This window comes from Phoca vitulina, unplaced genomic scaffold (genome assembly GCF_004348235.1).
Source record: "Phoca vitulina isolate PV1807 unplaced genomic scaffold, GSC_HSeal_1.0 scaffold15, whole genome shotgun sequence".
In the NCBI taxonomy this organism is placed as follows: Eukaryota; Metazoa; Chordata; class Mammalia; order Carnivora; family Phocidae; genus Phoca; species Phoca vitulina.
This window is the reverse complement of record NW_022589718.1, coordinates 33,691,544-33,762,652: the sequence shown is the minus strand read 5'-3', so window position 1 is coordinate 33,762,652 and position 71,109 is coordinate 33,691,544. Positions and strand designations below refer to the sequence as shown.

Here is a 71,109-nt window from a genome sequence, read left to right as displayed (position 1 = left end):
ATTCTCTACTGATAAAGAATTGGTTTCGGGTTGTGTGGTGTCAACCTTGGGAAACAGTTCAAGTTTTGCTTATGATTTACAGAGATATACACAAAATATGGCACAGGACCAGTGAGTCTCAGAAATAACAAAAATTAAGATTTGCTTCTTTCACTAAATTGTTTTTTCCTTCTCAGAGAAGTTTCAAAGCTGGCTTCCATTTCTTTTGGATTTTAACAGACTTTAATATCATTTTTATCATTCTCAAGAGGAACACAAATGCTTTCACCCCTGATGTATCGCCCATGGCCACCAGGTGGCGATAATAACCTTGGATTTTGGCTCCAGGGGGCTGATCAGAGTCAGGATCCTGAGGGTCTGGGAGGAACCAGGACTCCACAGAGGACAGGGGAGCTGCTGGCCCCTCCCAGGGACTCACTGAGGAGGTCACCACATTCTGGGGGGGGGGGTAGAGTTTGAGTACAAAAGGCACACAAGAAGCATGATTCTTTGGAATCGAATAGCATTTCCCATGGCCTCATAGACTAGTGGTGAAGGACTAAAAATCCGGACAAGGAGGATGTGGGAAAGGATTGATCATAAATTGCAAAGATTATAAAAATAATGGCACATACTAGTGCAGCTGAGCAGGTAACAAAGGAGTGAGTAATAAAAAGAACCCATGTTATGTAGCTTTAATAGGGTACACAGTAAAAATAAATATATGTGAAAAATTAAGCTATAACAGAAGTACAGTCAATGAATCAGAGTAAGAATTAGTAAAAATTTACCGTACACACGTGAAAATTTTTCTGAGCCTGAAGTACTCCAAACATGGGATGAGGTCGGGTATATATTGTTATACACGAGCTTATATACTGGGAGGAGAATGACAGTTTATTCTTCACAGTGACTGGTTATAAGAACTTTCTTCAATGAAATGGGGTTGGTGACTGGTTCCCTTAAACGAACCTTGAGAAACGCTTAAAGATTTCCTTACGATTTTCAGAAGTAGAAAAAGATATGACCCAGAGTCAGTTGGTATTAGAAAATATGGCAAATAAGATTTGCTTATTTACTGAATAAGAATTGTTCAGGAATTTTCAACGCTGGTCTTCCTTTGCTTTTAACTTGAACAGACTTTACTCCTACCATGATTATTATTATTAGGGGAAACAAAAGCATTTACACCTGATGCACACCCCATGACCAGCAGGTCTCAGAAAGACCCCTTGGTTCTGGCTCCCGGGAGCTGATCAGAGTCAGGATCCTGAGGGTCTGGGAGGAACCAGGACTCTCCAGAGCATAGGGGACATGCCAGCCCCTCCCAGGGACTCACTGAAGGAGTCATCACATTGGGGGAGAGAGAGGGGCTGAAGTTGAGTGAAAAAAGTGACGAAATTAGCATGCTTTGGAGTAAAATAACATCTCATGAGCTCATGGGCTAATGGTTAGAGGAATAAATATAAGCACAGAGACAAGAGGGGGAACAGACTTAGATTAAAATACAGAGACTCTGTAAAAATTATTGCCAATATCAATTCATCTTAACAGGAGACAAAGGAGAGAGCAATAAAAATGTTTTATGTTATATGCATTTAATATAATAATATATACAAAATACATAAATATGTGAACAATGAAGTAATAATAAAACAAAACCCAATGAATCACTGAGTAGTAATGAGTAAGAGTTTATTGCGCACAAACTAAAAATTTACTCTGAGAACCCAGAGCACTCCATCAAACAAAGGATGTGGTACGGGGTGTGTTGCTATAAAGCATAGTATATAGTGGGAAGACATTGGCTGTTTATTATTCATAGTGATAGTGTATAATACTACATTTTTCTAAATAATGGGAACTGGTTACTCATTACCATATGCCAACTTGGAGAAAAGTTTGTTTTCCTTATGAATTCCATAGGGAGAAACAAGATGTAACAGTGTCACAATCAAGTTAACAATCAAGTTAGCTAAATTAAGTTATTCATTCTTGACTAAGTGGATTTGTCTGCTCGTGGTTTTCAACACTGTTCTCCGTTTGCTGTGGATTTTAACAGGCTTTACTAATACCACCCTTATTATTATGAGGAACTCCGAAGCGTTCCTGCCGGTTGCATACCCCGTGGCCAGCAGGCGGCGCCAAAACCCGCGGTTTGCCGCTCGCTGGAGCTGAGCCTGTGCGGTCAGAGGCTAGAACCTGGGGTCCTGGGGGGAACGAGGACCCGCAGAGCCCAAGTGAGCCGCTGGTCCCTCCCTGGGACTCAGTGAAGGAGGCACCACATTTCTCTCTGTGATTGTTTATAATATCTGCTTATTTATAAATGTTAGGGAATTGGTCCCTGGCTTCCTCCCATCAACCTGGGAGAAAAGTTCCTGTTTGGCTTATGATTTCTTGAGTCACAAAAATGAATGTACCAGGTCAGGCTCACCTTCCGTATTAGTTGAAGTACGCTTTGGAATTTTGACTCTAGTGGTATTGTCCTCTTGGTGAGTCTTTTACTCTGATCTTTTTTGTTTTTCTTTAAGGGAGTTTACCCCCACCATCGTCATTAGGAGGACACTGAAGCATTCACACCTGATTCATCCCCCATGGACAGAAGGCGAGGCTTAGGGTCTGTGGTCTGTGTCATGAAAGCTCGTCTGATTTGCTCCTTGACATGGTACCTGTGTCTGGGATGGACGAGGACCCCACAGAGGAAAAGGGTGGTGCTTGTCCCTTGCAGGGACCCAGCGATCTAGGCTTCTCATTCCCGGGAGGCGAGGTTGAGTGAGGACAGGCAGAGAAGGAGCATGACTCTTTCTAGTGGAAGGGCATTTCCGTGCTCTCTTGGGCTAGTGGTGTAGGAATATACACCAGGAGGAGTAGGAGTGGGGAAAGGACTTATAATAAATTACAAAGACTCAAAGATAAAGCCTACACCAATGCATTGTCAGTGACAAAGTAGAGAGACTGAAAAAAAAGTGTCATGTATTTATATAGTGTATATATTAAAATAATATATAAATATATAATGTCAATATATGAAGTCAAGAGATACATGTATTGGTCTCTATCGGTGGGACTCTTTAAGATTTAATTGCCTCTCGGTGTCTCCTGTGCCTTCATCAGTTCCGGGAGGATGTACAGAGGTGGAGAGAGACAGTGTCTGGAGGGGTACACGTAGGTCTCTGCTCAGAAGGGAGGCACCACGCAAGTTTAGAAGGCCTAGGCATGTTATTTTTGTAAAGTACTTTTTTGTTTAGAAGAAAAATATCTTTGTAAATGGCAGTATTTGTCACAGAAATGTCCACAAATAAACAAACACCTAGTGAGGAATAAAAGGGCTTTTAAGAGGTTGTGTTGAATTCTAAAGACTGGTCGTTGTTGTGCCAATGTGTGTGGCTGAGTCCCTTGGAGGATCTTGGCACGGGAACAATCCCCTCATACTTTAGAGTCTCCTTGGAAAATGAAGACAGTGAGCAATGAACTCATGGGGGGATTTAGCTTTACTATGGTTGTTACTATTTATGAACCAATTCAGAGATAATAATATGAAAACTCTCAATGCTATCCTTTTCATGGAAATATCTTGCAAGAGAATACATATGAAAAATGAAATAATTTTGAGGTTTTTAGGGATTACTGTTATAATTAAATTCATGGTTATGAGTTTAAGTATTCACTGATTTAAATATTCATCATTGAATAGCTTAACTGATTATGCCTTTCATGAACTACCTATGAAACTTGGGGCGCCCGGGTGGCTCAGTCGTTAAGCATCTGCCGTCTGCTCAGGTCATGGTCCCAGGGTGCTGGGGCTTCGGGTTCCCTGCTCAGCGGGGAGTCTGCTTCTCCCTCTCTCTCTGTCCCTCCCCTTGCTTGTGCTCTCTCTCTCCGTCAAATAAATAAAATCTTAAAAAAAAAAAAAAAAACTACGTATGAAACTAAATATTTGCCAAGAGTTGATTTTGAATGTAATGAGCTACATCATCATTATTAGGAACTAGGATTAACCGTCATCAAAGAGGATCCAGAGATTGTTCCTGGGCACATCAGGGCTCCCAGCGACGTGGAGCGGGGCCGGGCTGACCAGGTGTTCCCCAGGTGGCTCAGGTGCCTTCCAGGTAGAGGCGAGGGCAGAGGCGCCCCAGCGGTGCGGGCCTGCGGCGCCCCGTGCACCCCGTCTGGAGTCCCTGTCCCCTCCGCTGGCCCCGCCCCTGCAGTCTGCGCCCACTGTCTTCGGGCCCCCTCCCTCAATTGGGCAGAGGCCCCGGGGACGGGGGGAGGAGCTCCTCGGGGAAGACGTTAGAAAGTCATAGAGACCCCCGCCCCCCGCAATGCAGAGCCCCAGGTGCCACCCAACCTGAGCACTCAAATGTGGGTCCCAGGTCCCAGCAGAAGCCACCCCGCCCCGATTTCCAGGGGTCCTGCCTCCCGGCGCCCACTCCCCCAGCGCAGCGCGGGCGGCTCCGGGGGCCCCTCAGGGGGAGCCACCCTGCAGACCCCGCGGGGGGTGGAGCCAAAGCGGCAGCACCCCCTCCCAGAGGCCTTGGCTCGGTGCCGGGTGCCCCCCCACCCCCGCACCACATTGGTCCCCATCTCTGAAGCGGAATTTAATTAATTTCTTGATGTGTTTTGGTGGATATTCTAATGCAAAATTTGCTTTTAGATATGGAGAATTTATTTATTCTTATATTCATGGGTATTTATTCTTGTTTATTTGTTTTACATGTTCATGGTAAATTACAGTCCTTTATTGATAAAATTAAATTTATATGTATTTTGTTTAATGTTCGTTGTGACCCTAAAATATGATTATGATTCCCATATCTCTTTCCATACTTCATTACTACAACAATAATAATGTCTGTCAACCTTGTCTTTGGGTAAGCACATATTGGGTAAGCATATATTACCTATTCAGAGATGGAAGCACAGGTGTCTGGGAGAGGCAGGTGGCTGGGGTCATAGCACACTGGGATTATTTTTCCAATGAAAATTAAATACAGAACATGATTAGACAAACGTTTCTAAAACCAGTTGACGTTTTCTTTCAAAACACAAGACCTGTAATTTTCAGTAGACACAAGATTTGCAAAACAATGTTTTATTACGTGTTGTGCAAAGAAAACAATAAAACGTGTGTCTTCAGGGGCACCTAATAGATCTAAGTTCTACCTGGGATACAACTTCTCAGATCAATTTTCGGAGAACCTGCCCCTAAGGTAAGCGCCCTTCAGCTCATTCAACACAGGTCCTCCACATGTCCGCTCTCTCTTACCTCCAGGGGGGAACACCCAGTGCATGGACTCCGCCTGCTAGCTATCAGCCCCTACCTCTCCTCACGTTCATTGCCCAGTTTAATCCACAGTTACTCATTTTTAAAAAGATTTTATTTATTTAAGAGAGAAAGAGAGAACACAAGCAGGGACGAGGGGCAGAGGGAGAGGGAGAAGCAGACTCCCAGCTGAGCAAGGAGCGCAACTCGGGGCTTGATCCCAGGACGCTGAGATCATGACCTGAGCTGAAGGCAGATGCTCAACCGACTGAGCCACCCAGGCGCCCCCACAGTTACTCATTTGACCTATATTACCAAAACTGGTGTGATGGTGTGCCTCTGACCTTTCACCGATGGATTCCCACATCCCCGAGCCTCTAATGCCTACCCCACGGCCCCATCTGACTCAGTCCGGGACTTTCCTCTTTAACTCTCCCAGGCTTTATGTTACTGATAAATTAAATCTCCATTATTAATTTCCCTGACACCGCTCCATCATCTTCTCATTTAAATGCATTAAGGATCTTTCACCTTGAAAGGCAATCACTTCTGCCCATCTTTTCTGCTGTTCCAGCCTCATCTCCTTCTTTGCCTTCATAACAAAATTGAAAGAACAGTTTCCTGACATCACCCTCATCCTAATTAGGATCACCAATGGTTTTCTCCTTAATAAGAGAGTTCTCTGTATTAATGATGATCTCCCTATTAATAAATCTTAATAAGATCATGGTTACCCATAATTAAACCTATCATTTCTAGGTCTCGTCTTACTTGGCATCAAAGAAAATTGGAGCATGGCCTCTTTATGGATTAGTTCATTTTCCTAGGCTTGTCTGACACCTCAGGCTGCTGACTGTCCTTATACTACCATGGTCACTCCTTCTCAGTGTCTTTCACTAGGTCCTCCTCGAATAATCGAGGAGGTGCTTCTCAAGACTAGCCTTTGTTCTCCATTTTCACTATACACTATTTTAGCAATCTCATGCATTTCTTTGATTTCTTCTATTGTTACCTCTATGATAGCAATGTCCAAAAGCTCAAGATTTCCTTGGTGAGGTATAATTTCTACTTGCATGTGGTACAGGCACCTAAAATGAAATATATCCCATACTGAAGCCATTGACTTCTCCCTCGAATAAAATTTCCTTTTCCTCTAGTCTCCAATCTTAGATTATGGCTCCACTAGATACCCAGGGAGTAGTATTGGACACAATCTCTCAGAACCACACAAACCCAACCAAGCATTGTTTTTATCTCTACACGGAACATGTAAATCATCGTTCATTTCCACCCCAACATCCATGCACATATCAACATGAACACCTTGAATTTGCCTATTATGAACATGGACTGTCTACATTTATTAAGATTCTGTTTGATATCTTTCCAGGGTTTCATATTTTTCTGCATGCAGATTTTTACATGTTTTGTTAGATTGAATATCTAAGGATTCCACTTCTTTGATGCGATTGTAAAGGAAATTTTTAAGATTTTAAATTCCAATCATTCACTGTTTTTATATATATAAACAGTTGATTTTGTATAGTTACCATATACTTTGCTTCATATAATCGCCATGCTTTTGCATCAATATATGGAAGAGTCGGCTCTATTTCAGTTAGAATTTCCAAAAAAAAATTTTTTTAAGTAAGCCCTACCCCTAGAATTTCCAAAACTGTGACACTGATTAACCTGGATACTGAATTTCTGTGATTCAGGAGGACTTAGAGGAGGGGTGCCGAGGCCCATTAGAGGAGCACAGAGCTTCCTGCGCTGCACCCTACCGGCCGGCAGGGGGCGCGCGGCCCCGCCTGCTCCGTCGCGCCGCGCAGGCCCGCGTGCAACGCATGCGCGTCGCGCCCGTTGCCCTCGACGCCGCGTCTGCGCGAGAGCTCGAGCCTCGTTCTGTCCGGACGGACCCGGGAGGTGCCGCCGCGGGCGACGAGGGCCGGCGTGTGCGGTGAGTGACACCCCTGTGCGGCCCGGCCTGCTGGGAGGGGACTTCCCCGCTACTGCGGGGTGGTTTTCGTAAAGAGTGGGAAAGAAACTCGCTTTCCGCCCTGCGCCGCGTGCCTTCCTCCTTCCCGTGTGGTGGTTCAGCAGGACTGACTTGACAGGAGGGCCCGTTCCCTGAGGGGCTTCGGGGGCGAAATCGTAGCGTGCTGCGGTCATGTCTATGGCTTCGGGGCTGTTGCTGGGGAGCCCTGATGGGGCAGAGGGAGGGACACGGGCACGGTGGGCAGAGGCGGGGGCCGGGCGCGCGCGGGTTCCTGAACGTCTTAACCGCTCGCGTGTCCTCCCACGTTAAAGCGGAGGGGAAGCAGCCTGAGAGGTTGCACAGTAGGGGCATTCAGACTCATAAAACTACTTTAAGTGTAAATAATCTGAGCGAATGCTGGTATCTTAAATCCACTGGAGAGAAAGGCTGTAAATGATTTGCTTAATTAGAGGGAAACGGCTTGCTGAGATTTATCTTGATTGGCATCTTCGTTAAACAAGGTCTGTCTGTGGATTCTGAAGCACAGGAGGCTCTCAGCTTCGTAAAAAGGGGTCTGTAAACAAGTCTGCTGCCGCTTGGGGAGACAGAACGAACCGAGTTCGCGAGTGCGGTGACGGCATACGCGGTCATGGTGGAGTTTCACAGTTGTTTGCAGTCTCTTTGGGTTCTTGTGAATAGTGGAGGAAATTTTCTTCAGGCGGATGCAACTTCTTTTATTTTGCCAAGTAATTTTAAATCTGCTGATAATTATTTATTCTGACTGCAGGCAAAAAAGGTGAAAACCTTAGATGTTAAATATAACAAAATAGGTACAAATTTGCATGCAGAAAACTGAAACATTGTGGAAGGTTATCAAAGAGAGAGTCTTACTAATTGGAGAGTTATTCCTCGTTCATGATAGGCAAGTGTCGTTCAGTATATTATACTATTGTTAAGATGACACGTCTTCCCAAATGTATCAGTAAATTCAATGCCATCGGAATCAAAATCCCAGCAAGGTATTTTGTAGATTTTTAAAACTGTTTCTAAAGTTAGAATAACCTACAAAATTAGGAAGAACAGGTTGAAGATCCCCCACCCCCTTCCTAATTCCAGAAATTAACCTAAAGCTATATCATGATTAGAGCAGGACATTGGCAATAGAATAGACACAGCGATAAATGGAGCAGAATTAAGGGCCTGAAAAACAGACCCATTCAAGTAGTCAGCTGAACTTTGCCACCCGAGCAAAGGCAGTGTGGTGGAGGATCGGGTGTTCAGTGAGAAGCGCAGTGACTGTTTGTGTGGAAAAATGAACACACACAAATTTCACCACACACCAAAACTTACTTCCATAAACTTAAAAGTAAAATGCAAAACTTAAAAAGTTCTAGAAAAAAAAAAGTAAGAAAATCTCTTCTTGAATTTGGGTGTAGAGGTAAGTTTTGTATACACCACCAAGAGCATGATCCATGAAAGAAAAAAATTGTTACAGTGAATTCCATCACAATTAAAATGTGACTCTGCGGAAGATCTGCTAAGAGAATAAAAAGACTTCTAGAGCAGACGGGAATCTTTGCAGAAGAGATATCAGAAAAAAGGATTTGTGTGGAAAATATGGTAAGGACTCATAAAACCTAACAAGAAGAAAGTTTTAAAAAATGTAAAAATGAGTAGAAATCTGAAGAGAGACACAGAAGATAGATAGCAGATTAACATACAGAAAGATCCTCAGCATCACTTGCTATTAGGGAAAAGCACATTAAATGAGATACCACTTACTACTGCACATTAGGATGGTGCTAACATTTAGAAAAATTGACAAAATATTTTGCAAACTAGCATGGAGAACTACAAGGACCTCTAATGGGAATGAATATGGCACAGACACTTTAGAAGACAGTCTGGCAGTTTCTTACAATGCAAACATAGTCTGATTTTGCCCGTAATCATTGTACTTCTAGATGTTTACCCATCTGGACCAAAAACTTACTCCCACACCAAAAGCAGCACGCAAATATTTACAGAAGCTTTATCATGAAGGCCCCAAACTGGAAGGAACCAAGATGTTCTTCAGTAGGTGAATATATAACCAAAACCAAAATTTATAACCATGAAATGGAATACTATCCAGCAATGGAAAGCACTGAACCATGAAGCCACATGAAGACATGGATGAATGTACATGCATATTTCTAAGTAGAAGAAGCCAGTCTGAAAATGATACATAATGTATTATCTCTTTATGTATGCTCTAGAAGATGCAAAACTATAGAAATGCTAAATAGATCAGTAGTTACCAGGGGTCTGTGAAAGGAGGACATTGAATAAGTGGAACATTCTGTATGATACCTTAATGGTGGGTACCAGCCACTATGCATTTGTCAAATGCCATACAGTTTTACAGCAAAAATAGTAAATCTTAATTAAATTTGAAAATAATCACTTGGGAGGTAGATGAATCCCAAGATGAAATAATGTTATAGAATAATTTCATTAAAAAGTATGAAAAAACTATAGGTGGAGGAAAGAAGGGGCTGACCTAAGTAACTTGGAATAACTGGAATCTGTAAGACCAAAACCAAAAGGAATTGTCACATAAACAGTGTATTCTATTTGATAAGGTTCTTCCCCAGGGAGGTACTGGTTAGCAATTCTGAAACCAGTATACATGTGAACTGGAATTGAACAATTAATTCCCCTTTTTAGGGATGGCAGATAGCAGGAGCCCCGTATCTCACTGTTAGAGTGGGATATTAGAGATAAGCAAGGAAAGAAGGTTAGAATAATCCATGTTGGATACATCACTATGAACTAGGGTTTAGCTTAGTATAGATAAAGATGTTTTCATAAGCAGTGTTTATTGTTAGGTGTATATGCATAGGTTGGCATACACACACACACACACACACACACACACACACACACTTCCTTGCACCGTCAGCTGATGGTCGAGAAGCAATGACACCCTAGTAGCAAGAGCACACGTAGTTCTAGAACCTGGATTTTTAGTACTATTCTCCAGTAAGATGAACCAGGGCTCCTTGGAGAAATGGCTGATACTAGAACTGGGCAGGAAACATTTGACAACCCTGGAGAATCTTGAGTTTCCAAAAAGGAAGTTACAAAACAAAACAAAACGTAAAGTTGGGATTAAGCCAAAGGAAAACACAAGCCAAATAAAAGATCTCCTAATGCCACAGTTGGAACACTTTGGATGACAAAATAAAGTAGAATTGAATTCTAATTCAAAGTATAAAATAAATATATGAATTGATATTGATATGAATGCATGAATGGAAAAGAATAAATACTACTCATATAGAAGACACCCCAAATAATTGATTTAGATACCCATCCTCAAGGAGGTGGAACATAACTTTGCACTCCTTAAATGTGGGCTGTACACAGTGAGAATCTTTCAAAGAGGATGAGCAATACAGAGAGGGAGAAACAAGTAAAGTCAGTGGAGAAATGTGACAAAAACTACTAAGTCATCTTGAGAGCATGTAGCCTTAATATAAAGTCATGAAAATGGCCATTTATCTCTGTTATCTTCTTCTCAAAACCAAAAGACCACAGTCATTCTAATCATGGGAAAAAAGCAGATAAACCTTTATGGTATTCTGAAGACTGTCATAATCATCAAAAACAAGAAAAGTCTGAGAAAAGGTCATAGACAAGAGGAGCCTAAGGAGACATGATGAGTAAATGTGATGTGGTATACTGGATGGGAGTCTGAACAGTGAAGATAAACCCATGGAAATCCGAATAAAGTTTGGAATTAGTTAATGACGTATTCATAAATTGCGTCAAGTATGGCATAGTGGTGCAAGGTGATAAGAGGGGAAACTGGGTCTCAGATGTATGGGAAATATTGTATATTTTCCCAAATTTTCTTTTAAATTTAATCTGAGTAAAATCTGTTCCAAAATTAAAAGTTTATTACAAACGCCATTATAATTTTCTAACACATATATGTTTGATTATTCCTGCTATTAATTACTCATAATTGACAGTGTGTACTAGTCATATTCTCTTTTTTTTAATTTGGAAGCATTTTGACACAGATGAGTAAATAATACAGACTGATATATAATGTGTATTACATATGATGTATACATTTGGTTCTGGTATGGTGAAGTTTATATGTCCACCCTCTAAAAATAGCTTTTCTGGGGAGGGGCAGTATTCAGACTTTAAACTTCTCTGTCACATCTTGGCTCAACATTTTCAAAGACTGGTTTTGTAGCATCTATAATGGTCAGTTGAATCACTATAACTGGCTTCCTTACTCCAAAGAACCTTTGTTCTTATTTGTTTCCATACACGGCTTTAGCACAAATATATCAAACTAATAGAAAATTGCCTAAGTTTGTAAGAATGTAAACAGAATTTAGCACCATGAAGATCTGATGGCTTTTCATAAAGCCATAAAAATGGCAGACTATTTTGTAAGAGATATCAGATGCTGCCCCCATGATTATGGGAGATCTCTGCTTTGCTTAAGTCATAATTTGTGTGTAAAACTTTTCTATTCCATTTAAGTTGGATAGTCCTCTTAAATATCGTACAGATGATAGGTACATATTTCTTGTGTGTCAAATCAGTGAGCAGATGGATAATCTCCTGTCTTTTCTAAAGACTACTTATAAACACGTAAGACTACCCATTGGGCATCAATTCAAATGTAGTCACAGCACTTCCTACATGAATTAATGACATCAATCAAATTAGTGGCATTTATCAAATGCATATGTTTTAATACACATATAAAACATGTATAAGTTATATATATAATAAAGCACATTATGATGATTATAAATGTCTATGCAACTAATCACTGTACTATGATATTTTGAACAATGTGGAAATATTTAATAAAGCTTTCCAAGGAAACATCTTGATTTTTAAAATATCAAATATTAATTGAATTCTTATATACCATCCATGTTTGTAAATACGTTATATGATTTAACTCATTCTCACAAAAAAACCTATGAAATATTATCCACAACTAATAAACGGTGAGAATGAGTTGCTCAACGTCACACAGCTCCTAAGTGGTAGAGATGGTCTTCAGACCGTGCAGTGTGTAGTTCCAGAGTGTGTTTCTGGAACCAATGCTTCGCGCTGCTGCTTCTCAAGACAAGATCTGGATACAACACCCACCAGACTCTGAGGTCAGGGGTAATTCTCTTGTGTTCATCACTGCATCCTGAGCTCTCAGACCAATGACTGGTACATTTCAGGCACAGAGTTCTTGTTGAATAAAACCTCAACCAGAATTCTCTAGAGAAGTGATGTGGTGAAATAAAACCTGTAATAGAGACATGAAAACGAAGTATTGTGAAAGGTCTCAGGGTACAGGACCTTGGGCTGATAGAATTAAGACAGGTTTTATGAAGGAGTGACATGCGAGCAGTGTTTGAAACGGATTAACCACAAGAATATTTGTGGTCTGGAAAACAGCTTTGCCAAAGCTCCAAGTCTTGAATTGAGTTCTATTGCTGGGTGTTAGTAAAATATGACGGAGAGGAGAAAACTGGAAGGTTCCTCTGGGAGTTTGTATTCTAGTTTTAGAAATGAAGGTAATTAAAATATAGACTAGATGTAGGGTTATACTAAATTTTTGTCCTGGTAAAACAAAACAAAAACCCAAAACCTCAGCAGCAGAATATTTCCCATAATTCTTACAGGCCATAGATTAAAACTTATCCCAGAGAAATGCATGCTAATACTTTTTATATTGTAGTTTGTCTAGAAAATAAAGGTAGGGGTATTTAAATACGTTACACATGATAATGGGTATTGTCTCTAAATACAAGGCTGTTAGTTGGGTGCTTCAGGTAGTAATAAAATGAAAATGAATCTTTCAGGAAAAATGGTTCAGAATTTGGATACAACAACATACTTACCTATTTTTAGTAAGATTTTTTTAGAGAGTATAAGTAAGTCAAAATCTTGAAATGACAGGAAAAGCAGAACTGAACTAGGAAAACAAAAATTGCAAAAGTTGGAGAATGAGCTCTTGGTAGTTTAGATAATTGGGCAAAGGCTTAATGAAGAAAAACTACTTAATTTCGGTAAACAGGCTGGTGGTGTTTTGGCTTGCACACCTCCCATGCCACACTCCCCAGCTCTGTGGCCACCATGAGGACAGGGGTCCACATTCCTGGGACAGTGTGCTCGTGCCAGCAAGACTGATTGTTCTCAGAGAATCGTGGTCATGTGTTCTGACCTCTTTGGGGGCTCCACGAGGGGCAGACTCAGGGGCTTCCCTTTGTTCCGGCCGCCTCAGAACTTTAAGGAGCTGCTGGGTGGCGCTGTCCAGAGCGTTTCAATGAAATATACCAGCGGCACCTGTCTGGGAAGGGATCAGCCAGAGGGGCCAGAGGGAGGCAGACCGAAAAGCCTGGGAAGGAAGATGCTGGGACATAACTGAGGGATGAAGGGCACTGAAAATCTGCTGTGCGCTGGGCAGTCTAAAGACCATGCTGATGCCCACAGCTAACACCTGAGAGCACCATGTGAGCTGGCCTTCAGCACTGGCGCAAGGGCAAGTGAAGGGATGACGGAGTTAACTCCCTGCGTAAGCTCTGGAGCAGAGCACCAGCACGGGGGCGGGCGGTCTGCAGTGACTGGCAGAGCACCTCGTCCTGGTCTGGCTCCAGGCATTTCAGGAGCTCTCTCTCAAATCACAAGGGGCCCACCAAGCTAACAGAGCAGACTTCAGGGCCACACGCAACAAAGAGCTGTTACAAACAGTTGAGAAAAATCATTAAACAAGTACAACCCTCATAACGTAGCAACAACAAACACAGGGAAGGCAGGAGAATCTGATTTCCAGAGACATGTTATAATATTTAAAATATCCAGTACTCAACAAAAAATCGAGCCATATAAAGAAACAAGAATGTACACCCCACTCTCGGGAAAAGAAAATTGAACAGACATAGTCTCTGAGGAAGCACCAACCTTGGACTTACTGGACAGAGGCTTTAAAACCAACAGTTCAGTGATGTTCAAAGAACTGAAGGAAACAATTGTTTCACCAAAAGGAGAGTTTCAGTAAAGAGCAAGAAATTTTAAAATGGAATCAAATAGAAATTCTGGAGCTGAAAAGTACAACTGAAATGAAAAAATAAAAGGTTGCAGCATTGGATTTGAGCAGGCAAAAGAAATAACCAGTGAATATGAAGAAAAATCTATTGAAACTATCAAGTAGTTTATAAATGAGCCAAAGATGGTCCCCGTATTTTTACTTCTTTGCAGCAGACCAGGCCCATGAGCTTAAAAACTCACCGGTGCCAAATTCACATTTTTACACTGAATTGTTATGAATGGCTGGAATTAGATTTTTAACCATTCAGAGCCTGTGTGCTGTGCATACGGTGACACCGTACCCACTGTCCACTAGCCATAAAGGTAAACTATGGACCGTGCAAGTCTCTAAGCTGCTGCTAGCCAGTCCCCCCTCCCCCTGTAGTTCTGACCCAGAGACTCCCCATCTGTGACTGACACTTCCATCTGGACGGTGAAGACCCCTCTCCCCCAGGAGCTCCCTTTCCATCCTCCCCTTCTGGACGGTGGCCCCACACTGTTGCCTCTGGAAGGAGTCGACTTGTGTGGGACTTCCCTTTACAGCAAGTTGTCAGTGTGTCACCCAAACAAAGCTAGTTGTGCGGTTGTCACCTTGTAGTTCTATAATTTTCCTTTATCTGCCACGAAGTCCCTTGATCTCAGTACAGCTGCCCAATGCACTTACAGCCCTAGGTCAGTGGAGATAAAGCCCACTGGGACATGGCCTCCTCTGAGAAGGGGGTGTGTGCATCAATCTTAGGGGTCCCAAAACTAGCACAGGCCCCACCCCCAGCAGGCTCCAGGACCAGCCCCTCCCTTCCTGGAGACACACTGGGGCAGAGGATGTGTGATTCCTGGCTGAACCACCAGATAGGTCTCAAATTTAGTTGAGGCCTGGAATTACACCTACAACCAACTATAGCATGGAGGTAAATTACATATTGTTGTAAGCAGATCAAATATAATAATACATCCTGATTATATTTTTAAGAATGATGAAATATTTCAATATAAAAATAAGGCAGAGTGGTATATTCACATTTCAAATTAATTTGTAAAATATTATTTGCCAACACCAAGTACCTATTATGTGTAATAACTTGGGGTGTGTGCAGTACCAACTCATTAGTCTTCAGTCTTCACAACACCTTTTTTTTTTTTTTTTAAGTCTTCACAGCAACTCTTAAGATGAAGGCACTAAGATTACTTCCACTTTAGAATTGAGGAAAATGAGTCACAGAAAGGTTCAGTAACAATATCTCATTGGCTGTAACAGTGGAAATTAGGACCCATGTTTGTCCCCAGGGTCTGAACTTCTAATCACTCATTTGCTCCCTTCAACCCTTGGTCACACCTCCCTGTGTCCCTGCCTGATCACACACCCTGCCTCTCCAGCCAGGGTGCCAAGATGCTGGATATTGATTGCTCACTGTCCTCACATGTGACTTGACTCACCCTGGCTACACGGTAGAATCACTTGTGGATATTTTTTAAAAATGGTGTTATCAGTTCCACCCAGAGATGTGATCATTTAATTGGTCTCAGGTTAAGATTCTGGGATTGTGTCAGCTTGGAAAGAGAACAAATCAGCTGGGTTGTCTCTAGAGAACATCTCCCCTTGAGGTTTGGGTCCAGTATTGGGGTTTGTTGAAGGGCAATCCGTTTCCAAGCCCTGGGACCAAAGCCAGGGAGACTGCCTTTGTGAGAACTTTCATTTTGTTTGGAGAATACATTAATTTTAAGGGCTTATGTGCTGTCTGATAGGTTAGGGGATTTTATTGTTTTAGAGTTTTCTTTGCAGGACTGCTGTGGGGGTGCATAGCAGTGGCTCTGGAGAACAGGAAGGCGCATAATTCAGGACTCACTTGAGTAAGATGTAAGATGTGGTCATCGTAGGAGCTCCTGCCCCACAGAAGCTTCATGGAAAAACTCCCAAGGAATGTTCTTGGTCCGGAAAGACTAAGTTTCCCAGGGGCACAGAAGGGCTGGAGACAACCTCATGGTTTACACTAGTATCTGGGATGCTGCGCTCATGGTCCTACTAGGCCAGGCTCATAGCACAATGAATAACCTATCAATTGGGGTGAAGGTCCCTGTTATGCCACCAGCTGATGGTGGCAAGTTGGAACGAGTGGAGCTAATCTGTGTGGAAGTAGCTGTTGGAGAAAGGGGAGACTCAGAGAGTCTTGTTGAGTCTCTAACCCACATACCAAGGAGTACAGGCTCAAACCCATGTGTTTACAACTGCACAGAGAAAACTAGAACCTCAACAACATGAGATTTTTCAGCAACAGGGTTTATTGTTTAAATATTTACAGGAAATAATGTATTGAAAAAGTATCTCTTACAAAACTGTATTCAATATGCATGGATCACTTTTTTGCATTTATATGCCACATTTTCCCCATGAGTAGTTATTTTTCTCAAAATCCTGAATTATTGGCTACACTGTGTTAAAGGCTCTAATTTTAGAGGTTTTTCCCTAGACTTAGTTTCCTGATACAAAATCTGCCTGAAGTTCTCTCCACTGTGATTTCACGACTGCCATCTCATGTAAGAACTTTAATGTTGGCTGAGAAATACGTGATCACCGACACTGAGTGATGTGTACAGTCTGAATCCTCACATGTGCCCTAAATGCTTGTCTATGAACAAAGGGTTTCTCATGATTTTTCACTACAATACAAATTGTTATTTCTCAAGAGCATTCATCCTCTTACATCTTGTGTTAGAGTGTTTATTCAGACTTCACTGAGTTTTCTTGTGCGCACCATGCCTAGTGCCTGGCTGCATACTGTTCACAGTGATTACAGACCTAGGGGCTTTCCCCTGTGCAGGCCCGATAATGTGTTTAAAGTTGAGAACTGTTGCTGAAGCCTCTCCATTCCTTATGTTCACAGAGTGAGTTCTCTCATGTCTGCTGTGGTTTTGCTGCGTAGATGTCACATGTAGGGACGTCTTCCATGTAAGTTTGTGGACGTCAAATGAGTAAGAATGACTAAAGGATCTTCTACATTGATTAGAGTTTCTTCAGTGTTCAAGTCCTCTGGTGTGTTTAAATGTTAAAGCTGTGGTTGAAGTCTCGCCCACATCTGTTACATTTTTAATATCATGTTATCTAAGGTCAGAATATTTACTGAAGATGTTCATAATTTTCTCTCCATTGTGGGTTCCCTCGTGTCGTCTAAGAGCAGAACACTGACTGAAGGATTTCCCACAAAGATGACATTCGTATGGTTTTTCTCCAGTGTGAGTTCTCTCATGTCGTCGAAGGGCAGAGCATTTACTGAAGGCTTTCCCACACAGATGACATTCATATGGCTGCTCTCCAGTGTGTGTTCTCTCGTGCTGTCTGAGGTTGGAGGACTGACTGAAGGCTTTCCCACATAGATGACATTCATATGGTTTCTCTCCAGTGTGAGTTAGATTGTGTTTTCTAAGGTCAGAGCTTTGAATAAAGGCATTCCCACAGATATGGCATTCATATGGTTTCTCTCCAGTGTGAGTCATCTCATGTCTCCTAAGGCTCGAGCAATTACTAAAGGCTTTTCCACACAGATGACACTCACATGATTTACCTCTGGTGTGAATTTGCTTATGTTGATTAAGGTACGACTGGTCACTAAGGGATTTTGGACACTGTTTACTGATATAAGATGTCTTTTCTGTGTGAGTTAACAAATGCTGAGTCAACATGAAGGTATGAGTGAAATCTTCTTCCAAACCATTATATTCAAAGGGATCCTCTGGAGTATGAGATTTCTGCTTTTGGGAAAGAGATGAAAGGTTGTTAAAGCTTGGCCTACATATCCATACATTCATTTCTCTACATAGGAATCCTAAACTAATCATTCAGTGATAGTCTCCACTTAAAATCTTGCTAGTATTACTTGCATACACATGATGCGTTTGTTACTCCCCTGCATAAAGATTTTCTCTTTTGTAGCATCCCAACTACAGAGCTTATAGATTATAGATTAATTTAGAACACTTCAATATGTTTCAAAGACTAGGCATACAATCAGTGTTTATGCAGTTGTCTTTTTTTTTTTTTTTTAAGATCTCAGGTTATGGTTTTGGGGCTGAGATTAATTTCTTCACTAAATTCAAACTATCCAAAACTTTATGCTCAAAAAAAGCTTAATCCCAACTTAATATGAATTAAGCTACTGTGCTCAATTACTAACACCCTATTTCTAGGTCTTTCATTTGGATGACCAGACTTACTACCCATGAAACTTACCACTGGCATGATTGTAGGTGTGTCCTTCCTGCTGATATGTTGTGTGGCTATCAATTCTTGTTCTTTAAGGGCACTTTCCCTGCCTAAAATAATTGAAAACAAAACAAATATTTAGAATGGCAGCAAGGGAATGAAAATGTTGAAAAGCACCAAGGCCCGTGTGAGTATGTTTCAAAAATTGGCACTTTGATGGGGCAAATATGTCAAATGAAGGAATACTCTAGGAATACTAATTCACAAAGATTTTCAGGACTGAATTATGAAAAAATTATAATGAAGGTAATAGGGAAAGAGAAGGGAAACCTTCAAAGGGCAATATTAGGGCAGGAGTTACTGCGTCAAAGTTTAACTTCGTTAAGTACATGAATATGCTTCCCTTAAAGCCAAAAAAGACACTGGCAAGAGGAAACATAAATTGTGTTCGACACATGCAAGGAATAATGACAACATCTGAAGAATTTTGCTTCAATGTCCTTCCTCTACGTTTTAGAAAATATCACTCACTTGACAAAATCTTCAGTTGGTATTTCCAAGAACATACTACTGAGTAGGCACCTCCTCATACTGAAGCACAGGTTCCTGCTGCTCACCTGGACTCTGGCCTTGGAGAAATCCAGTTCCTTCTCTCCACAGCTCTTCTCCTTGCTCCAACGGGAAAATCACATCCGATTTGCAATGCTGATATCCTGTTCATTGAAAAAAGGTACATGGGTTTTGAATTCTGCACTAATAAAAATCCTCTCCTTCCCAAAAGCTAATTATCATCATCAAGTCCAGGACAGGCTACTGAGGAAGAATAAGGAGAACACTGAAGTCCAGTCCAAGCAACAACTTGAATGGAAAAAACACTGAAATCCAAATATGTGTCCAAAATAGTGAAGACCTCTGGATGCAGATCCATGCCCAAATTCAAAGACAGAATGCAGAATCCTCAGTCTTTTCAGAAATGGAGGAGTTAAATGTCTCCACAGTGGGTTGAATATTACTTTCAAAAGACACCAAATAAACTCAGCAAGAATAATCAAAAACAGTTCTATTTTTGTCACCAGTCTAGCTTCAACCCTTGACATAGTGACTACAGCAAAATAACTATTTAGAAAATGTTTAATCAGTTTGTTTATGCATTCAGAAATATTGACTTCCCAGTTCTGCTCTGGGTGTTAGAGACTGAGTAGCAACAAAGACATTAAATGGTGGTCAAAATTATATTCTAGTGGGGTGACAAACTAGATGTAGTAAAATATAAAGAAACAACTTTCTTTCAAGTAAGGTCTATGAAAGATTCAGGGTAGAGAGTGGAGTGGGTATGCAGGTATGCAGAAGCTGTTCCAGATACTTGTTGACTAACTTCCTACCCACCCATCTATGTACGTATATGCGTTGGCAGACTCACCCAGGGAGACCAGATGACGTATATTTTCCAGCATGACATCCCTGAACAGCTTTCGCTGGGATATGTCCAGCAGGGCCCACTCTTCCTTGGTGAAGTCTACAACTACATCTTCAAATGTCACTGATTCCTAAAACATCACGGATATTCTGTTTTAGACAGAGCATTCCCTACCGACGTCCAGAGTGGGAGTTGAGATGACAGCACTGAGGAAGAGGGTGGAGGAGCTGGGTGTATAGAAAGATCAAACTGAGTCTGGGGTTCCTGTCAGTTCATTCTCGGTGCTGAACTGGCATCTGCCTTTCAGATACATTACAGAAATACAGTCTGAATTAATAAAACTTTATTATAAGGGAATATCACATGAAGTGTGATATAACCTGTTTTTTTTTTTTTCTTAAACAACTGATAATTATGGGGGCGCCTGGCTGGATCAGTCAGTAAAGTTTGCAACTCTTGATCTCTGGGTCATCAGTTCAGGCCCCATGTTGGGTGTGGAGCCTATTTACAAAAATAAATACATAAAGTCTAAAACAAAAACTGGTAATTATAATTTCCGACATAGGATTATAAAATTGGCGCTTGAAAATTCATAACTACACCTCACTTTCTGATTAACTTCAAGTAACTTTACAGACTCATTGTAAGGCAAACACTAACCGTGACTTGCCACTTTTAAACCATGACACTCTTCCCATAGATGAACCTTTAATAACCTATTAGGAGATTGAAAGACCCAATGAACTAATGCATGAAGTTATTCCTAAGTAAACATGTATTAAATACAAGCCATTCGTCTATTACTCATTAAAATATTCAAGAACCTTGAAACCGCCTCTAACATTCTTCAGAAAGGAACACGTTTCATACAGAACTCAGTATACACAGTGTAGTCTTGGCAACTCTGCAGGCTCAGGTGTTCATGATAAGGTGTGAGGTCCGAAGAGAAGGCTCAGCCGTACAAGCCCGGAACCTCTGAGACAGCTGTACTGAAGGGTCCTAGCCTGGCTGCTCCCGTGTTACGAGGACTCCTCATTTTCTCTGGGCCTTAGACACCAGTTAGCACCTGTCTTGTCCCTCTACTAAAGGAGAAGAGAAGCCTCTTGACTCGTTTTGCTTTATGTAGTTCTTAAAAAGTTTCTGCAGGATCTTGAATTTTACTCTACTGTATACCCTTCTCCTGAATATATAGCCACAGTTAGGGACTTAATACTCCCTATACACTAATTACAAAAAGGTAAAATATGTGACTGGGGGCAAGAATGCTAAGAAGTTCCCAAAAGTGCAAATATATCCTCTCAAAATTTTAAAACTGGGAAAATATGAGTGATCCCTCATGCCTTTTGTGGCCTCAACTTCTCTTGTACTCCCTTCAACACTCCACAGCCCTCACCCAGCACCTGAAACACTGGACTCCTGGGAAGGCCTCTCTGTCGGACCACAGTATTCTCCTCCTTGCTCATCTCTTCACCACAACCCTTTATGAAAGGATCATTAGAGCCAACACCATGATTAATGGGTGAATTATTTCCCAATGAGGATATGGACTGAGTTAGAGAAAGCAAACTGCTTTCTTCTTTTCTGTAAATACACAAGCTTAATGGAGGCTGGGATAAACTAGTGTGATATTAGGAAGGTTACTAGTTATTGAGGAGTTTCTGACTCATCATAACCATCCCAGAGTTCTGGGGAAATCTCACGGGAGCTCAGATCCCTGAGGACTTCCTGACTGCACTTGAACATTCAGGCCAAAAGGCAAAACTTGCCCATCTGATGGCACGAGGGTGTTATTTCAGCAGAAAGAGGCTTCCCTACTCACCAGTGGCTGCATTGTCAATAACTCAGTTGCCAGGTGCCTTTCTCTGGGTTTTCACTCACAGACAGTCCAAGCACTAAGCGGGCAAAGCTGAGGATGGAGAAAGAAGCCATGAGACTCCCGTCCTGTGCACAATTTCCATTCTCACCTGTCACGAAGCCCCAAACCTTACCTGGGTGTGACCCCCAGCCTAACCAACAAACATGCAGTGCAGTCCACAAGAAAAGCAGAGGACTCGCTTCCTCTCCCATGGTCAAAAGAAGACTAGGACTACAGTTGCTAATAAAAAACATAGAGATTTTATGAATAAGAACATTGAAAGTATTGAGTTGTATAGGTTAATTAGCCCACAGCATCCAGAGTTATTTAATTCCCTCCCTGATTCCAAAGCCTAGAGATCCCGGATTCATGCCTCACATCGATTTTTGTTTCCATCTGTAGGTAAACACTGGAATTGCTCAGATTTCATTATTCTCATACCCAAGCAGTGGCTCCCCAGCATCCACGGTAGCCTTCTGGAGCCACACTCTCTTCCTACTCTCCCTTGCCCATGGATTTGGATTGCCAAATCTGTTTTATGACAGGGTTCATCAATTCAAGGACTTATTCCATTTGGAGGGATCAGTGGCACTCATTCTGCAAGTCTGGTCCTTAAAAATCCCCTGCATCAGAAAGGAGGAATATATGGGTCATAATGTTCCTGTCATTTACTGTCCCAATCCTCTCTTCCAAGGACGTCCAGATAATACAGAATGGCTGTGGTTCGGGAGGAAATCTAGTTGCTCTACCTGATTATTTTTAGTAAAGTGGTAACTGAAGTCCTTGAAATCCTGTTCTATGTTAATCTTCATTAGCTGCACTATGCCTGCATTTCATTATTACACACACACATATGTATATGTATACGCACATTTACATACATACACACAAATGTGTGTGAGACACACACACAGTGAGAAAGCATGTATAAACTGTAAATTCTCCCTTAAAATATAACAATTAAATGTATTTCATGGGAAAATGATGATAATGTGTCATAAACAAGAGTAGGATTAACTCACCCATTTGTACCTGAGGTCCAGAAAAAGAAAAAAAAAGGAAATTTGTATCAAATGTGACTCTACTTTGACATTTACATGTATTCGTTTATTTAATCCTCACAATAAACCTGGTGATTTTATTTACCAGTTTAACAAATGAACAGAAGAGGTTCAAAAAACTTCAATAATGTAACAAAGTTACACAGCTAGGAAATAACCTATCTGTATTTTAATTTTGCTCTCCCTCTCTCCTATGCTCAAATTCCTTAAGGATTACCCACCACACCTAGGTTTTACCTGGAATATCACATCATTTCTGACCTAATCAGAAGTCCTACCGTTAATTACAATTTCTTCTCCTTACTTCTTCACAGAAATTACACCCCATACTCAGTTCTCTGTACACGGGAACCTCCGTGTACTGACCACTTCTCAAACATCAGGCTTTCTCCCTTTTCATTTTTCCTACCCACTTTAATCCACACTGACTCATTTCAACAGGCACTTACCAGGACCAGCACTTTCTATGTTCCCTGCACTATTAACCACATTTTCCCATCAAGACCTCAACAGCAGGTGACTCCACGTACCCGCCTTTCCTGTGACTGCATCTGACACACATGGCTAGTAAGTTGATCCTGTTCTAAAAACAGAACTACTACTCCTAGGGGTTTTCGAATGTGTCTGGCAACTCTAAATCATTTTTCCATGTTCCCATAAATATTTCAAATCTTACCCATGCCTTTTGATGCTACACATTCTCACCTTTCAAGAGGTAAGATTATTCCCTACTATACATACTGTGTTAGTTTGCCAAGGTTGCTGTAACAGAATACCACTCACTGAGGGGCTTAAACAGAAATGTATTTTCTCACAATTCTGGCCGCTGGATATGAAAGATGTCGCCACGGTTGGTTTCTTCTAAGGCCTCCCCCGCTTAGCTCGTAGACTGCCATTCTCCCGGTCTCCACATAGCCATCCCTCTGCACATGTCTGTGCCCTAATTCCCTCTTCTGCAAAGACACCACTCAAACGGGATTAGGGCCCACCCTAATGGCCTCATCTTACCTTAATTGCCAGTTTTAAGGCCCAATCTCCAAATACACTCTGAGGGTTGGGACTTCAACATTTGACTTTTGGAAACACAAAATTCAGTCTATAACAGAGATGAATTACATAAGGTGACACACTAACTCAGTTTCTCATCATAATCTCTACAAATATTCCTACATTCATATCCATTGGCTATTCCTTTCCTCCCATCAAATAGAAGTCGTGCTACCTCTAAGTCCAAAGTCTCCAACTGAATTCCTTTCTCTCCTGTTTTGTTGAGACCTATATTATTGTTTGTAAATTAAATCTCCTTTCCCAAAAACCTGTCCATCTCTCTACAATCAATCCCCCATCATTTAAGTTCATTATATCTCTTATAACTTGAAGCAAAAATTTCCTCTGAACCTATTTTCTCTCCAGTTCCTGCCCTTCTAACCTCCCTTCAAAATCAAACTGGAAATGCAGTTGTCCTTTGCTCACATCCTCCTCTCCCTTTGACTTAAAAAGGCCACCACCATATATTGTTAACATCACTGATTGTCTCTCCATAAATAAATTCTTACACGGAAACAAAGAGGAGTTAAACCTTGACCTCCTTTTCAGAGCTTCTTCCCGTCTATAATCAGTCCTTCTCCCATGTCCTCTGTAAAGAATTCCTCAATCCTCTTGGAATGTCTCAAGACTTAATGTGAGAGCCTGTTCTCCTTTTATACCATGTCCTGGCAGGCTCATGCATTTCTTCAGTTGTTCCAATTTTTTCTATTGCTGTCTCTAAATTGAAAGTGACCAATTTCTTTTCTGGATTCCCATTTCTGAGTGATCATCTCTGCTTGCAAACTTACACCTAAAATGAAGTATTCTTATGACAATAACTCCATCCCTCCAAATACAGAAATTACTCCTTTGTCTGAATCTTAGTTAATGGCTGGCTACATCTGAGTACTGACATTTATTTATTTTAAAGATTTTATTTATTTGAGAGAGAGAGAGAGAGAGAGACAGCAAGAGCGGGAACACAAGCAGGGGCAGAGGGAGAAGCAGGGAGCCCGACGCGGAACTCGATCCCAGGACCTTGGGACCATGACCCGAGTTGAAGGCAGATGCTTAACAACTGAGCCACCCAGGTGCCCTGGGTATTGACATTTTAAATGCCTTTACCAAACAAACACACCGCTATTATTTCTAACCTGGGCACTATTATAATTCTTCATTTCCACCCCCATCCACAAACTTCCTACCCCATACTCCTTCTACTCCAGTTTCAGTTTAAATCTCCGTTACACAGAGATACTTTCATTAAACTACAACCAAAGTGTTTCCCTTGCCCTCTGCCTTGACATTTTTAAATAGAACCACTATTCTTTCATGTCACTCATGGAATTTGTTTTTTATTTATTTATTTATTTATGCTGTCCTCTCAAAGTTCTAAATGCAGAAAAATCTACCTATATATGATGGAGTTAGGCAAGTTTCTCCTGTGACCATTACATCCGAGTGATAATAGAGAAAAATTCTATGTCCATGGTAAGGAAACCTGCCCCCAAGTGCCTGCAGTCAGATAAACCATCACTTTCTGATTATTACTTTCTCCCTGAAATATAGGAGTCTTCTTTCCTGGTAAAAATTCTGTCCAGTATTTACCCAAACCCAAATAGATGGAAAAGCTAATGAAGCCAACTCTTTGAGGATGCAACCACCACACAAAGGACCTCAGAGTTTCTTTCTCACTCTAGATAAATCACCCTTTTGAAGGTGATTTATCTTAAGCAGTTGATAACCTCATCAGTGACATAAATCAAAAGACACACCCTGGTCTATCTGGATGCCAGTCAATATAAACCTAACTGAGGCAGGACTTTCTAACAAAATCTTTTCTAATTAGGTAAATCATATAGATACAATTAAGGAAAACACATGATGCCCTTTCTTTTTCTCTAATGATACTTTTTAGAGTTGTTTTAGGTTCATCACAAACTGAGCAGAAAATACAGTTCCTATATACCTCCTGTCCCCACAAAAGAACGGCCTCCCCCACTATCAGTATCCCACACCAGAGTGGTACATTTGTTACAACTGATGAACCTACACTGATACATCATTATCACCCTAAGCCTTAGTTTACATTACTGTTCACTCTTGGTGCTATACCTTCTGTTGGTTTTCAGAAATGCATAATGACAGGTATCCACCGTTACAGCATGATCAGAGTATTTTCACTGCTCTAAAAATCCGCTGTGCTCTGCCTATTCATCCCTGCCCACCACTGATTGTTTTACTGTCTTCATAGTTTAACCTTTTCCAGAATGTCGTATAGTTGGGATCACACAGTATGTACTTTTCAGATTGGCTTTTTTTACTTAGTATCAGGCATTTAAGGCACCTCCATGTGTTTTCACAGGCCTGAGAGCTCATTTCTTTTGACCACTGAATAATATTCTAGTGTTTGGATATACCACGGTTTATTTATTCATCACCCCTGGAAGGACATTTTGGTTGGTTCCAAGTTTTGGCAATTATGAATAAAGTTGCTATATTCACGTGCAGGTTTTTGTGTGGACGTACGTATTCCAGCTCATTTGGATAAATAGCAAGAAGCATGTCTGCTGGATCACATGGTAAGAGTAGGTTTAATTTTGTAAAAAACTTCCCAACTATCTTCCAAAGTGGCTGCACCAGTTTGCATTCCTACCAGCAATGAATTAGAGTTCCTGGTGCTCTATCTCCATAACAGCATTTGGCGGTCTCAGTATTTTGGATTTTCCCCAATCTAATGGCACATAGCGTATCTCTCTTTTTTTTTTTTTTTATCGTGCATTTTCCTGATGACATATGATGTTGAGCATATTTTCATATGCTTGTTTTCTATCTGTATCTTCTTTGGTAAGGTGGCTGTTCAGATCTTTTGCCCATTTTTTAATGGAGTTGGTCATTTTCTTACTGTTGATTTTTAAAATATTTTATATATTGTGAATAAATCCTTTATAAGATGTATGTTTTGCAAATATTTTCTCCCAGCTTGTGGCTTGTCTTCTCATTTTCTTGACAGTGTTTTTCACAAAGCAGAAATTTCTAATTTTAATCCAGTTCGCTTATCAGTTACTTCTTTCATGGATCTTACCTTTGATATTGTAAAGTCATTGTCAAACTCAAGGTCACCTAGATTTTTTTTTCCTGTTTTCTTCTAGGAGTTTGATAGTTTAGATCTGTTATGTGCTTTGAATTAGTTCTTTAGGAGTATAACGTCTGTGTTTAGATTCAGTTTTGTTTTATATATGGATTTCCAGTTGTTACCTGCCCTCTCATTGTTGAAAATACTTTTATGTATTATTTTTGCCCCTTGGTCAAGTATCAATTGACTGTATTTGTGTGTGTGTTCTTCTGTGCTCCCTATTGTGTTTCATTGATCTAGCTGTCTGTTTCACCAATAGATTATATCCTTTAATTCTTCATCCTTCTAAAGGTCTCAAAAGCAACCTTCATCTCTTTTTCCCAGAGGCCTCACCATTTGGTGGACTTTGGTTGTTATGGGAAACACTGGAGAAAAGCTAAAGCAAGAGTTCTATCCTGCTCTTTATTTAGATTTTATTTATTTGTTTGAGAGAGAGAGAGTGAGCACGGGGGAGGGGCAGAGGGAGAGTGAGTCCCAAGTGGACCCCAAGCTAAGCACAGAGCCCGAGGCATGGCTTGATTTCATGACCTGAGTTGAAACCAGGAGTCAGTTGCTTAACTGAGCCATCAGGCACCCCTCCTGCTCTTTATTTTTAAGAGGATTTGTAATCTGACAACTCTCAGACTCTGAGCATCATGGTGACTCCAAATAAATAGAAACATTTATGCTTAAAATATATACTCAGGTATCTAGAGTGTGTACATTTACTCCCAAGAAATAGAAAAACAATTCAGGTCTCTTCATCAGATTTAGATGATTGATGCCTAAGGACTGCAAAACTCTACAAGCTTCAAAATATTAGGGCTTCCTAGAATAAATTATGTAGCTTCATTACTGGTTTTCCTATAAATAGGATGTGCTTTGTTTTTGAAAAGTTTCAAAGAATTAGGACATATCTTAAGGTACATTGAGATCTAGAGGTATAAAGGAACAAATTATTTTTGACGAGAAGTCATACATTTTAAATACAAGCATTTGATTTAGAAAAAATTGTCAATGGCATCCTTGTTATCATTATCACTGCCACCATCACCATCATCAAATGCTGTGCACTAAGGCCAAAAGAATGTTGAACCAGGTGCTCCTGAGGCCATATGGTTCAGAGGTCAAGGCCAAGGCTCTGGTCTCAGCCTGCTGGGGCCCCAGCCAGGCTCCCCTCTATGCTGGGTGATGTACAAACTGATTGATGGCCCTGACTCCTTCCTAGGACTGTTGAGAGGCAAAAATGTGTTAATGAGTGTCGTCTTCACACATGAGTCACTGCTGTAATTACTTACATCTGAGCCAATAAAGGCAAACTGCAGCTAAGTAGGCAGAAGTACAAGGGCTCAGAGGATTTGGGATATATCTGTGAACCGCTCTCCACAGCCACCTGAGCCCATGTTTTTACATCTGTTGTCTTAACATGTGTGTCTTTCTTTCATAGTCTTTTGGATGGATGGATCTCCCATAGAAATATAATCCAGTAAATAACAGTAAACTGTTAACACAGAGGAAGCAGTATAAAAAACAGAAAGAGGGCACCTAGGTGGCTCAGTCGTTAAGCGTCTGCCTTCAGCTTAGGTCATGATCCCAGGGTCCTGGGATCGAGTCCCACATCGGGCTCCCTGCTCAGCGGGAAGCCTGCTTCTCCCCCTCCCACTTCCCGTGCTTGTGTTCCCTCTCTCACTGTCTCTCTCTCTGTTGAAAAATAAATAAAAAATCTTTAAAAATAAATAAAAAATAAATAACAAAAGCACACACAAAAAAACAAAAGTTACCTTATATTCTATACTAAAAGTGCTGATAATTCCATGATACAATCTTGGGCACAATTAAAAACATAAAATAGCCACAGTGCAATAGTGAGGAAGACTTGACAATAGCCTAACATCAGCACCAAACTTATGGGGCCCTGACTCACACCAATCACAATCCTCATAGGCTGAGAATCCCCTGGAGAATGTGGAAATGAGAAAGATGACATAGCAGTCCTTCCTTTCAGACTGGGATGGACACCAGGAGTCTGCATTTTTGACAAGCACACCAGGGACTGTGATGCTGAGTGGAATCCTGAAAAATGTGATAGAGTGGCTTATAAGCTAAAGACAAATTCTTAATATGGGCTCAGGTTCCCATCAGACATGGCCAGATCCACCACCTCATACTCACTCATCCCTGGTTGCACTGAAATCATCATATGCCTTATGTCTGCCTCGTTCATGGGCCACGTGCCAGCTGGCTTTAGCCCTTTTACTAGAACCTCCCTCTCATCCCCAACTTGGCATTCTTAAACTGCCTTACTCTTTAAGAATGTTTACATATCATATCCCCTTTGAAGGATATGATCACCTTCCCTGAACATTTAGTCTAATGTGGGTGCCAAACCTCCCCATTTTCCCAGGAGGGCACTTAGGACACCTCCCTGCAACAGCTAGCCTGACTGTCTGCTCCTCTGAGCTGTGTGAACTTAGGGGAGCAAGGGTAACACCTGTCTTGGCTCATCACTGTACTCGAGTCCCCTTACATTGTATGGGGAGACGGAGAGATTCAGTGAATGTCAAAAAGCAGTAATTTACCATCTAACAAAGCCCTCTGTTTTAGATAGATCAATGCAGGGCCAGACCTTAGTGCTCTGGTGGCACTGTTCTCGCTCACCCTTCTACCAGAAGCAACACTTTCCCCTTCTAACTGAAACACAAAGGGATGGAACTGCTTTCTGTGCTACAACCCCAGCAGTTTAACAATGAAGGCCTCCAGAGTGCAGGCTCAGGATCCAGGGGTCTTGCCTCCTAGTAGACTAGCCTGCCTCTGAGCTGGTGATAGGCCCTCTTTTGAGAATTTGTGAGGTTTTTTTTTTCCCTTCCTCCAATTCAGTGGAATTGGGTTTGGTTTGCAAACTGATTTAAGTATCAACCTCTATAGGAAATACCTGAATGGACTTAAGGTCAGAGGTCTTCCTGGGATCTACAGAGCTGTCCTAGAGCTGCTGCCAGGCTGCTGCACTCTCTGCCGTCCATGTGCACAGACAGTCCCCTTCCTACTCCAGTATAACTGGAGATTCCTATCCCCATATTCTGTGGAGCTGCCTTGTACGTATGATGGCGCAGTTCTACCTGGGATAGCTGTAGAGGGAAGGCTGGATAAACCTGAGCAAATTCTCCTGAATGTTTTACCATGGAAATTCATGGGCTTTGCTGTTATTTTTATTTTTATTTTTTTTTAAAGATTTTATTTATTTATTTGACAGAGAGATAGAGAGCACAAGTAGGCAGAGAGGCAGGCAGAGGGAGAGGGAGAAGCAGACTCTCCACTGAGCAGGGAGCCCGACGCGGGGCTTGATCCCAGGACCCCGGGATCATGACCTGAGCCAAAGGCAGCCACTTAACCGACTGAGCCACCCAGGCGCCCCTGGCTTTGCTTTTAGATTCAGAAATATTTAAGTAAGGATTTTTTATTACACAGTGATGACTTTTCATCCAGAAAGCATTTTCTATAGACAAGTAAATATAAATGCTTGAACATTCTCTAGAGAGCTCAATAAAACTGTAACTTTTAAATCTGATTTTAGTAAAATTGTTTTAAAAACACAAATCGATATATTATACTGTTCTTTTGTGGCTGTTATTTCTATGAAAAGCAAATTTCCTTGGTTAGATCAGGTAGATGTGAATTTTGTTCTTGCTGTTATCTTATTTTCAATAAGTAAAAGTCTCTGTGGCAATATTACTGCTACAGTAATACCTTAAGAGTTCAAAAAGATCTACTGTATTAACATCAACAACCCTCATATTCCAGATAATTCAAGTCACGTGGAACAATCTGTTGGCTTACTAGATCAATTATTTATTATATTTCTCATCAACCTATATACACTTTACTTAATAAAATTTCTGAGGCAATTGACCTTTATTTGATGCCTTGGGAAGCTTATCAATAAATAAATCTTAACTGGAGCTTTAATGGACACCAGGCAAAATTCTGTGAAATTTAAATGTTCTGACTCAGCCTCAAAATAACTACCATGTTATGACTCATGTTATTATGAGGGAACTGTGTCACAGGTGCCGTAGAGCATGGGTCAGACACGTGACAGTAAAAAATGGCGCTGAATGTCATCCTTGGGAAGTCCCACAGAATCAGCAGCTTTGAACTTAAATGAGAGTGAGGTCCTCGTATTATTGTTACTTCATAGATGCAGTATATGGAGGCAAAGAGAAGCCAACTATCCAAGAAGTGTCAACTGTCCGTTCAACTCCTCACTTCCAGGCAGCTGCTTTCAAGCTGGCACTGGAAAGGCTTTGAGGTGGTCAAGTGTCCAAGTAAGCTCTTTTCATATTTGGGGCTTATATTACATTTCCCTCTGACAGTTCCTCCTTTTCAAAGGTCCTGGAGTTTAGAGTGTATAAAAATTTCCTTTCTGTTCTGGCATGGGACTGGAGCCCATCTTTTCTTTGTTTGAGATTAGGTAATGGCACTGTCTGGGTTTAGGATATTTTCCTCCTGTTGTTAAGAGAAATAACTTGTAATTAAGGACAGAAATAGTTGGCTCATTCTTCCTTAGACCAGCCATCCAGTAACCTCTCTTTTCTGAATTTAAACTGACCACAGCATTCACTTACACTTAAAATAGAAGTCTGATTTGGACTACCATCCACCCATCCCCAAGCACTTTCATTATGTATTAGGGAAATTTCCAGTCATCAAGCTGTGGAGCATAGAATATGTCCAAAGAAGTCTATCTCCTCCACACCTAGTGACTGAGGGATAAAATATCTTCTTACAGAAACGTGTAAGGGTTGAAGAGGCTGGACCACTTCAACTGTGGATATCTGCCTTGGGGCTTCTGCCTTGGTAGTATCCCAGAACTCCGTCAAGACTGAATCAATGCTGGATCCACCTAACTCTAAAGAGGAATGATGCTAATACTGCAGCAAGAAAGTCGTTCACAACCAGGGTTTTCCCTTGGGTCCTGACTGTGTAGAATCATGGAACTTCATTCACCATCAGTGAGATCTTGAGCAGCACACAAGAGCTTTGCAGTTCATCCCTTCTCAAGCAAATGGAACCGCTGTGACGGGGCTGGTTTCATAAGGGAGTGGGTTGATCTCTCAACTATAAAAAGCTGGGTCCACTCAAGAGGTCACTGAGTCAGAGGTAGGAGGAGCTACCCTAATTGGCTTCCTTAAAAGGTAAGCTAGAGTATCCCAGTGAGATTGTTCTTCCTCAGTTCCACCATTGTACTCCTACCCTGGGGCAACAAAGGAGAGTTACTAATTTTTTAAATACAGTCCTTCAATGCCTCTGGTAGTTATGTTTGACTTGGCATGTACTGGCCCCCAAGAGTTGCTTATAAAATATTCAGGAGTTTTGTAAACTGGATGGTAAGCCCCTGTTAGCTTGAATTTTGCCACAGTATACAAGGAAATCAGCAATTGATATAAATCAAGACTTTGTTTCAGAGAGTCAGTTACCTACTGCACAAGTGCCAGAGGCCACTACCCTGTAGGTTTCCCTTTCCAACAGGACCACAGAATGTGGTTTCCTGCCTCCATTAGCAATTTCCTCCCTAACCCAGAACTCCCAATCCAGCAGAGGTGTCCATTCCGAGACTGTAAGTCTACGGATTCTCTTGAACTCAGTTACATCTACCAGCCCTGCTCTGTACAAAGTCTACGGATAACTCATAGATGGGCTAAGAAGCTATCTGCCCAAACACCTCATCAACACTGATGACATACTGGGTGACAGGTATTCACTTACAGTCTTGCCATTTATTCAGAAGACCCTACAAGTTTGCCATTATCATCTTCACTTTTCCTTTTAGGAAACCAACTTGGATAGGATTCACGTGACCTGACAAAACCCAGAGAGCAATTGGTTGAACTACTGGCTCATATTTATCTGGCTCAAAAGCCTGTTCCCTGACCACAGTTTATGATGAGTTGTCTTCTCATGGTTTCAAATGCCTCTGAAAAATGGGAACCCCAGAGGGATAACCATTGGGCAGGAAGAGAAAGGATAAAAAGGATACAGGGTGTGTAAGTAAGGGTGGTGAGAAGCGGAACTGAGTCATTTTGTGTCTTCACTTCCACCCTTCAATGGATGAGTTTGGGCTGGGACTGAAGGGAACCAGAGAGTGGAGCAGAACTTTCTGCAGAAGAGCCTTGGTATCCTCTCTCCTGACATGGGGTATGGACTTCTAGTTCCAGATTTGTCAGGAATTGGGGGAGTTTTGGTGACTGGGAGTTTCCTCAAGTATGTAACATGCAACTACAGTTTAGTCAGATGGAGGCACTTCTTCCCAACTTCCTTAATTAAAGCTGGGATGATTTCAGAACCATTTATGCCTCAGCTCAGTAGCATCCCACACTCAATGACAGGAATCCTGATCCCATGTATGGCCAGAAGAGAAGCCTTACCTGCAACAGCCAAACATTCTGATGATCAAAGGACTAAAATCAGCTGCCTTCAACTTCAATCAGAGAGTGGAATGATTAATGTTCAGGGCTCCTGAACAATGTCAAAGCTCCACTGAGCCCCCATACATATACCCTTTGAGGAGGCCAGGATGGGTTCTGTGTAAGAACTGCCATCCATATAAAGCAGATACCCTCAAGCACTTTCCCAAATAGAGTCCATACATACATACCCTGTAAGGTGTCAGGTACATGTCTCCATAGTGCAGAATGCTCAACTAGCATCTTCCAAAGCTTACAAACTCTGCAGAGGAAGAAAACTGACATTCATCTCCAAAGCTGATGAGAGCCCACAGTTTTACCTCTGGCCCCTTGCTGTTCTCCTCCATGGCTACAAGGCCAGAAAGTGGGTGGATACCTGCTCCAACTGTGCCCTCAGCCCTTATTCCAGTATTTTTCCTTTTAGGGCACTTGGACTGGGCCGTATGGCTCTATACCCCTCTGACACCTGCCTCTTCCCTGAGCTTTGAGGTTGCCCTTCAGAATAGTGAAAACACCCCTCCCCTGGACATTGGTCCATACCTGGAAATCTGAATCTCTTCTGTAATGCACAGAAATGAGAATGTCTTCAGCATCACAGAGCCAGGCAATGCCAAGGTGATTACCAAGCTTTGCTCTCTGCCCACTGTATACATGTACTGTGATGAAGAAATCAAATCTTTTGCCTTCTTGGGTGAGCTGAGGGGTCTGAGGAACTGGAGAGTTGTTTAAATGTCTGGAGAGGTGACAGCTGGATTCTGGGCACTGTATCCTCTTATTTTCCTATGAGTCTTTCAGTGGAGAGGACAGAGCTTTGATTCAGATCTGAAAGAGAAACCATATATTAATACAAGAATCTGATAACTGGGGAAAGGCAGCCAATATCTAGGACACTTAACAATGCCCAAAAGATATTCTGTAAATATGGTTTACCAACTGAGTTATCCAGAACATATGGGAGAATCCAAGGAGATTCCAAGGAGAAGGAAAATCTAGGGAAACTAATATCACATTGGCCATGGGATTATTTTAGGTTTTGCCTTAGAGGCAAATATAGATTGAAATGTAAAGTTATGTTTTACCTTTAGAATTTTTCTTCAAAGGAAATATAGGGATATCCAGGGAATCCCTAAACATATGAAACAGGGAAGTCCTATGAGTTAAGGAAGACTTGACCTAGGTATCACTGTGTTTTGTCCATGTTTCCAAGTGGTAGGCATCAAAGAAGGTCATGAGTGGATCAAAACCGTAAATAAAAAGCAGCTTCTCAGTAGCTGATATTTCTTAGATTATGGAAAATGCCACCTAGGTCCCACAAACTTTCCAAATGTCCGGTGTTAAACAGTCATCATTCTGAGCCAGGAAGAGGTGCTGCTATGGCATGACCCTGACATGTATTTCTCTGCAAACTACAATCATGAATTTATGGGGTTTAAGGTGAATTCAACTCAATGAAAATGGCATGGGAAAAAAAAATAACCAACACACTAACTATTAAAAAGAGGTAGGAGTGCAAAAGTAACTGAATATTAATATTCAAAGAATCCTTTGCCTTGGAGCAAAGCATTTAAAAATCATCCAATAATTTTAGTAATGGATAAACAACAAATCATTAAAAACCTTAAAAATAGGACTTCAAAGCAGAATTATAAGGATGAAAGAGATTACAAAGAAGGAAAAATGACTTGGCAAAGCTCCAAAACTTCCAAAAATAAAATAAAAACCATATAAAAGAGACCACATTGGGAGGTACAAGAAGGGAAAAGAGACACTGCTGAAAAGTCACTCATTAACGTTGCTGACAGGCTTAAAATGAGCAAAAGAGAAAAGGATTAAGTAAAAACCATTGAAAGCTGTGAAAGACAAGCCCACAACCTATAAAATGCATGTTACTGCTAAAGATTACAAAGGACATGATATGACAAAAAATAATTTCATGAATTCAATAAAGAAGTATTAAAACGTGCAAAAATGAATTTGTGAGTTTGTGGAAACACAGTTTGGATAAACGTATATAAAGCAATACAAAATAAGAGTGCCCCCAAAGAGGCTGTAATTCAAAGATGAATGATTTGAGGACCATTAATAAAAGCTCAAGTGAGATATGAGATGATATTCAGTGAACAAAATGTAATCATGAAGAATGCCTACAAAATCTTCAGGGGAACCAACTGTGACTGGTAATCTTAGAACCAAGTGAACTCTTCCTCAACTATCACAAGAGATGGACTTAGAGAAGATTTGTGTTAAGCGTAACACACAGATGAATCAGCAATAATTTAACTAGTGGCACAGAGACTGTGCCGAGGACAAAAAAGGACTCACTACGAGAAAGCAGTCAAAGCAAACATTTCAAAATGGGCTCTGTCAATAGAAACTGTCTCATGAAAGAGAAATTAAATGTATATTTAATAACACAGCCATACAAGCAAACTTTAGAACTAACGGTTCCAAGTTATTTATTCACACAACACTGTATTGAACAACTTCCCACCCACGCAGGAACAGTGACTTTAGGACGGGGACTTTAGTGACTTCAGGATGGGTGATTACACAGCTTAGCCCCTCCCTCCAAATCCCTTAAAGAGTCACTAGGAAGAAGCCCTTCCTCATCCTCAGTATCACCTTAATATTTTTAGAGCATTGCTAACCATTAAGATTTCCTAGCCCTTTCCAGGCTATTTGGACACATCTGCTTAGTTCTGGGGTGCAACATTTGTTTTCTCCATATCAAAACGATGTTCTCCAACAAATCTGCCAATAAAAATGACTGATATCTATACCCATTCACCTGTCTTTCCTTCCCTCTCAGAACTGCAGTCTGGAAAAATGATATTATTAAGTGAGCTGCCTTGAATCCCAACACCAGTTATGGGCCAGGCTATTCCAGGTACTAAGGAGATAAAAGTTTACAAGTTAACATAACCAAAATCGTCTTGCTTTCTTGCCTCTTACCTTCTAGCAACACACAAATTGGAAAGCAAAGGCAATTAAATGTGAAGGAAGTGTAAAACCAAAGCAAATGTATCTTTCAAATTAATACTATAATAGAAAAACCTTTCAAATCCAACCTTTCACAGTTTTTAACACCCCCCCCCCCCCAAGGAACAGTGTGGTTCCACGGCATGGGAGTCCCTGAAATTTGGACTTCTCGAAACTCGGTCACATGCCTGAGATAAAAAGGCTCGGCAATGGGCAGTGTGAACACAGGGATCAGACGGAAACCAGGGTCACAAATAGGCCAATTGATTTCTCTTCTGGGAGGGTTCACTGAAGAGCTGGGGGGCTGAACTTTTAGCTCCCAGGCTAGAGAGTAGGAAGCAGCCATCTTCATCTGTCCCATCAGTGCTGAAAGCCTTCAGGGAGCAAAGGAGGGACACAAAATGGAGTCTGGAGGCTGGTACACCAGCCCTGCCCACACTGCATCCTGGAGAGGCATTTCCACTGAAACAAGACAGCCTGAGAATCAGTGCGGCAGGCCCCTCCCCCAGAAGATGGCACAGACAACTAAGTCCCACCAAGTTTATTGATTACATAGAGTGCTGCAAAGCTTCAACACTAAGGGAAATAGAATCGAGCTTCCTTTCTACATTCTTTTTTATTTTTTCATTTTCTTATATTTTCCAAGTTCTTTTATTTATTATTCTTATTTATATATTCATATATTTTAAATATATATAATTTTTTTGCATACTTTCATTTTTTTATTTTGGGTTCTAGATTCTTTTAACAAGCAGAACAAAACACACCCAGGATCTAGTTTTTTTTCCTTGCTTTTTGTTTTTGTTTTCCTATTTTTTCTTTTTCTTTGTTTTTTGCTTTGTGTTTTTTTCTTTTTTTCTCTTTCTTCATTTTTTTTTCTGGATAAAATGACAATGACCCCAAAAGGAAGAACACGAGGTAGAACTCACAGCCAGGGATTTAATCAATATAGATACAAGATGTCTGAACTAGAATTTAAGACAATGATTAGAAGGATACTAGCTGGGCTTGAAGAAAGCATAGAAGACAACAGAGAATCCCTTACTGCAGAGACAAAAGATCTAAAATCTAGTCAGCCCAAAATTAAAAATGCTATAACCAAGTTGCAAACACAAATGCAGGCCATAAAAATGAGGATGGATAAACCAGAGGAGCAATCAGTGATATATAAGATATAATTATGGAAAATAATGAAGCTGAAAAGAAGAGGGAAAGAAAGGTGATGGACCGTGAAGGCAGACTTAGGAAACTCAGTGACCTATTAAAACGTTAATAACATTTGTATCATAGTAGTCTTGGAAGATGGAGAGAGAGATAAAGGGGCAGAAGGCTTATCTGAACAAACTATAGCTGAAAACTTCCCTAAGCTGGGGAAGAACACAGACATCAAAATCCAAGAAGCACAGAGAACTCCCATTAAATTCAAAACCCGTCCATCACCAAAGCCTATCATAGTTAAATTCACAAAATACGCAGACAATAAAAGAATCCTGAGATCAGCAAGAGAAAATAGGTCCTTAGCCTAAAAGGGAAGACAGATCAGGTTCACAGCAGATCTGTCCAGAGAATTGGCAGGCCAGAATGGAGTGGAAGGATATATTCAATATGCTGAATGGGAAAAATATTCATGCAAGAATTCCTTATTCAGCAAGGCCGTCATTCAGAATAGAAGGAGTGATAAAAAGTTTTCCAGACAGACAAAAACTAAAGGAGTCCGTGACCAGTAACCCAGCTCTGCAAGAAATTTTAAGGGGGACTCTCTGGAGACAAAAAGACTGAAAGCAACAAAGACTAGAAAGGACCACAGAACATCAACAGAAACACCAACTCTACAGGTCACACAATGGCTCTAAATTCATATCTCGCAATAATCACTCTGAATGTAAATGGACTAAATGCATTAATCAAAAGACATAGGGTATCAAAATGGATTTAAAAAAAAAACAAGACTCATCTATATGCTGCCTACGAAAGACTCATTTTAGACCCAATGACACCTGCAGATTGAAGGTGAGGGGGTGGAGAACCATTTCTCATGCTACTGGCCATCAAAAGAAAGCTGGCATAGCAATCCTTGTATCAGACAAATTAGATTTTAAACCAAAGACTGTAGGAAGGGATGAAGAGGGACACTATATCATACTTAAAGGGTCTATCCAACAAGAAGACCTAACAATTATAAATACATATGCTTCTAACTTGAGAGCAGCCAATTATATAAACCAATAAATAATAAAATTAAAGAAACACATTAGTAATAACATGTTAATCGCAGGGGATTTTAACAGCCCACTCACAGCAATGGACAGATCATCTAAGCAAAAGATCAAGGAAACAAGGAAACGAGGGCTTTGAATGACACACTGGACTAGATGGACTTCACAGATACAGAGCATTCCACCCTAAAGCAACATAATACACATTCTTCTCGAGTGCACATGGAACATTCTCCAGAATAGATCACATACTGGGTCACAAATCAGGTATCAACCAGTACCAAAAGACTGGGATTATTCCCTGCGTATTTTCAGACTACAGTGCTTTGAAAGTTGAACTCAATCACAAGAGGAAATTTGGAAGGAAGTCAAATACTTGGAGGTTAAATAACATCCTACTAAAGAATGAATGGGTCAACCAAGAAATTGAAGAATTAAAATTTCATGGAAACAATGAAAACACAACTGTTCAAAACCTTTGGGATGCAGCAAAGAGGGAAGGTACACAGCAATACAAACCTTTCACAAGAAGAAGAGTCTCAGTTACACAAGCTAACCTTACACCTAAAGGAGCTAGAGAAAGAACAGCAAATAAAGCCTAAACCAACCTGAAGATGAGAATTATTAAACAGAACAGAAATCAATGAAACAGAAACCAAAAGAACAGTAGAACAGATTAACGGAACTAGGAGCTGGTTCTCAGAAGGAATTAATAAGATCAACAAACCCGTAGCCAGACTTATCAAAAAGAAAAGAGAAAGGACTCAAATTAATAAAATCATGAGTGAAAGAGGAGAGGTCACAAGAAACACCAAAGAAATATAAACAATTATAAGAACATATTATGAGCAACTATATGCCAACAAATTAGGCGATCTGGAAGAAATGGATGCATTCCTAGAAACATAAAAACTACCAAAAAGTGAAACAGGAAGAAACAGAAAACCTGAACAGACCCATAACCAGCAAGGAAATTGAAGCAGTAATCAAAAATCTCCCGGGGGGAGGAGCAAGATGGGGGAGGAGTAGGAGACCTAAATTTCATCTGGTCCCAGGAATTCAGCTGGATAGGGATCAAACCATTCAGAACACCTACAAACTCAACAGGAGATCAAAGAAAAGAATAGCAATTCTATGAACAGAAGAGCGACCACTTTCTGGAAGGTAGGACGTGTGGAGAAGTGAATCCGAGGTGACATACGGGAAGACAGACCACAGGGGGAGGGGGCCTCCATCAGCTGCTACCGGCAAGTGATACAGCAACGGAGCACAAAATCGAAACTTTTAGAAGTCTGCTCCACTGAGGGACGTTGCTCCAATGGGTGTGTTGAGGGGGGAGGGGCGGGGTGGTGGTGGTGGAACACTCACTGAGACAGTGTGGTCTCAGGACACTTGGGGTCACAGAAAGACCAGGGGTGCCTGAATGTGGCAGAGCTCCCAGGTATCAGAGCGGGGAAGCCAGCAGCAAAGACAGAGCCGAGGAGTGGGCTCTCAGCTCAGGGTTGCCATAAACTGTGATCCGCTGCATAGCTGGGCCACTGCTCTTTGAGCAGGGACCCAACAAGCGGCAGATCCGGGGAGACTCCCCTTCTTCCCCCGGGAGCAGCGGCTCAGGAGCCCACTGCAGGAATCTGCTGGGTCTGGAGACTCCAAACGGGGTCGTGTGCCAGAGACAGAAATGCTTGGTCATGAGCCAGGTGAGCACAGAGTGCGGCCGAAGATCAGGGAGACAGGAGTGATTGACTGCTTTTCTCTGAGGGCTCACTGAGGACTGGAGCCCCAAGTTCTCGGCTCCTCCAGGACCAGAGATTGGGAGGCCGCCATTTTCACTCTCGTCCTCCAAAGCTGTACGGAAAGCTTGCAAGGAACAAAAGCTACTGGGAGCAAACCCAAGCAGATTACTTAGCCTGGCCCCTGGCAAGGGAAGTGCAATTCCGTTTCGGGCAAAGACATTTGAGAATCTCTGCAACAGGCCCCTCCCCAGAAGATCAGCAAGAACATCCAGCCAAGACCAGGTTTACTGATCAATGAGAACAGCAGAACTCCAGCGCCAGGGGAATACAACACATAGAATTCATGGCTTTTTTCCCATGATTCTTCAGTCTTTCAAAGTTAATTTTTTTAAATTTTCCTTATTTTTTTCATTTTTCTTCTTCCCTTTTTCAACCAACATCTTATCAATTCCTTTTTAAAAATCTTTTTCAATTCTCATTTTTAGTCATATTTTATTCCTTATGTAAAATTTTTTGTATTTAAGTTTTTCTTTCTTTAAAACTTTAGGATACAGTTTCTTCTAACAAACCAAAATATACCCTAAATCTAGTGTATGACGTCCTAGTTTCCTGCCTGATCACATTCTCTTTTGTTTTCATTCTTTTTTCAACCAACTTCTTATCAATTCCTTTTTAAAAATCTTTAATTTTCATCTTTACATTCATATTTCATCCCTTCATTGTATTTACCCTTATTTTTGTATATATATATATATAAGTTTTTCATTCTTTAAAATTTTGGGAGGCAATTTCCTCTAACAGACCAAAATACACCCAAAATGTAGTGTGTGGCTCTGTTCTATTCAACAGCCTGATCATGTTCTTTTTTTTTTTTTTTTTCTTTCCCTTTCTTTTCCCCCTGGTTTCAGATCTCTTCTGATTTGTTTAGTCTGTATTTTTCTGGGGACGTTGTTACCCTGTTAGCATTTTGTTTTCCCATTCATCTATCCTCCTCTGGACAAAATGGTAAGATGGAAAAAAACACCTCAAAAAAAGAACAAGAAGCAGTACCGAATGCCAGGGACCTAATCAATACAGACATTAGTAAGATGTCAGAACTAGAGTTCAGAATGACGACTATAAAGATACTAGCTGGGCTTGAAAAAAGCATAGAAGATACTAAAGAATCCTTTTCTGGAGAAATAAAAGAACTAAAATCTAACCAAGTCGTAATCAAAAAGGCTATTATGAGGTGCAATTAAAAAATGGAGGCTCTAACTGCTAGGATAAATGAGGCAGAAGAGAGAAGTAGGGATATAGAAGACCAAATGATGCAGAATAAAGAAGCTGAGAAAAAGAGAGATAAACAACTACTGGATCGCGAGGGGAGAATTCGAGAGATAAACGATACCATAAGACAAAACAACATTAGAATAATTGGGATCCCAGAAGAAGAAGAAAGAAGAGAGAGAGGCAGAAGGTATATTGGAGCAAATTATAGCAGAGAACTTCCCTAATTTGGAGAAGGAAACAGGCATCAAAATCCAGGTCCTGGGCACAGAGAACCCCTCTCAAAATCAATAAAAATAGGTCAACACCCCAAAATCTAAGAGTAAAACTCACAAGTTTCAGAGATAAAGAGAAAATCCTGAAAGCAGCTCGGGACAACAGGTCTGTAACCTACAACGGTAGAAACATTAGCTTGGCAGCAGACCTATCCACAGAGACCTGGCAGGCCAGAAAGGACTGGCATGATATATTCAGGGCACTAAATGAGAAAAGTATGCAGCCAAGAATACTATATCCAGCTAGGCTGTCAGTGAAAATAGGAGAGAGATAAAAACCTTCCAGGACAAACAAAAACTAAGAGAATTTGAAAACACAAAAGCAGCCCTACACGAACTATTGAAAAGGGTCCTCTAAGCAAAGAAAGAGCCTACAAGTAACATAGACCAGAAAGGAACAGAAACAGTATACAGTAAAGTCACCTTACAGGCAATACAATGGCACTAAATTCATATCTTTCAATAGTTACCCTGAATGTAAATGGGCTAAATGCCCCAATCAAAAGACACAGGGTATCAGACTGGATAAAAAAACAAGACCCATCGATATGCTGTCTGGAAGAGACTCATTTTAGACGCAAAGACACCTCCAGACTGAAAGTGAGGGGGTGGAAAACCATTTACCATGCTAATGGACATCAAAAGAAAGCGGGGGTGGCAATCCTCATATCAGACAAATTAGATTTTAAACCAAAGACTATAGTAAGAGATGAGGACGGACACTATATCCTACTTAAAGGGTCTATCCAACAAGATCTAACAATCATGTAAATATCTATGCCCCTAACATGGGAGCAGCCACTTATATAAGCAATTAATAACAAAATCAAACACATCAACAACAATACAAAACAGCAGGGGATTTTAATACCCCCCTCACTCAAATGGACAGATCATGTAAGCAAAAGATCAACAAGGAAATAAAGACTTTAAATGACACACTGGACCAGATGGACTTCACAGATACATTCAGAACATTCCATCCCAAAGCAGCAGAATACACATTCTTCTCTAGTGTACATGGAACATTCGCCAGAATAGACAACATCCTAGGTCACAAATCAGGTCTCAACGGGTACCAAAAGATTGGGGTCATTCCCTGCATATTTTCAGACCACAGTGGTTTGAAACTAGAACTCAATCATAAGAGGAAAGTTGGAAAGAACTCAAATACATGGAGGCTAAAGAGCATCCTACTAAAGAATGAATGGGTCAACCAGGAAATTAAGGAAAAATTAAAAAAATTCATGGAAACCAATGAAAATGAAAACACAACTGTTCAAAATCTATGGGATACAGCAAAGGCAGTCTTAAGAAGAAAGTATATAGCAATACAAGCCTTTCTCAAGAAACAAGGAAGGTCTCAAATACACAACCTAACCCTACACCTAAAGGATCTGGAGAAAGAACAGCAAATAAAGCCTAAACCCAGCAGAAGAGACATAATAAAGATCAGAGCAGAAATCAATGAAACAGAAATCAAAAGAACAGTAGAACAGATCAACAAAACTAGGAGCTGATTCTTTGAAACCTGGCCAGACTTATGAAAAAGAAAAGATAAAGGACCTAAATAAAATCATTAATGAAAGAGGACAGATCACAACCAACACCAAAGAAATACAAACAATTCTAAGAACATATTACGAGGAACTATATGTCAGCAAATTAGATAATGTGGAAGAAATGGATTCATTCCTAGAGAAATATAAACTACCAAAAACTGAACCAGGAAGAAATAGAAAACCTGAACAGACCTATAACCATTAAGGAAATTGAAGTAGTCATCAAAAATCTCCCAAGAAACAAGAGCCCAGGGCCAGATGGCTTCCCAGGGGAATTCTACCAAACATTTAAAGAAGAATTAATACCTATTCTTCTGAAACTGTTCCAAAAAATAGAAATGGAAGGAAAACTTCCAAACTCATTTCATGAGGCCAGCATTACCTTGATCCCAAAACCAGCCAAAACCCCATCAAAAAGAATTGCAGACCAATATCCCTGATGAACATGGATTCAAAAATTGTCACCAAAATACTAGCCAATAAGTTCCAACAGTACATTAAAAGAATTATTCACCACGACCAAGTGGGATTTATTCCTGGGCTGCAAGGTTGGTTCAACATCTGCAAATGAATCAATGTGATACAATACATTAATAAAAGAAAGAACAAGAATCATTATGATCCTCTCAATCGATGCACAAAAAGCATTTTACAAAGTATAGCATCCTTTCTTGATTAAAACTCTTCACAGTGTAGGGATAGAGGGCACAAACTTCAATATCATAAAAGCCATCTATGAAAAACCCACCACAAATATCCTACTCAATGGGGAAAAACTGAGAGCTTTCCCCCTAAGGTCAGGAACACGGCAGGGATGTCCACTATCACCACTGCTATTCAACACAGTACTAGAAGTCCTAGCCACAGCAATCAGACAACAAAAAGAACTAAAAGGCATCCAAATCAGCAAAGAAGTCAAACTCTCAATCTTTGCAGATGATATGATACTTTTATGTGGAAAACCCAAAAGACTCCACCCCACCACTGCTAGAACTCATACAGGAATTCAGTAAAGTGGCAGGATATAAAATCAATGCACAGAAATCAGTTGCATTTCTATATACCAACAAGACAGAAGAAAGAGCAATTAAGGAGTTGACCCCATTTACAACTGCACCCAAAACGATAAGATACCTAGGAATAAATCTAACCAAAGAGGCAAAGAAACTCTACTCAAAAAACTATAGAATACTCATGAAAGAAACTGAGGAAGACACAAAGAAATGGGAAAACATTTCATGCTCATGGGTTGGGAGAACAAATACTGTGAAAATGTCTATGCTACCTAGAGCAATCTACCCATTTAATGCAATCCTTATCAAAATATCATCAACTTCTTTCAAGAAATGAACAAATAATCCTAAAATCTGTATGGAACCAGAAGAGACCCCAAATAGAGGAATGTTGAAAAAGAAAAGCAAAGCTGTTGGCATCACAATTCCGGACTTCAAGCTCTATTACAAAGCTGTCATCATCAAGACAGTATGGTACTGGCACAAAAACAGACACATAGATCAATGGAACAGAATAGAGAGCCCAGAAATGGACCCTCAACTCTATGGTCAACTAATCTTTGACAAAGCAGGAAAGAATGCCCAATGGAAAAAAAGACAGTCTCTTCCAACAAATGGTGTTGGGAAAACTGGACAGCCACATGCAGAAGAATGAAACTGGACCATTTCCTTAGAGCACACACAAAAATAGACTCAAAATGGATGAAAGACCTCAATGTGAGACAGGAATCTATCAAACTCCTTGAGGAGAACACAGGCAGCAACCTCTTCGACCTCAGCCACAGCAACTTCTTCCTAGACACATCACCAAAGGCAAGGAAGCAAGGGCAAAAAATGAACTATTGGGACTTCATCAAGATAAAAAGCTTTTGCACAGCAAAGGAAACAGTCAACAAAACCAAAAGACAACTGACAGAATGGGAAAAGATATTCGCAAATGACATATCAGATAAAGGGCTAGTATCCAAAATCTATAAAGAACTTACCAAACTCAACACTTAAAGAACAACTAATCTAATCAAGAAATGGGCAGAAGACATGAACAGACATTTCTGCAAAAAAGACATCCAAATGGCCAACAGACACATGAAAAAGTGCTCAAAACCCTCAGCATCAGGGAAATACAAATCAAAACATCAATGAGATACCACCTCACACCAGTCAGAATGGCTAAAATTAAGTCAGGAAATGAGAGATGTTGGCGAGGATGCGGAGAAAGGGGAACCCTCCTACACTGTTGGTGGGAAGCAAGCTGGTGCAGCCCTCTGGAAAACAGTATGGAATTTCCTCAAAAAGTTGAAAACAAAGCTACCCTACGACCCAGCAATTGCACTACTGGGTATTTACCCCAAAGATACAAATGTAGTGATCTAAAGGGGCACATGCACCCCGATGTTTACAGCAGCAATGTGCACAATAGCCAAACTATGGAAAGAGCCTAGATGTCCATCAAGAGATGAATAGATAAAGAAGATATGGTATATATATACAACGGAATATTACTCAGTGATCAAAAAAAATGAAATCTTGCCATTTGCAGCGATGTGAATGGAACTAGAGGGTATTATGCTGAGCGAAATAAGTCAATCAGAGAAAGACAGTTATCATATGATCTCACTGATATGAGGATTTGAGAAACAAGACAGAGGATCATAGGTGAAGGTAGGGAAAAATGAACCAAGACGAAACCAGAGAGGGAGACAAACCATTAGAGACTCTTAATCTCAGGAAACAATCGGAGGGTTGCTGGAGGGGAGGAGGGTGCGAGGGATGGGGTAGCTGGGTGATGGACACTGGGGAGGGTATGTGCTATGGTGAGCGCTGTGAATTGTGTAAGACTGATGAATCACAGATCTGTATCCTTGAAACAAATAATACATTATATGTTAATTTAAAAAAAAAAAAAAATCTCCCAGAGACAGTCCAGGGCCAGATGTCTTCCCAGGGGAATTCTACCAAAACATTTAAGAAGAACTAATACCTAGTCTTCTGAAGCTGTTTCAACAAATAGAAATGGAAGGAAAACTTCAAAACTCGTTCTATAAGGCCAGTATTACCTTGAACCCAAAACCAAAGACCCCACCAAAAAGGAGAATTACAGACCAGTATCTGTGATGAACATGGATGCCAAAATTCTCATCAAGATATTAACCAGTAGGATCCAACAGTACATTAAAAGGATTATTCACCACGACCAAGTGGGATTTATTCCCAGGCTGCAAGGGTGGTTCAACATCCGCAAATCAATGTGATATAGTATATTCATAAAAGAAAGGACAAGAACCATATGATCCTCTCAATCGATGCAGAAAAAGCATCTGACAAAGTACAGCATCCTTTCTTGATTAAAACTTTCCACAGTGTAGGGATAGAAGGACCATACCTCAATATCATAAAAGCCATATATGAAAAGCCCACAGTGAATATCATTCTCAATGCAGAAAAACTGAGAGCTTTTCTCCTAAGGTCAGGAACACTACTCTCCTCACTGTTGTTTAACATAGTACTAGAAGTCCTAGCCTTAGCAATCAGACAACAAAAAGAAATAAAAGGCACTCAAATTGGCGAAGAAGTTAAACTCTCTCTTCACAGATGACATGATACTTTATGTGGAAAACCCAAAAGACTCCACCCCAAAAATGCTAAAAGTCATACAGGAATTCAGCAATGTGGCAGGATATAAAATTAATGCACAGAAATCAGTTGCACTTCTATACACTAACAATGAGACAGAACAAACAAAAATTAAGGATCGATCCCATTTACAATGGCATCAAAACCATAAGATAACTAGAAATAAACTTAACCAAGTAAAGGATCTGTACTCTAGAAACTACAGAACACTTACGAAAGAAATTGAGGAAGACACAAAGAAATGGAAAAACATTCCAGGCTCATGGATTGGAAGAATAAATATTGTTAAAATATCTATGCTACCCAGAGCAATCTACACATTCAGTACAATCCCTATCAAAATACCATCTACATTTCTCAGAGAACTGGAATAAACAATCCTAAAATTTGTATGGAACCAGAAAAGACCCTGAATAGCCAGAGGAATGTTGAAAAAGAAAACCAAAGCTGATGACATCAAAATGCCTGACTTCAAGCTATATGACAAAGCTGTAATCATCAAGACAGCATGGTACTGGCACAAAGCAGACACAGAGATCAATGGGACAGAGTAGAGACCCCAGAGATGGACCCTCAACCCTATGGTCAATTAATCTTCAACAAAGCAGGAAAAAATACCCAATGGAAAAAAGACAGTCTCTTTAAGAAATGGTGTTGCGAAAATTGGACAGCCACATGTAGAAGAATGAAACTGGACCATTTTCTTACTCCATACACAAACATAAACTCAAAGTGGATGAAAGACTTAATGGTGAGACAGGCATCATTAAAATCCTAGAGGAGAACACAGGCAGAAACCTCCTCAACCTTGGCCACAGCAACTTTTTGTTAGACACATCTCCAAAGGCAAGGGAAACAATAGCAAAAATGAACTATTGGGACTTCATCAAGATAAAAAGCTTCTGCAGAGTGAAGGAAACAACCAACAAAACTAAAAGGCAGCCTATGAATGGGAGAACATACCTGCAAAAAACATCTCGAATAAAGGATTAGTAACCAAAATCTACAAAGACCTTATCAAACTTAACACCCAAAAAACAACCAAGTTAAGAAATGGGCAGAAGACATGAATAGACACCTTTTCCAAAGAAGACATCCAGATGGCCAACAGACACATGAAAAGATGCTCAACATCAGTCATCCTCAGGGAAATACAAATCAAAACCACAATGAGATACCACCTCATACCTGTTCAGAATAGCTAAAATTAACAACACAAGAAACTACAGGTGTTGGCAAGGATGTGGCGAAAGGGGAACCCTCTTAACACTGTTGGTGGGAATGCCAACTGGTACAGCCACTCTGGAGAACAGTATGGAGGTTCCTCAAGATGTTAAAAATAGAACTACCCCACCATCCAGCAACTGCAGTACAAGGTATTTACCCAAAGGATCCTAATGTACGGATTCAAAGGGGGACATGCACCCCGATGTTTATCAACAATAGCCAAACTATGGAGAGAGCCCAAATGTCCATCAACTGATGAGTGGATAAAGATGTGGTGTGTATATATGCAATGGAATACTACTCAGCCATCAAAAAAATGAAATCTTGCCACTTGCAACAAGGTGGATGGAAGTAGAGTGTATTATGCTAAGTGAAATAAGTCAGAGAAAGACAAATCCTATATTATCTCACTCATATGTGGAATTTAAGAACGAAAAGAGATGAACATATGGGAAGGGAGAAAGCAAAAAAAGGACAGAGGGAAACAAGCCAAGAGACTCAACAATAGAGAACAAACTGAGGGCTTATGGAGTCAGGTGGGTGGGGGATGGGCTAAATGGGTGATGGGTATTAAGGAAGGCACTTGTTATGATGAGCACTGGATGTTGTATGTAAGTGATGAATCACTGAATTGTACTCCAGAAACTAATATTGCACAGTATGTTAACTACCTAAAATTTAAATTTAGAAAAGAATTTACTAATTTATTAAAATGGGAAGCCAACCTTATACTTTATATTTTGGCTAACAGGAAAGAAAATGTTAACACACAACACAGCGTAGTAAATAGTTTCATCAGTATCTCATTTACAACTGAATTATACATTTAAGTGGCATTTCTACTGCTGCAGAGAGAAAATCTTCTGGCTTTAAAAAAAAAAAAAATCTTCAGGGCGCCTGGGTGGCTCAGTTGGTTAAGCGGCTGCCTTCGGCTCAGGTCATGATTCCGGGGTCCTGGGATCGAGCCCTGCATCAGGCTCCCTGCTCAGCGGAGAGCCTACTTCTCCCTCTCCCTCTGCCTGCCTCTCTGCCTACTTGGACTCTCTCTGTCAAATAACTAAATAAAATCTTAAAAAAAAAAAAAAAAAAATCTTCTAGCTCCCACAATGAAATAATTCCAGTAAGGAGCACAACAAATATTCCACTGTATCTCAAGTCATTTTGGTCATTTCTCAAAAAAACCTGGCAATCCTATTAGGTCTTGCATGTCAATTCCAACTCCCATGTAAAAATAAATGCTATTTCAAACCTTTGCTATAACAGATGAATTTCCATAGACTTGTCTTTCCTCTTTCATTCATCGGATAGTTGGTAACTTATTTCACAAATGAGGTAGGTAATTTTGGAGGTAGATGCTTTCAACCATTGAAGTATTCCTGCACTCGCATCTCCTGTTTATGCCATCTTCCCGTTAACAGGTGAGGAATTACTTTTAATCTCAGTTAGGTTGTTTATCTCTAACTTTATGTTTGGGTCCTGTTATTCCCTGCCATATCATGAATTTTATGTTATTACTTATAAACTAATTTTACTCCCTATTTGATCGATCCTTTTAGCACTTAAATATTAGGGTATCTTCCAATCTGAAATTTGAATTTAAAAAGAAAGTGTTTCTGGGCTGCTGTTATGTCTAGCTGTTGCCTTCTTGTCTCCTTTAATCCAGGGAAAGGTGGGGCCCATTCATCAGCATTTCTCTTCATCTCACACTATCTCATCCCACTCGTCTTTTTGTTTTTGTTTTTTTCTTTTGGTCCCCATTAGTTCATGGGCATCATTCTTGCTGACATTAATTCATGGATGAGCCTCCTGAATGTTGAAAGTCCTGTACTGACAGTTCTACGCTGATAGGGGAGACTCAGTGAGGATGTCCTAGAACTGTTTGACCCTCCAGAAAAAATGTCAAAACCATGGGATAAGACCACAGTTATTATCCTGAAAAAAATGTGTAAACTTTAGGGGCACCTGCGGGGGTAACTCAGTTAAACATCTGACTCCTGATTTCGGCTCAGGTCATGATCTCAGGGTCATGAGACTGAGCCCCACATCAGGCTCTGCACTCAGAGTGAAGTCTGCTTGACATTCTCTCTGTCTCTCCCTCTGCTGCCCCCCCAACTGGAGTGGGCACGTGCTCTCTCAAATAAATCTTTTTTTAAAAGAAGAAAAAATGTTTAAATTTTATACTTATTAAAGAAGTTTTGAAAATGAATGAACCAATTGTTCAACTTTACAAACTAAGAAAGTAAAAGGAAGCAAGAGTTTAACTGACATTTCAAGTTCTACAAAGAAGATAATTAGTAAAAGTTAAAAGAAAGATTAAATAAAAGATTAAAGAATGAAACAAGGAAACACTAAATTAAAAAGGACACATGAAAAGCTGCTTTCTCAGGCAAGATCAATCTTGAGCGTCACTCCTGAGTGTGGAGATGACTTTTAGGGCTTCCAGTCAACAGAACACTTTGCTGTACGGCAGCCACAAACAAGGAATTCGCTATGTGGCAAAGACAGTCCTCTGCTGTTCGCTGAAACACTGGTGAATTCAGGAGCATTGAACTCCTATATGAAGATCAACAGATGGATTTTTCTGTTTCTTCAGAACACACTCCTATCCTAGTGAAGCCCACACAGTGTGGCAGCAGTGAGTATATACACTGGACCTATGTTCCCTTGAAAACACAGACCCCATAGTCTCTGCTAGTAGCTGCTGAGCACAGGGTCAGAGCAGACGCTTCCATTTCTCCTGCTCCTGAGCTTCTCTGTCTCTCTTCCATTCCCGGGTCCCTAAGCCCCAAACACCACTCTTACTCCCTCTCCAGACTCCCTTCACACAGTCAACCCGCTTCTGCCCCCCTCCTCCTTGGAGAGATACTTCTGTTCTACGCTTGGTTTAAAAAGTCTGGACTTTTTTCAAGCTATCTTGCGACCCCCTGAGGAACAGCACTGTCCTCACAGGAACGACATGGCCTGGATGGGACAGTGTGGCAGGTTTTGCCCTTCACACTCCTACCCCAGAAACTTCAGATCATATATCTCAATTCCTGAGCAAGAGCCGCTTCTCTGTCATGGTTTTACTCACAATTTCTAATATTTAATTCCTCTTTTCCAGAACATCCTATTAAACTATCAAAAAATATGAAATTAAGAAGACCTAATTAGTAGCACTGGAAAACACGAAAGAAGGTCAGCAACGGAAACAGCTGAGTAATTTATTCAATTATGAACAGATGGGCGCTCTTTCAACAAAGTTCCACAACAATCCAGCATATCCTTGATCATTTCCAGAGACATGGCAAAGAGAACATAAACATACTTAACTGGGAAATGGTTCACAGCCCACTACGGTAAAAGGTCACCCAAGGGGAGAAAGATGTGCAATATTAGACTAACTGGGTAAACTAAATTTTGGCTGTTAATATAAAAAGTGAAGCCCATCGGACCCACTTCCCTATCCTCAGTTTTACCCCCGCTTTTTCTCGTCCCTCTCCTTGGCTCTGTTTCCCTGGTTCTCCCCCGGTCTCTCTTTCCCCTTATCCCCCTGCCCCAACTCCACATTCACAAGAAGAGAATGAACATGTCCCTGCCCAGGGAAAGCACACTCTCTGGTGGCACAGCCAGTGGGAAGGGACGGGACAGAACAAGGGGTGTCAGAGGATGGGGCGGGTGAGCGCCCCAGCACGAGGCCTCCCTGAGGAGGTGACCGTGGAGGGGCCCGAGGAGCAGCCGGGCCGACCCCGAACGACGCGTGGAGGAGAATTCAGGACTGGGTCTACAGGATTCGACGTCAAGAGGGCGAAGCGTCCTGGTGCCGCCCTCCCGGTGCCGCGAAGGGCGAGAACGCACCTCGCGAGCGGGGACTTGACACGCGCCGGGTGCGGAGGGGAGACGGTGCAAAGAACAGAAGCAGAAGAGTTGGGGCGGAGACGGCTTGGGAGCCAGCCTACCGGAAACAGACGCGGATCCAGACCAGCAGCACAGCGTCTCGCGACCGGGCGGGGCTCCCCGCGGGCGAGGCTGGCGGAGGTGGGGGCTGTGAGGTGCGCGAGGCCCCGGACTCCGGGTGTGAAGGACGCAACACCGGGGGCAGCGACGTGCGAGGTACAACTGGAACCGCTGAAACTCACGCCAGCGCAGACGCCCTTCCATCCGGGAAATCTGCTTCCGGGTGGGCCGGAAACGGCGAGCGCGGGCGGGGCGGGGCCTGGAGGGAAGGGTTTGTGCGAGGCGGGCGCGTGCCTCCGCCCCACCTCCAGGACGTTTCCGGTCTGCGCGTACTTCCGCCCACAGAGCCTGGGTCGGCGCTTCTGCGTCCGGGTGAAAGCGTAGGGTGTTCTGTGGGGCCGGGCTGCCCTACTCGGCTTCAGGTTAATGATTCAGGTACTCTAAGGTAACAGGTTAATGAGTCAGGTACTCTAAGGTAACAGGTTAATGAGTCAGGTACTCTAAGGTAACAGCGTAGCGTTGGCGCCAGCAGTATGGAGTGCGGAGCTGTTTCCTTCTCAACAGTTTGAGAACGGCTTAAATAAAAAAACCCTTTGTGCGTGCCTGGGGGTCCGCGGGCTCGGAGGGGCGGCCCGGGTGCGGGGACCTCTGTGCGGAGATGCAGGCGGTGTGCGGGGCAGGGATGTCTGCAGCTCCACCTGTGAAATGTGTGTTTCTTTTTCGGTGGGACGGGTGTGAACGCCGAACTCACCTGTGCGAAACCGCAGACGGTAGCTTCCGTTTGTCTTCCCTGCTCGCGGGGCGGCGGAAGGACTCCGCGGGCCCAGCATCGGCAGTGAGCATGGACGGCCGAGGCCTCGGTGTGATTGCGCACATCTGGAGAAGATGTATGAATTCAGATACCTTTGAGCCAAATGTGCATGACATCAGCAAATTGCCTGAGTTACTACATTTCACATTTTTCTTTATCTTTACTCCGGAGTTACCCGAAAGAACGTTTTTAATTTTGAAAAGTCAGATGTTTTAATCTGCGTTTTTTCTATCTCTAAATATTTTGTGTCAAGTGTGGACAATATTAGTTTTTCATTATTTCTATATACACCTGATTGAAATGTCTGTTCTCTGACAAGAACAGTAAACACAGTAAAACTGGATTCTCAGATTTCAGTTGCCTCATTTATACCCTTAATAAATATTAATTGTGAAATATGTAAGTGAAAATCTTTTCTCCTTCATAAATTCTGAAGTTCATACTAGAGGGAATTTGGCAAAACTAAATCCCAATTACTCTTGCTGCAGAAATTTCTCAAAGATGATTCCTGAAGAAGAACTCTTCTGGTTTTCCCAAAACCTACACAAATTTCTCCAACTTTTACCTTTTTTTAAAATATTAAATATCTGGACTCATAGATTTAAGTTCTGGAAAGATAATGTTCTCTTAGGCAGGGGAACAGTAAACACTGGGGATCCTGTGGAGGGAGTCGGGGGAGCCCTGCCCACAGTGCCTCCAGGGTGGAGATCACTTCACCTGAGCTCACCTGACTCAGATCAGTGGGGTACTGGACACAGACTAAGGAAGGCTGTATATGATTTGGGGCCAAGGAATCCAGCTACCTGAACCTCTCCCCCATTCAGTCTTCATCCCCCTCTCTCTACATAGAAGTCAAGTGATACAGTTCTGCCAGTGTAAACCATCCAGCCTCCAACCCACCTTCTCCATCAAATCTTCTGTGTTCTGGTTTACACGTAGAATGCTTCAGGAGGCTGGAAGTTGACCGAAGTGATAAGTGGGTGCACGTAGGATGCGCATTGTTTGGAAGTTCCCTATGAAAAGCCAAGCTTATAAGATGGTGACTTAGTAGACTAAGGTCTACCCACATCTCTGAATCTCTATTTCCCTGGCTGAGAATTAGGTCCCATGAAAGCTGAGGAGTGAAAAGAAAGAGTGCATTGAAGTATAATTACTTCTATGTTTTTGTTATAGTAGTAATAAAATGAAGAAATATTTTCCAGGCATTCCTTAGAAAAATGCCTTCACTAACAAGGCAAGAAACCACAAATGTTGGAGAGGTTGTGGAGAAAGGGGAACTCTCTTACACTGTTGTTGGGAATGCAAGTTGGTACAGCCACTTTGGAAAACAGTGTGGAGGTGCCTCAAAAAATTAAAAATAGAGCTACCCTATGACCCAGGAATTGCACTACTGGGTATTTACCCCAAAGACAGAGATGTAGTGAAAAGAAGAGCCATATGCACCCCAATGTTCATAGCAGCGATGTCCACAATAGCCAAATCGTGGAAAGAGCCAAGATGCCCTTCAACAGATGAATGGATAAAGAAAATGTGGTCCATATATACAATGGAATATTACTCAGCCATCAGAAAGGATGAATACCCAACTTTTACATCAACATGGTTGGGACTGGAGGAGATTATGCTAAGTGAAATAAGTCAAGCAGAGAAAGTCAATTATCATGTGGTTTCACTTATTTGTGGAACATAAGGAATAGCACGGAGGACATTAGGAGAAGGAAGGGAAAAATGGGGGGGGGGAATCGGAGGGAGAGATGAACCATGAGAGACTATGGACTCTGAGAAACAAACTGCAGGTTTTAGAGGGGAGGGGAGTGAGGGGATGGGTTAGCCCAGTGATGGTTATTAAGGAGGGCACATTCTGCATGGAGCACTGGGTGTTATATGAAAACAATGAATCATGGACCACTACATCAAAAACTAATGACGTATTGTATGGTGACTAACATAACAGAAAATAGAATTTTAAAAAATCATGAGAAAGTAATAAAAGGAAAAAAAGAAAAATGCCTTCACTAAAGAATGAGTCCCCTTTTGAGGAACTGACACAGCCCTACATAATCATAATGACTGGAGGATGGCACTTGGAAGAGGGTCACTCTGATGGCCTGATGAGTAGGTGGAATGCATGTGTGTAAGAGAACCTGTGTTCACATCATTCCTGGGATGTGATGTGAGCTGTTTCGCACAGGTGAGTTCAGTGTTCACACTCGTCCCACCGAAAAAGAAACACACATTTAACAGGTGGAGCTGCAGACGTCCCTGCCCCGCACACCGTCAAGTGCCCTGAATATCCTGACATCTGAGGGAGCCTCCAGCTGAGAGCAGAGTTGTGCTGTGAGTCAAACTAGGGAGCTGTTGTGGAATGAAGCGGTTTCTCTGTTGGATTTAGGAGGGTGGAATGAAGGAGCTTGAGCTTGGAGATTCTGATTCCTCTACCTGGGGACTTGACCACATGAGAGGGTATAAAGTATGAAATTTGTGAATATGGTGTCCCCCGGTGTTGAGACATTTGTTTGCCTTTGTCCTGGAATTCTGCTGAGATCTTTGGAATGCTCAGACACCATTTGTCTCATTTTTTTTCATGATGAAAATACGTTCACGTGTGGGTGTGTATATTAATACTGTAATCATGCCATGTTGAAAGTGAAGAAAGCACAACAACCCAGAGGTAGAAAAGTGGGAGATGAAGAACACAAACAATGAGTCTGTGATGAAAATTCACTCTCCAGCCATGTTCCAGGCCAGTCCCTCCAAATGGCCTTCCTGAGATCGGACAGTTAACGGTGGAGCTCCAGGTTCATGACAGCTCCCTCATTCCAGCCTCCTGAGGAGCCAGCCCCTCCTGGTCAGAGTCCTTATGTCTTACAGTGTTCTGAGGGGTGCTGGGCTCTAAGCTGATGCAGATAATTCTGATGAAGCTCCTGGCTGCAAGTTCACCCTCTCCAGCCTTTTCAGGAGGACAAGAGCATTTTCTATGTCCATGAATATATTTGGAAAAGTTTACTGGTCCTGGAGGGCCAACGATGCCCTCCCTGGGTCATCACAGCCAGCACAATGTGTTCCTGGTCCCTTGGGATGCCCCCAACAGCACGAGCACTGGCAGAGATGGCGGGTGTGTATGTCAGAGGGGAGCCCTCAGTGATCATCTTTGCTATTGATTTAATGAAAGGTGGCAGGTAACTTTTTTGTTAGTGGCAATTGGGACAACTTTATAAGATAATTAATACTATGTAGCTTAGAACATCAGAAAAAATTATTCCTGACTCATTTACATCTCCCTAAAAACCTCCATTATTAAAGCAGAGGGTCTTTTGCTCCTAATTTTCGAATACACCATTTACCTGCAGTCTTTCTAACCACAAAAGTCTATGAATTCAAATACCATCTTCATATAGAACACAAATACATACTCCTCTCATTTCTGAATGCATATAAAACAAACTTGTGTCCAAATACAAAATCCCAAATCTGACCAAGGCCAGGCAATATGCACACACACCTGCAGTCCCAAATGCACACACTTATCCCATATAACCCCCAGGTGAACCACAAAATGTATAATAAACATGCCAAAAGCTATGTAGATGGCCCAGCCCCATTGCCCCTTAAGAACACACCATTGAACTTACTTTGACAACCTGCCAAAGATTGAACTTACATTGACAACACTCAATACCAGTAGGAAGCATGAAAACAAAACCCCCTACCCCCCGTATCACACAAACACTTCCACATTCAGTTCTTCTAAGTCACTGAACATGGGTCCCATATTGCAAAAATGGAAACATCCCATGCCCAGCATCAGCTGACTTTCCAAACACCACAACTGGCATGTCCTCAGACCCAGCAATAGACCCAGTCCTCTCCAGAAATCTTGCAGTGGAGACCTACACTCCAAAGCCCAGGATACACAAATGCACACTGAGTTTAATGTCCCATGAACACATGCAGAAAGACATAAAGATAGTCCCTCCACATGCCTAGGCTACTCCATGTCAGAAAATACTTCCTACGTATGAATTCACCCTGGAACGTTCTCTCCACGACCTACCGACACCGGTATACACAAAGACAAACCTTCTGCCCTCATTTCTTCATCCACGAGTGACTCTGTGTGTGCATGTGTGCATGCTTGTGCGTCAACATTTGTTGACTGGGATACATCAAGAGACCTCTTACCCTTCTTGTTATTCCTTTTGTTACCCCTGGCCCTCTCCCACATATGGGACTTTGCCAATGTGCATTGCCACCTGAGCAGGGATGTCCCTGGGCTGAATGGTTGAGCAGGTGGCTTTCCCATTCTGTATTTTGACTCGTGAATCATGACAGCATTGGAAGGCATAGGGAATTCTGTCTTCCTGAGGTTGGATTCAGGCTTTGGCCAGTATTGTCCTAGAGAAATTTCCACTGGTTTAAGGCATATTCGTTTGGTTTCTGTTTTTTCAATGTTCTCCTCCAACACAAGAACTTTGATGTAGGAGTCTCTTTCAGGCAATGGAACTGCTCCTTTCTCTCTGGACTGGCAGCAGAGTTCTTCACCCTCTTCCAGAGACTCCACAGATTTTTCTAAGTTCACTTTTGAGCTCTAGGAACCAGTAGGACTGCATGAACCTCTGAAAATTTTCTAAGCACCTCAGGTGTGCAAACCTGGAGCTTGACTACAAGTCCTGTAGAGGGCTATCTGCCAGTCTGAGCAAACTCAGAATCATCTAAGTCCTCTCTGGAAGCCCCAGAACCACAGGTGCCGGCCTGTTTTGCCCCCTGCTAGTGGGGAAGTACCGAGGATGATGCCCTCCAATCATGGTATGGAGATACTTCTAACATAATGGGGCCCGGGAAAACTAGATGGCAGACGGGGAGACAGGAGGTGAGATCTGATGTAGAGCTGGGGGCTCAATGCCCCATGTAGGCGGGGCTTCTGAGGGGGCAGTGTGGGTCTGGTCACTCCTTCCTGGTTGGGAACCCTGCCCAGCCATCCATGTGGCAGAACCACAGAAAGCTTCTGAGTGGCCTGTGGTTGGCAGGACCTGGACCAGGGTCCCTGACTGACGCTCGGTAGTGATGTGTCCCGGTGCTGGTGCAAGGGGCCCCACTTTCACCCATGGCCTCATGTGGCTTGTTTCCTTTTCCCTGCAACCGCCCTTCTTTGCCATCACAGACCGCATTTCATGGTGCAGTCCTAGGACTCTGTCTCCAAACTATACCATGAGGCCCTATATCAGTACATTGTCATTTACTCAAAGAAATCCATTCTCAATCTCCAACTCTTTACTTTAATATTATCTTCTTTAAACTGATTAACATTTGTATCATCATGATCATCATTGTGACTGTTACTGTTGTGATTCACCATTTATTATTACAGTTCTTGTCATGGATCTTTTGTGTGATTGTTGTTATACAATGTGGTATACAGTTTCTCAGTTCGTGAAGGTTGTCAGTCTACCGAAGATGATATAAAGGGAACCCGAAGACATACATAAACCAGGACCTCCAGGCTCCCCATGCACTGCCTGATGCTAGTTCGCAGGCTGGGCCCCCTGAAATATTCCAGGTTCCCTCTTGATGCAAGGACCTGCTCCCACCAGCCGGGGAGACTCGGAAAGGACACTCTCGTCTTGTCTTAGGCTCTGGAAAATATGAGGCACGTCCTCCACATGCCAGCAACTCTATATGCACACCTGCAGCCCCCAGGGAAGGCTTCCTGGCACCAACTGGGCCACCTAAAGGTTTTTTAAGTACTAACTCAGGTCCACAAACCCCTCCCACGGGCTGGAAAGGGTTATGAATGGCTTCTGTTACCCAACTGAGTTTTCAGGTTTCTTAATAAGTCAGCTCAGGGCCCAGGAGTCACTGCTTTGTACCCGGAATGGTAGGAAGGGGCCGATCTGCTCACCAGAGCCTCTGCAGAATCTCCTCGGTCTGTTTAGGAGCCCACAGCAAAAGATGCACACAGAGAGCCTCCCAGAATTCCCGAGCTTTGGGAAATTTTCTAAGTCTCCTCGGGTTTCCAGGAAAGACTGGAGCAATATGCAAAGGCACTGAAAGGGTGACTGGCCCATTGGAGCAAACACAGAAGCTTCTAGGAAACCCGGGGACGCGAGTTTTGGCTGTTTCACTCCCTCAGGTAGGGAAGAGTGAAGGGTGACTCCCTCCAGCAGCCCTTGGAGGAGATACGAGTACCGAGACGTATCAGTCATGAAGGGCCATGGAAGAGCAGACAGCAGAAGGGCACCAGAAGGTTTGGGATGACAAAATGCTGGGGGCTTACTGTTTGTCATAGTCTGTGCTTCTGGGCGCCATGCGTGGGTCTGGAGCCCTGCCTCCTCGGGAGGGAGCCCTGCCTCATCAGCCAGCTGTCTCATCTCCTGAAAGCTGCCGGGCGCTGGCTGGCATGGAGGCCCAGGACGAGGGGTACGTTAGAAGTCCCCCGTAGGCCTACTAACCCAAGGTTCACCTAGGAGCCCGCGTGTTTGCACACGCCTACCTCCAAGCTGATTTTCTTCTCTTTCTGGCTGTTCGTCTTTGCCTTCTGGGACTCAAAACTACCCCATGAGGCCCAATATCCGTACCTATTATTCACTAAGGGAAATCTGTTCTCTGTGTCCTAAGTCCGTCGGTTGAGTATTATTGTCAATATTGTCAATGGTTATATATTATATATATTTATATTATATATAATTATATATATAATGATGACGATGAGCATCATTATTGTTGATCTCCATCGGTTCGAATTACGACCACTGTTATTACCGATTATAACTGTGGTTCTATCCCACAGCAATGAATATAGTTTTTCTACTCATGAAGGGCATCCGGTTACCAGAGATGACTACGAGGGTCCCCAGCAGACACACAAACGCGCAGCTGCCCCCAGGATCCAGCTGCACCGACTAGTGCCCTTTCACAGGAGGACCTCCTGAAAGACTCCATGTCCCTTGCGGTGGCAGGCCCTGACCTGAGGGAGCCAGGGCACCCCTGGAAAGGCACCCTCTGCCCTCCTGAGACGTTGGGCACGTTTACAACGAGAACATCTTTGGCCAGTCAGATCCACTAGAAAAATACCTCCATTCAGCCGCAGCATTGCCTCAGGCTTCACTGCCTCGATGCCCTCCTGCAAGCTTTTCCCCACACAGCCCTGGGGGTCCTGTTTGGGGGCGGCAGCGCGGCTCAGCAGAGGGGTTATAGGAAGGTGTTTGCAAGTACTGGGCCTGGACCAGCAGGGGGCGAGAGGCCCACACAAGTGGTTCAAGGACTCCCTGCCCCCTCAACACTGCCCTTGCCCCTGCTGGAGGGTCCCCAGCTCTGTGCCTTCCAGGGCAGTACCAGATTTCCAGGGCACCCGAAGGCACTTAGAATGTTTCCAGAGGTTCAGGCAGGCCTAGGACACGCTTGTTCCTCGGCTGGTGGCAACGGCAACTTCCGGGCTCTGGGCCCATACAGAATTCTGAGAGGCACATGCTTGTCCGTCCTTTCCAGAACAGTAGGGCAGCGCCCGGGACCTTGAGGAGACTCAGAAGAAAATTTTGTGACGGGTCTTCCTGGGTCATCGATGACAGAAGAGGTTGCTGGCACCTTGAGGGGACTTGTACAGTTTTAGGGGCTCAGCCGCTCAAGAGTCGTCCCCCCGATACCCTCGCTGCCTACAGAAGAGTCTCAGGAAGGCCCGGGATGGCATTCCTGCCTCGTCCTTGCCTGCAGGAGCGGATCCGGGCCCCCGAGTTGACTCAGAGAATTCTGCGGTGACTCTGGTGTGCCAAGAAGACCCTCACCTGGGCTTACAGGCCGGCAAACATGGCTACTGGGTCCTCGAGGGTTTTGCTACGTTTTTCCATCTTTAGGAAACCATGCAGCCTTTACAAACAGTGAGCCTCTATGCAGTGTTGCAGAACTACCGCAAACGTGAGCCAAGGCTAGGATGCTAATTACAGAAATTAATGATGAACAACCATCAGAACTATCATGATAATCAACAAAATAACAGAAATACTAGTGATTTTAGTAATGACAGTATTAAACTAAGGAGATGGAGCTTATAGTACATACTCCTCTGAGGGAAGGACAAGGCTCTGATGTGGGGGCGCTGGATCAGAGTCCCAGGACTGCACCATGTCCTGTGTGTCGTGATGGCAAACGTGAGCCGCAGGAGGAAAAGGGTGGCTCTCCGGGGGGCCCGGGGAGCACAGAGCCTCGTGCATGGACCTCTGAAGGAGAATATTGAGGGGAGGTTGAAGGACTCTGGTCCTGCCCGCCACAGGACACTCCGCAGCTTTCTGTAACTGGGCCAATGGCTGGTTGGGCACGGCTCCCCCCGGCAGGAAGGCAGGGCTCCCCCCCCCCCCCCCCCGGAAGGCCGGGGCCCCCCCCCCCCCCCGCAGGAAGGCAGGGCTCCCCCCCACCCCCCGGCAGGAAGGCAGGGCTCCCCCCCACCCCCCGGCAAGAAGGCAGGGCTCCCCCCCCGCCCGCAGGAAGGCAGGGCTCCGGAGCCACAGCTGTCCCCCACCGCACACAGAAGCACTGTCTTCACGGAACTTTAAGACCCAGCACTACCCTTTCTGCCTGCTTGCCCTCCTGCTGGCCGCTCTTCCCAGGCCCCTCCTGGTCAGGACTTATAGGTGCCCTCTCTCCGCCAGGGTCTGTCTGTCCGAGGTGCCATCTTCTTGTCCCCTGGCCAGCAGGGGGGGTGACACGGGCTGGCAGCTGTGGTTCCTCCAGGTCCTTGGAAAATTTAGAAAATTCTGCCGTTGCTCTGGGGGCCCGTCGCCCTCCCCAGTGCCTTTCAGAACAGCTCCCGCCTTCGCTGTACACCTGGGGAAGCAGCCCATCCGCAGACCCTCCGGCATCCCAGGCCGCCCTCCCCGCGCTTCCTCTGTCAGCAACGGCCGCGTCCGGAGCACACACTGACCTAGAACATTTTGAGGAAGCTCTGGTGGGCCTGGGCACCCTCCCCTGCCATTCCAAGTAGGAACCAGTGGTCCTGGAGTCCCTGAGGTGATTTAGAAAAGTCCCCCCAAGTCTCGGGAGGGTCCCAGATGCTGTTTACACCGTCCATGCAATCAGGAGTGGTTCCTCGGCCCCAGAGGTCACTTAGAAAGCTTTGTACTGGTTCTGACAGGGCGGAGATGCCCGGCTTTCACCTGGAGACCAAACACGTGGCTGCTGGGCCTTCGAGGGTGCTCACAAATGTTCCCCGAGGCGGAGGCTGGACAGGGATGCTTTCTTTGGGTCTCCCTGCCAGCAGAAGCTAGCCCCTATCTCCAGAGGGACTTAAACCTTTCAGGAAGCTTATCAGTTCCAGGAGTTTTGTTAGAGGAAATACGTTCCAGGTCAACTTGGGGGCCCAGGAAGTGCTCTTGGCCAGAAGACTGGAGAGAGTTTCCCACCCACGTGAGCCCTCACAGAATTTTCTACCCTCAGGACCCCAGGACCCATATTTCTGAAATAGATGCACAAGGATGGCTTTATAAAGCCTGCCCGAGCCTCTGGAAATGTTCTGTGCTCCCCTGGGTGTCACAGAAATGCCGGTGCTGGGCTGGAAAGCAAGGAGATTGGGATCTGCCAGCCCTGGCTTACTGGGTCTGCAGGACGAGCTTTCCAGATGGCTCACTCACAAGAGGCCTTAGTTCTTCACCATGCAGACATCTCCATAGTCTTGTTTGAGTGTCTTTGTCAAATGTAAGCTGGTTTTACCCAGAGTGAGGGTTCCAGTAACTCTGGCCTGAAGCTATAACCTCTCTTACGACCTGTCAGAACTTACACTCGTCGCTCCTGCAGTATCCTATCGTTTACACACGCCGCTCCCTCAGTATGGAAGGAAACTGGACAAGGGTACGAATACTAGGCAGGGAGCTCAGGAAGAGCCATTTTGGAGGCTGGCTTCCAGTTAAACTTCAGTGACTATTTCAGATCTTAGCAAATGTTGTTGCCATTTACTTAGGCACTCCAATGAAAACACTAGATAACTCATATATGCCCACCTTCTCCACATACGTCACTATGGGGTTAGAATTTCTTGACTGTTTTCCCTCCCCTCTATACACTCACACTGTTTTAGTTTGGAGTCTCATCTAGCCTCTATCACTGCAACAGCCTTCTTCCAAATAGACTGCCCTGGCAATTTAGTAAATCCCCCAGGCCAGTTCCCGAGTTCTGTTATAAAACTGGCATTTCGTTTTGCACAGATTAAGATGTGTGCTTTACCCTTCCATGCCCCACACACGCATGCATGCACATGAGGCTGTCAGTCACAAAAGCCAAACCTGAGACTTCTACTAAGACAAAAGAACATAGGATTCTCCGGTATTCGAACTAGAAAGAATCTGAGAGATGATTTAAGTTGGTATCTTCCAGTGAGTATTCCAGAATAAGTTTCAGAATAATTACTGGGGCAACTGGTTAAAGCAGACTTGTAGCCTTCACTCCACCCGGCCAAACTGAAAATGTTGGGAGTGGGTCTAAGTGTCTGCATGAGAAAGCCACTCTCCCTGTTAGTTTCATGCACAATAGTGATTAAGAGCCCCCTGGTCTGGCTTCGACCGACTACATCTCTGTAGGTGCTGTTGACATCCAAGGAAGACAGTCTTCCTGCCAAGGTCCATACCTCTAGTCAATGGCAGGTCTGGAGATTCAGCACCTAAATCCAGACCTTGTGCCTCCACGTTCAGTGACATTTCACTGCCCTGCCTTGTTCCACCCGAGGAGGAGGGTTTGAAAGTAAAGGACCACATGATTCCTGCTTCGAGGACCAAAGCATGGTCCCAGCAAGGAAGAAGCCCACACCTTCGTGGGGGAGGTAAGGGCGTGTTGGGCAAACGACACACGGTGTGCCGGGAGCGGAGCACTGAGGGCATTCGGACCAGGAGTGAACGTGGGGATTCCTCATTAGCAAAGCCTGGGAAGTATTCACTAACAAAACGTCTGGTCACTAACTAACCGGACTGGTTTCTCATTGTAACTGAGGACAGACAGCGCTGTTTGTGCCCTTTGATGTGCTGCCCAAGGGTTCGTAGCGTTCGTTCCCATTTGGCAAGCTTTTCTGGTCAACACTGGGCACCCACCTCCTCCTCATGAACTGAGGGTCCGACAGAACAAGGATTCTCAGTTTTCTCACGAAGGCCACTGTGTGTGCACAGCACCCCGCTGTCCACGAGTGTCGCTCATGAGGTGTGGAAGGGCGCCTGTCACCCAGACAGACGTTCTGCCTCAGCCCCGGACAGCCACGACGGAAGTGTCCTCTGCCTGTTGGAAATGAAGCCAGGCTTTCTCCTCCCAGCAGCCAGGAGGCCTGTGGCCCTCCTCGTTACCATTCTCTTCTTTATGAGCCAAGCTCTACCAGGTAACGAAAGACACTTTGCTGAAGCCTTGCTAAGAGTCCAGTGCCTGAGGCCATACAGGCCGCCAGTATTAGGAGCAAAGTCACCGCGACCTGCGCCCGGAGCAGGGGGCTCCGAGGAAGTCTGGAGGCGCTGGGGGCTGCCACCCGCAGCTAGCTGGCTCCTGGTCCCCCCAGCAGCTCTCAGTTAGATGAAGCGAAGCCAGGGGTGTTTCAAGTGCTCGAAACCCTCTTTGCTCCATCCCTGAGGGTGGATTTAATTAGGCAAGTTTCCCTGCGGTTTCTAGATCTAGATAACCAAAAAAAAGAAGGAGGGGGGGCATTCTTCTAGTAAATCTTAGTTTCCAAAGTCCTCCACTTACTTGCAGCAAAAATTAGTAACCCTAAGAGCCACGCCAAGGCTGTGGGGGCCCCGGCAGAGGGACGGGCAAAGGCACCTCCTTGAAAGGCTTTCTCCAGTCTAAGACGTAGCCAACCCTTTACTCCTTCGTCCTGTTGGTCTCCTGCACTTGACTCTGTCTCTTGAGGCTCCATCCCAACACCTGGTTTTTCTTCCTCCTTTTCAACATCTAGTCTTCTACAGTAGAACTTGAACACGGGCATTAGAAATAACACGGCAGTGGACGTGTCCTCCTTCATTCAGCCTGCAAACGTGGGTCAGACCGGTATAAGGTGGCTGGTACTGATGTGTAACTGTGGGGCACTCCTCACTTTCACCCAAGGAAGGGACAAGACACCCAGGATCATTCAATTTCCTAGAACTCGAGACATGTAGATCCAAGGAGGAAGAAGCAACCTCCTGCTCTACATCAAGTGGAATGTTTTCTTCTCTCTGTTCCTGAGAATTCAGGACCTCATGGATGAGGAAGGGACAGGAAAACAGGCATAGATGTATGGAGGTGGGACCGTCCTCCTATAGTTGAAGGAACTGTTGATGGCTGTGCTTTATGTTGTTTGCAAAAGGATGCTCCCCACAATTTCCACCAGAAAATATAATGGGAGGCATGCCTGTTCTTGGTGAATCCCAACTTTTCTAGCTGGGTCTTAAAGGATTGCTTACTGCTAATCGGGTAGGTCGTCTGTCAGGTTTGTGCGGAGGGTGCAGCTTATAAGGTGGTTGCAACTTGGTTTCAGGGGAGCTAATCTGGAGGAAGTGGGGCGGGGGGGAGTTTCTGGTGTGGAGAGTCTGGGGGTGAGAAACCAGTTTGGCGATCAGATACTTGTCAGGCACGCACAGTAGGGGACGCCCCTTCTAGGAAGCAGGCGTACAAAGGAGGCTATGATGGCCCCGGACTCCCAAGAAGTTTGGTTGCTGTATTGCCCAGGGGAGAGTCACCAAGTCCCAAAAGACAGCCCTGGCACAGATGGAGAGATTTCCTAAATGAGGAAAAGACATCACCAAAAGAAGGACTAAAGCCCAAAGCAACACAAGGCTTGAAGCTTCAGGCCCTAAGCCTTGGAAGGTCTGACCGGAGGAGCTTTGGAGGGAAAATCATGGAAGCAGTTCAGTACTGAGAGTGTTTGAGGCTGTCTGTCCAAGGCTTTCATCTGAATCTTTCCTTTAGGAATATTGTGCGGGTGTGTATGTGTGGGAAGCATATCCACGAACCCACACTCACAAGAGTTTGGGGCTGAACAACAGTCTGGAACTATGCCCCTGGGGCTGGGACTAAGCTACCCCATCCCTCTGTGAAGAGTTAATATGTAAGAGCCTCACGGAGCGCATTAGGAATTAACTTGAAAATGCTTTCTCTTGTTTAAAGGGAAGCATAAGTATTTTTTTAAACAAACACGAAAGTATTTTTTTTAAGCAAAACAAAAGAACAGTTATCCTTGTTACAATGAGCACCGAAGCTATGATAGGTACAGATACTATAAAATCATTCACTGTCGTTGATAAGATTCAAAAAGGTCTTGATGATCTAGTCTATTTCTCATGTTTTAGAGAGGAAAAATCAAGGCCCTGAAAAGCGAGTCCTTCCCCCCACACTGAAGGAATGAGCTCCCTGTCCCTCAGGGCGTGGTCCTCACCTCCCCCGCTAGGGGTCCACTGTGCTGCTTCCTTTCTCTGACTCTAGAGAGGGTGAAAGGTGATGCCGTATCCAATGACATTAACTCAGGAGCACACAAAGCTGGTGACTTCAGCTTAAAAGGTAAGTGTCCACGTGGCTTTGCTAAAGACCGTCTGATAAGTACATACTAAGCGGTCACCCTCACTAACTGTATGGGGTGGATGGAAGAAAGTCCCTATCTCTAGGAAATGAATGCTTTTCACCAAGTCTTAAAACTTTTAAACAAGTCTTCCAAACGTTGAAAACGAATTCATTTTTGTTTTGTTTTGTTTCCACTGTCACTGAACCCAAATAAGGGAAAGTAGTGTGATGGTTAGAAAAGCAGAGGCAGAAACATTTCTGATACCCGTGCTGGGATGAGGAGCTTCAGGACACATCTGCGTAGGGAGTGGGTTCCAGGATGGGCAGTAGCTCTGATTAATGACTTCCCAGTCACTGACCGAATACCTGTTATATGGCAAGCCTTCAGCCAGGTTCTGGTATGGACGGGGGGGAGGGGGGGAAATAGGCTGTGATTCCTGTGCCCAAAGAACACCTCCTCAAAAAGTGAGGTCGAACAGGAAACCACACCATCAGAGAATGGAAGAAGTCCAGGAATAACGGGGTATTCCAGACTGATTAGTCAGATTGCAGCTCGTTTCTACATAGTGCTCAGCCTTAGTATGATCATCGATTTAAAACAGAAAACTGGGTACCTGGGTGGCTGAGTCGGTTAAGCGTCTGACTCTTGATTTCAGCTCGTGTCATGATCCCAGGATCATGGGATCGAGCCCCATGTTGGGTTCCGGGCTCAGCACAGAGTCTACTAGAGATTTTCTCTCTCCCTCTACCCCTGCCCCTCCCGCCACTCACATGCACACTCACACATGATCTCTAAATAAATAAATAAATAAAATCTTTAAAAACCCCCAGGAAAAAAAAAATACCCTTAAAATTACTTCTCAGTTCACATTTTCAGTAAAAATCTGAGGTTGATCTTCACATCCATTAACTAACTGCCTTGTGAATACTGAAGAGTTAAATTCAACTGAATGCATTTGAACTTCAGTTCGATTCATTTGATAGGCATTTACTGAATGTATATAAAGGCCCTTTACCGATCTGAAGCTCTCCAAGGACTGGCCTTTGTTTTTCAGAAGACAAACGCCTAGAAGTGCCCATGTGGGTACCTCTCTTAATATCAGCAAAGAGCTTAAGAAGTTGTCATGGGAAAGGTGCACTTTGTTACATATGGAGATGACTCAAAAGTGCCCCCCTTTTGAACCTGAGCACCTCAACGTGTGTGGCTCACTCCACAACAGTAAGAGAACACAGGTCAAACACTTACCCAATGTTTGTAACAACTGTATTTGTTCAGTTGCAGGCTTGCAAACTCCGAGGCCGGTTTCAGAGAGACAAGGGCTGACAGGACAGGGACTCTATCTACGTACGAGATATGTGGGGATGTTGTTCCCTTCCCCAGGGAAAACAGCCTCACTAACAATCTCCCTGAAGTGTCTTCTCTTTTTAGATCTCTCTTTTAGTTGCACTTTTGAAAGATACACACCAACACAGAGATTTCTCTAACAAGTTTCTTCTGCTTTAGGAAAATCAGCAGCACAAGATACTATATAAGCTAATCCCTGCCATCAGCGAGATAGGAGATAAGGAGGAGGAAAACTGGCCTCAGCAGACGCCCCATAGACCTTCCGCAGAGGCAGGGTCATCCAGGTCTAGGCTTTCGGTGCTCAGATGCACCCGATATTGCCTGATTTCCAAGAATGCCCAAGATCCAAACTTTGAGTGAAAGCAGATTTTTTAAGCACTGGTTTAAGAAATTAAATAGCAACAACAACAACAACAACAATTCGCCCAAGATTGTTTCCAAACGCTCCTCGTACCAAGTAATCCAATAAAAATTCAGGGAGACATAAATAGTTATAATAACCCTCTTTTCTATGCAGCCAGGGGCAGATTCAAGGAGGTCTGTGAGCGTCCAAATGGCGACTGCCAGGAATTTTGCCTTGAGTCAGAACGCCAGGCTGGGATATGTTTAAATGGTCAATCCTGCTGCCTGCCCATGGGGAATGAGCCCGTCATCGAGCCTACTACACCCAAGGAATGATGAAGTCTTTTTGAAGCTTTGTGTTTCTGTGGATGTTTTATTCTCTATTTTGTACGCTCTCGCTTGGTCTCTTTTTCTGTCTTCTCACAGGGATTCTTATTGGGTCCTGAATAAATAATAAAGCAAAACTAGCAAACACAAGACCTGTTTGGTTCCCATCTTTCTATCGGGTCTGGATGAGCTTCCCAACCCTTCATCTGAGGATGCTGCTCCCCCTTCCTCTGGGAAAATGTGCTACCTCATACCATGCAGACTTGTGGGGTCTCCCTCCCTGACAAAGGGGCAACATACAGGAAACTTGCACAATCAGATTTACCCACATCAGTCAGACTTCACCAGAAATCCGAATCATGGACAGAGCAACACCCACCCAGATACAAGACAATCCTTCTACGTTCTTTCCCAAGGTAGCACTCCAGCCTGTCCTTGTATTCCTGGCTGAGATCCATGGAATTTCTCAAATTCCCACCTTTCACTGGGCGCGGTCATTCGGCTTCTCTTTCCATCCTGTAAAGAACTGCATTGCTTCCTAGGCCTGCCCTACCAAATTACCACAGATTTAGTGGCTCACAATTCATTATCTGACAATTCTGTAGGTCAGAGTTTAGCCAAAGAGCCAATGACATGGATCTCAATGGGTTAAAATCAAGGTGTCCGCAGGGCTGAATTCCCTTCTGGAAGCTCTATGGTTCCCTCTCCCCATGGCTAGGACGGCAGTGGTGGGCAGCGCCTGGGCAGCTTGGGTAAACGTGCTTCACCCATCTGTAAAGCAGCAACAGGCTTGGTCCTTCGCACATCCTAACACTCAAAACCTACCTTCTGCCTCCCTTTTCCATTTTTTTTTAGGAGCCTTGTCATTACATTGGGCCCAGCTGGATAATTCAAGGTACTGTCCCTATTTTAAGATCAGCTGATTAGCATCCTCAACCTCACCTTCCACCTCAATCTCCTTTGCCATGTGAGGTGACATATTCACAGGTTCCAGGGATGGATGGATGAAGAAAATGTGATATATGTATACACACACACACGAATATCACTCAGTCACAAAAGTAAGGGAATTCTGCCATTTATGACAATATGGATGGATCTTGATGGCATTACAGTAAATGAAATAAGTCAGAAGGAACAAGACAAATACCGTCTGATTTCACTGATATATGAAACCCAAAGAAAAAAAGAAAAAAAAAAAAAAACACCTGAACTCATTGATATAGAGAAAGATGGGCAGTTGCCAGAGGCAAGGGTCGGGGATGCATGCTGAAACGGGTGAAGGGGGTCAAAAGGTACAAACTTCCAGTTATGAAATAAATAAGCGCTCAGGATGTAATGTACGGCACCATGACTATAGTTAATAATACTGTATATATGAGTAAATCTTAAAAGTTCTCATCACAAAGAAACAAAATTTGTAACTGTGTGTGGTGATGGATGTTACTGAGACTTACGGAGGCTATCACTTTACAATATATACATATATTGAATCATTATGTTGTACACCTGAAACGAATGTAATGTTATGTGTCAATTACATCTCAATAAAAATTTTTTTTTCAGTTATCAGTAACCCAAGAGGACACTCAGCATATAAAAGATACGAATAATACTACAACTAACTTAATCTAATTAATATTATTTAAAAACTTCACACAACTACAGCAGAAAAAAACATTCTTTTTAAGTGTGTACTTACCAATATAAACCACAAAACAAGGCTTGATAAACAAAATTATCCAAATCATACAGTGTATGTCCTTTGACCCTAATAGAAGTAAAGTAGAAACTAATATTCAGTATTTGGAAAATTCTCATATATTTGGAAATTAAACAATACACTCTGAATAAAAGTGAGTAAGCATTTTGAATCGAACAAAAAAGAGAGGGACACCTGGGTGGCTCAGTCATTAAGCGTCTGCCTTCGGCTCAGGTCATGATCCCAGGGTCCTGCTCAGCCGGAAGCCTGCTTCTCCCTCTCCCACTCCCCCTGCTTGTGTTCCCTCTCTCGTTGTGTCTCTCTCTGTCAAATAAATATATAAAATCTTTAAAAAAAAAAAAAAGACAACACATTATATCAGAATGTGTGGAATAAAGCCAAATTAGCATTCTGTAATAAATTTATAGTATCTATATGCTAATATTGTCAAAGAAGAACAAATTAAATCTAAAACAAGAAAGGCAGGAGATTGGGGCACCTGGGGCTCAGTTGGTTAAGCCTCTGCCTTCGGCTCAGGTCATGATCTCAGGGTCCTGGGATTGAGCCCCACATCAGGCTCCCTGCTCAGTGGGGAGCCTGCTTCTTCCTCTCTCTCTAACCCCCATTTGTGTTCTCTCATGCTCTCTCATGCTCTATCTCAAATAAATAAAATCTTAAAAAAAAAGAAAGGCAGGAGATTAATAAAGATAATAAGAGAAATTAATTAAACAGAAAATCAATTGGGGGGGAAAGATGAAATCAAAAGTTGGTTCTTAGGGAAAATGAATAAAAT

At 42.8% G+C, this 71,109-nt stretch overlaps 2 protein-coding genes across 6 annotated transcripts; one reads left to right on the top strand and one right to left on the bottom strand.

Annotated features, from left to right (window-relative positions):
• Positions 1-16,583: 16,583 nt before the first annotated feature.
• LOC116637992 (zinc finger protein 705A-like) lies at positions 16,584-52,553 on the bottom strand. 5 transcript variants are annotated; one of them, XM_032413717.1, is made up of 8 exons: positions 33,995-34,006; positions 33,646-33,716; positions 22,814-22,823; positions 21,756-21,842; positions 19,940-20,066; positions 19,137-19,232; positions 18,547-18,629; positions 16,584-18,068 (listed from the first exon to the last, which is right to left on the bottom strand). In XM_032413717.1, the coding sequence occupies exons 4-8, from the start codon at positions 21,765-21,767 to the stop codon at positions 17,418-17,420; spliced, it is 969 nt and encodes a 322-aa protein (XP_032269608.1). In that variant the 5' UTR covers positions 21,768-21,842; positions 22,814-22,823; positions 33,646-33,716; positions 33,995-34,006; the 3' UTR covers positions 16,584-17,417. The 5 variants fall into 5 exon arrangements, with proteins under 5 accessions (XP_032269608.1, XP_032269609.1, XP_032269607.1 ...); XM_032413718.1 differs by lacking the exon at positions 22,814-22,823 and having other exon boundaries at positions 19,940-20,163; positions 33,995-34,013; XM_032413716.1 differs by lacking the exon at positions 22,814-22,823 and having other exon boundaries at positions 33,995-34,013.
• An 11,809-nt stretch (positions 52,554-64,362) lies between these two features.
• On the top strand, positions 64,363-68,623 carry DEFB108B (defensin beta 108B). The gene is made up of 2 exons (XM_032413234.1): positions 64,363-64,450; positions 68,463-68,623. The coding sequence occupies exons 1-2, from the start codon at positions 64,363-64,365 to the stop codon at positions 68,621-68,623; spliced, it is 249 nt and encodes an 82-aa protein (XP_032269125.1).
• The last annotated feature ends 2,486 nt before the right edge of the window (positions 68,624-71,109 follow it).

Excerpts from the sequence above, each read along its gene's own strand:
- LOC116637992 (XM_032413714.1), bottom strand. The coding sequence starts at position 34,107 with ATGTATACAGTGGGCAGAGAGCAAAGCTTGGTAATCACCTTGGCATTG. Across the intron at positions 18,630-19,136 it reads TCTCCAAGGCCAGAGTCCAG|GCAGGGAAAGTGCCCTTAAA; the intron begins GTGAGCAGCAGG and ends CAATTATTTTAG. Across the intron at positions 18,069-18,546 it reads CACCTACAATCATGCCAGTG|CAGAAATCTCATACTCCAGA; the intron begins GTAAGTTTCATG and ends CTTTCCCAAAAG.
- DEFB108B (XM_032413234.1), top strand. The coding sequence starts at position 64,363 with ATGAAGCCAGGCTTTCTCCTCCCAGCAGCCAGGAGGCCTGTGGCCCTC. Across the intron at positions 64,451-68,462 it reads TATGAGCCAAGCTCTACCAG|CCAGGGGCAGATTCAAGGAG; the intron begins GTAACGAAAGAC and ends TTTTCTATGCAG.